The 72089-nt window shown below is 29.4% G+C and overlaps 1 protein-coding gene across 1 annotated transcript; it reads right to left on the bottom strand.

Moving 5' to 3' along the window:
* Positions 1 to 14989: 14989 nt before the first annotated feature.
* Positions 14990 to 70892, bottom strand: Gycbeta100B (guanylate cyclase soluble subunit beta-1-like). Its single transcript, XM_087154650.1, has 10 exons — positions 70770 to 70892; positions 61495 to 61568; positions 60672 to 60772; positions 51989 to 52263; positions 49839 to 50248; positions 45908 to 46174; positions 32589 to 32826; positions 24308 to 24448; positions 17961 to 18118; positions 14990 to 16176 (listed from the first exon to the last, which is right to left on the bottom strand). Exons 1-10 carry the CDS (start codon positions 70770 to 70772, stop codon positions 16044 to 16046), a joined length of 1800 nt encoding a protein of 599 aa, XP_087010776.1. The 5' UTR covers positions 70773 to 70892; the 3' UTR covers positions 14990 to 16043.
* Between the last annotated feature and the right edge of the window lie 1197 nt (positions 70893 to 72089).

Below are 72089 nucleotides of genomic sequence, written 5' to 3'. Positions count from 1 at the left end.
AGCTGACTAATTATTTAAATTTGTAGTTTTATAGCTTTAAAAATTCAAGCACTTTAGACAACTATCTTCTAAAAATACGAGTATGAGTTCCCATAAATAATTTTTACTAACTGTAGAATTTGGATAAGTGTTATTTTAAGATGATTTAATTCAATCTATTAAAATTACAGAAGAATTATGCATTTGAAACTTTCTTTTATAGCTTAACAAAGGAAGCAATTACTGCCGAAGGTTTAATATTAAAAACTTCAGGTTGATAAATGATCTCTACTAGTGAAAAAAATGTAATGATATAAATTATTCTTCATATAATATATATAATATCTTTATATATATTATATTTTTTATATAGTGAGTCTAAAAATTAATAAACTAGGTGGTCCGTATAACACCTCACCTTTGTAAGTGCTAAAAGAAATTTAGGTTGAGCTACATAAGCCTGAAGTGCAAAATGTCGAATCTTTGGTTGATATATTAATGCTTCTAAAAATACAAAAATATAAACTTGAGGTTACGAAATAATAACTTAAGGTAGAACATGGAACACATGGCGTTAATAAAAAATAACCTTTCCAAGTGTTGAAAATACACTTCAGGTTGATTTATATCAACCAGAAGAGTAAAATGGCATACCTTAGGTTGAAAAATATATACCTCTACAAGCATAAAATTATATACCTGAGGTTGAAAAATAATTACCTGAGGTAGAATAAAATACACCTGAGGTTGATTTATAACAACCAGAAGTGTAAAACGACTCACCACTGGTTGATAAACATATATCTCTACAGCATTAAATTATGTACCTGAGGTTGAAAAATAATTACCTGAGGTAGAACAAAATACACCTGAGGTTGATATATAATAACCTGAAGTGTAAAATGACACACCATAGGTTGAAAAATATATACCTCTACAAGCATAAAATTAGATAAATGAGGTTGAAAAATAATTACCTGAGGTAGAACAAAATACAACTGAAGTTGATTTATGATAACCTTAAGTGTAAAATGACACACCATAGGATGAAAAATATATACCTCTACAAGCATAAAATTAGATACCTGAGGTTGAAAAATAACTACCTGAAGTCAAACAAAATACACCTGAGGTAGATTTATAATAACCTGAAGAATAAAATGACACACCTTAGGTTGTTGAATAAATACTTCCACAAGTGTAAAAAATATACTTCAGGCTGATAAGTAATAGCCTAAGGTTGAAAATGAAACACTTTAAAGTAGTAAATATCTACCTCTCCACAGATGTAAAATTAAACACCTCAGGTTGAAACATATATACCTCTGGAGGTATATTTAAGGTATATTTGAATTTGAGGTTGATTTTGAGGTATTCATTTGCACCCTTTTCAACCGACGTATTTAAATAACAACCTCCTTTATACCTTTAAAATATACCTCGTTTATACCTCATTTACACCTCTATTTTTTCATAAGGGTAACGTTTATTTCAGAACTAAAAAATGAAATATATGTAATGGATCAAGAAATTTTTTCTCTCCAAATTTTAGTTAAAATTTGATGAAAACATTTTCTTAAAAACAAGCTGCAAATTATTACAATATTTCCATTAAGCAGTACTCAGCGGGCACTATTTATAAATTTTTTTTAAAAAATTGCTCTATACGCTGTGTTAAGTACTTTGCACAATTGTCGATAAGTCTTTAATATTCAAGCGATATGTCATAAGTAGTTTCTGAATTCTTAGGTCATTGTTTATAATTTAATTTTGAAAGAGTATGTAAATAATTTAGTACTGAACAATGCTAAATATATATTAAGTGAAATGAAGATTCTCTAACTTACATCTAATTTATTATTTAAAATTTATGCTAAAAACTAATTAAAAGATAAATAATTTTTTTAACAATCTTCATTAAATATATGTACATTTTACAGTTTTTTCTGTTTCGCCATATTATTTTTTTTTATTTTTTTTAACATGTGCTACACAGTAAGTTGGAATTTTAAAATACATTTCAGTTACTTATGACGCTTTAGTTTTCATATATATTTCAAAAGATGGCGCTACTGACAGGGTTTACAAAAGTTTTAATGCATGTCTTAGAATATTTTTGATATTAAAAATAATTTCTAATTTTTTCTCCCAATGGATAAAAGTAAAAAGTTTTTAGCATCAAGCGTTTATTTAGTTTACAAAATAATTAACATTAACTTTCTTAGATATGATTGATGCATAAAGGAAACTAATTAAAGGTCTTAACTTTTCCGGGGCCTTTTAAGCATTCAAATTTTTGAGGGGTCCGAAATTAAAATACATCGTTATAATAGTTCTTAAATGACAAAAAAAAAAAAAAAAATGAAAAAAAAAATCTTACAGCTCAATACCTGCAAAATTATTAAATTTTTAAATTTCTCAACCTAGTTTTTAACTTAAGATAAATTTAAATCAATAATAACTGTAGAAGTAATTTTCTTTATTTGTCAGGAAAATTAGGGAGAATTCTTAAGAATCTTTTATTATGGGGGATATATACCGACTGTGTCCCTTCTAAACGACGCTCATAACAAAATGCTTAGCACGAAAAGATTTTAAGCTATAGTTAAAAAACGAAAGATTCTTGAAAGAGTAGATTTATTTATTTTAGTTCTTACTACATTTATGATGGAACAAAACAATATTATAATTAATTAGAAAACAGATAATTGAAATTTTTAATAATTTTCAACCCAAGGATAATTGAAAATTTAGTTTCTTGCTTAAAATTGTATGCATTTTTTTTAATTGAAAATAGTGCTGCCATCTTTAAGTGACAAGTGAAGTTAAACTTTTACGTGAATGAATAGCCAATTAAAAATTCTTTGTTTATACAATTTAAGCTTAAAATCTTTTAACAAAATTAATCAGCGGTCAAAAAAACTATATTATTTTGCTAGTTAACTGTAACAACTTCCTTACAAATGCTGTTAACTACAGTTTTTTTTTTTTTTAATATTGTAACTACGACATGGGAGTTCGCATTAACTCAATTTTTGAGGGGGTTGGAAATTGAATTACACAGTTACAACAGATATCTAAATTTCACATATAAGAAATTTTTTTTCTTAAATACGATAAATACCGGCAAAAGAATTAATTATTTTTTATAAAATCTGTTTCTTGTTTAAACTTTGGGGAATTTAAATAGAAGATAATTCAAGAAATTTTTTTTTTGTCTGAAATATTGAGGTTGACTTATATTGAGGTTGACACGTACCTACCGTCCCCCTCACCAATGAAGGTCAATAAACTATGAATTTCTTCACTACTTTTAGGTGGCGAACTTTGTTGGGGAATTTAACCCCCATATTGAAAAGGGTTTTGAATAAAATATTGGCTTATTTAAACAAGAGTTCAAGAGTTATTATTAAGATATATTTATTAATGTTAACATAAGCCATTCTGTTATTTTTAGCTTTTTTAACGAATTTTTTCCTTTGACCATCAACTTTTTATGCCTTTCTCAACAGCGGTTATTTAACTTAAGAGTATTACTATGATCGATCTTATATTTCATTTAAGAAACAAAATACAACGAGCAAAGAAAAAAAAAAAAAAAAAAAAAAAAAAAAACGGAGCACCCTAAATTACTTTTGATCTATAATCTGATCTTAACGTTCTAGGACTCATAATAAATACTTACAAAAATGTATTTTTTTTGCATGGAATTATCTTTGGATAAACTAATTTTATAATTGTGCTCGAAAATTCTTCAATTCGCTTAAAAAGTTCTCGAGACATGACGAAATACGCAAAAAGTAAAAATAACATTCCGAACTTTGGAACGCCCTCCTGACCGAACTAAGGGGACCATATTTTCCATATTTCGGCTTCCCCTTCCATTCTGGGGGTCAGAAATCCGAATCTGTCGAAAAAGGTATGTTTCTTAAAATATCGTCTGCACTAATTAATTAGCATAATAAGTATATTGGTGGTCACCCCTTCGAATCCATTATGAATGAGTCCTGTCATTAGTTCAAAAGTTATTCAGTTTTTTTTCGCATTTAACATTGAAAATTTCGAAGAAAATATGTTCCCTTCTATTGAAATAACATCAATGTCTTATTCATTTACATTTGAAGATGTGATCAAAGTAATAAATTAGCTATTATTCGTAGTGGCAAGTTTAATAATAGTAATACGTAATTCTTTCTAAAGTTCGGCCACAGGGGCAGGGACCGATCAAGACAAATTCAGGCCCAAGGCCCACCCAATTTTCTGGGCCTCTTACAAAATATTTTGAAATTAAATTACTGAAGAGCAGTCCTAACAATGGAAAAGAATCTATTGAACTGCATGATTCAAGAGAAAAATTCTAAGAAATTTTGAAAGCAAACAATTGAAGATTATTTTTCTAAGATAAAGTTTACGTTTCTATAAATTAAAGCAAAATATAAAACAACAAAACAATGTTATGTCAAAATAAAAATAGTTTGGTGGCCCCAAAGAATTGAAATCAGTGATTTTTGCTGAAAGTCACTGATTAGCTGAATTATTTTTTTTATTTAATACTTAAACCAACACAAAGCTAGCCCACCTTTCATTAGACTTTTTACTAATTTTTGAGGCCCCTTTAGAAATTGTGGGCCCTAGGTCCATGCCTATTGGGCCTAGGCGATAATCAGGGCCTGCGTAGGGGCATTCTCATGGCATCCATTGATGAATCCGCGAAGATTTGTATCAACCAGATTCGAAAAATCAGCTGAGTTTTATCCTTATCTTTTCACTACACTAATGTTTAAGGTAGTTGCTAGGATTCTCTACAAAATTACAGTTTCTTTGTATCGCACTACTCACCACGCTACCTTTTAAGACACACTACACTACAAAGTATATATATATATATATATATATATATATATATATATATATATATATATATATATATATATATATATATATATATATATATATATATATATATATATATATATATATATATATATATATAAATAAATAAATGAAAGTAGCCTCTCTAGAATAGTTTCACTACTTCCGAGCACTGAAACTAATTAAATATAAAATTTTCTTCATTCGTAAAACTATTAATGAAGAATATTTTACATAAATTCGTAGCGTAATAACTTTATTCGGGCCATATTTATAAGGTCCATCAAGGTTAATGTAACACATGCATTTAAACTTTTACTGTAATTCTTTAAACATTGAATCATGGCGAAAATAAAAATACCTACTAGTATTATCAATAGATATTTCTATACATTTTCTAATATGAATAATAATGAATCCTAAAATACAAACTAAAAATAACTTAAAAAGTATTTCTCAAATAATTCGAGGGCTTGCTGGAAACAATGGCAATATTTTAAGCCTGATTATGAACATTTGTTTTCAGAATACTTAAAAGAAATTACTAAGGGGCGATAAATTACCTTTAATTATTTTCTGAGAGAAAAAACTATGCATGAAGTAATTCTGATAACCACAATATTTACATCTGGAATACTTTAAGCTCGAACTTTTAAAATGGATGCGGTAAACTTAAAAGGGTAATGATCTCTGACAATTTTCCCATAAATTTCTTTTCTCTTCATTTTTCTTTGACTTGCAGTTTGAAAAGTTTGATATCAGTAATGATATCGTATTTATGTAAGTGAAGAAAAGTGAAAATTCCCTTGAATTTTTCAGGATCTAGTTACTTTTTTTTATGACCGTCGTTGAATAGCCGATTCAATTTCAGGTTTACAGCTGCTAATGTTCAACTGGGTAATTTTGAACCCAATCCAAAAGACAGGGGGAACTCCTGGATCAAATATTGGGAGAAATTTGCCTTCGGGGAAAACTTTTTAGAGGGAACTATCCCAGATTTGCTTTACACGGAGAGGAAAACCTCCCACGGTTAGCCTGATGGCAAGGCGACTCTAACCCATGATCTGTCTATCACTAAGGATATTTTACGTCAGCATTGAGGTTGATGCGAGCCGGATGTGGAATTGGAATCGACCAGCCATCGCTGGGGTTCAAACCCGGTTCACATCATTGGAAGACGGAAGCTCTGAAACGAATCAATAAGATCGATTTAGGTATGCTAACTAATTAGTACTGCCCATTGAGCTTCATAATCGGACAAAGAGGAGTGAAAATATAGCTTGATAGTCTTGTTATAACTTTAATTCGTAGAGCATAATTCGTCAGAGTGACAGTTCGTCGTAGGCACAATTCTCCGAAAGTACAATTCGTAGCAGGCCCAACTCGTTGCAAGCTTAATTCGCCGTGGGCACAATTTGTCGCTAGCACAACTCACCGCAGATATAATTCGTCGCTAGCACAATTCGTTCCAGGCACAGCTTGTTGTAGCCCAATTTCTTGGGTTTCGATGAAATACATCTATTTACAAAGACAAAAAACTTGCATTGTCAACGAAAGCTAAATATTTAATTTGTGGTCGTTCAAAAATTACGAGCGCTCCTTAGAGGGGAGGGTTTTGTGATTCGTTTATTGTTACTTATAAGGGGGAGTGTCTGTGTAAGACACTGAATTAAAAATGATTGTTGTGGCTAGTCCTTAGCGTCCAGCATAATAATTTCGAGAATAAGATATATATTGGTCGCAAAATATTTTTTAATAAGAATTTATCTTGGCGCTAAGCAAAATAATATATTTCTCGCAAAGAAAACAATGTTCTACCCTTCGCTCTTGTTGAAAATATTTTAGATGATCCAAATTTTATTCTGTAAGCTTTTATTCTCACAAAAATATTTTTAGTAATTGTTGTAGCTATTTCTTAGTGTTCAGAATGATAACTTTGTTAAATTATTCTGTTGGACGCTAAGGACTAGCCACATACAACTCCTCACCCTGTCAGTAACAAATGAATTGGGAGCGTTCCTAAGCAAGATAATTTTGTTTTTCTTCTTATTATTTTTCCTTCATCTTACCTTTCCTATTCTTCAATTTTCGTAGGGGTATTTTTTCCAACAAAAAGAAAAAAAAAAAAAAAAAAAAGAGAAAAAAAAAAAAGAAAAAAGAAAAAATTCCAAATTAAGCTACCACATACGAACATTTAAGACTTTTACAACAGACTCTAAACTGGGACCTTTTAGGATATGATATTAGTAAGAATTTCAAACAAAACTTTTTTAAACAAAATGAAGAACAGTTTTATAACTATAATTTCTGGACTATGATGTATTTTATCGAAACTGCAAAAAATTGTGCTCTCGAAGATTTGTCGTTACGACGGGCTGTGTCTTTGCGAAGAGTTGTGTTTACGATGATTGTACTCGTGAAGAATTGTACTCGCGACGAATCGTCGTTGCGACGTGTAGTGCTCATGACAAATTGTCATTGCGACGAGTAAGGCTCATGACGAATTGTCGTTGCGATGAATTGAGCTCACGCCGAATTGTTCACACAGCGAATTGTCTTTACCACGAGGCTTTCTCACGATGAACTGTCGCTACGACAAATTGTGTACGATGAATTGACGCAGAACAGTTCTGCAATATAGGAACAGACAAATGTTCATTTAGAAAAAAAATGAAAGTTCAATCTATTCACAAACCAACCATGAAATGACCGTTAATAAGCTTTTATTTAAAAATGCTTATATGGAATACAACTTAAAGTACGAGTTAGGTGATTAAAGTTATGTCAGATATAAATTTATGATGAAATTATTTTATATATAAGTAAAGCCTTATAAAATTCTATTTATAAAACATACACACAGTATATGTGATACCTAACTTTACTAAAATAAGGATCATACGGCATAAAGATTACCCATTAAACTCAAAATAGTCTTGTTAAAACCATATCCGAGGTAAACCCAGCAAAACTGATCAAGTTCTCATGGTGGCCAAAGTAATCTGGGACTAAGTTATTAACACAGAAGTGGCAATAGATTTTGTTTAAAATTTATCTCATGTTAACCGTAATGCTAACTTTATTTTCTACCCCTTTAACAATTCTGAGATTTGTAGGGAAATGTTCTGTGCTCATGCGCTGTAAATCTCAAGTAGCGTTTACGTTACGGGAAACCGTAAAATCTCTCTAATATTCTCTGTCTTTCGCTACGCTATTTAGACACTTTTAATTCTACTCTACTTAGCGAAATAGCACCAAGCGAAGTAGAGTTCCGCCGTCTTTGAACTGTGAACTGTAGCAGCGAAAATATTTTCTCCTTGTGTTATAATGGAAGAAATTTTACTGATTGACTTACACATGATATTTTTCAAAATTTACGACAATATTGTGATCCATATTCATTCTAATATTGCACTTGATAATTATAATATTAGCGAGAATATCGTATTCTGAAATTATCACGATAATTATTTAGTGTTGTTGCTATATATAGCGACGTTATCGTAATAACGATTTATCTTTGTACTATACTTTAAATACTGTTAACACGATAATAAATATCGATATATCACAATATACATATCAATACATTGCTGTGGTATGCACAATATACATATCGATACATATATCGATACATCGCTGTGGTAGAAAGTAATAAATATTGCACTTGTAATGAGTTCCTTAGTAAGCATAGGACAAGTTCGTTTCACGTATGTTTGTATTTTGCATTTTCTACTGTTAGATTCAATAAAAATATAATCGATTAAGTTTAATATTTTAATATAATATTTAGAAATGTTTGAATAAATGTTTTTGCATTACATTCATTTAAGAAAGTTTGCTAAGCCTCAGAGTTCCAGATGCATTATTGAAATAGTGCTAAAAATACAATTCAATGTGTTCTTTAAACAAAAAGAAAAAATTAGATGATTATCAATAGTTATAGAAATCAATATTTATAATCAATTTTTATGGAAGTATAATAGTTTAATATCAGCATTCTTAGCATAATGTGAATTAAGTAATTGGCATATTGGTATACAATGGTGAAAGCATTTATACTCTCTAGAAACTGTGGTGTAATACCTATCTGAATTTGGTGTTGAAAAACTCTGAAAGTCTGAGTTACTTCAAGTTCATACTGAATCGAGAGTTCATACACATTTTAAAGAGTGTAAAATCTACACTCCAATAAATGATAAAGCTTACACCAAGCCCACTCTCCATTCATGAATTACTTTCACCAATTTTGACATAAATCTTTCAATTATCAGGACATGGTGAATTACCTAGAAACATACGAGGTATTTACTATGCCACCTTGGTGAGTAGTTGCACCAATTTTGGTGTTGAGTTACACAAAAAGTTTTTGCAGAGTATTAGAAGGAGGGATTAAATTATCCCATATTATTATTCAGAGTGTTCCGTAATCACCACCCTTCTAAATTCTTATTTAGAATTAATTCTTAAAAGTGTGCACACTAGGAGTTATATTTAAGCTAAGACGAGACAAAACCGCTATCAAAATCTGTTGAATCACTGGTAAGGAAGGCGGATGAAAGACATCTGACCCAGTTTGACTGTCTGATGAAACTTGGAGATGTTTATAATAATCGCCTTTCATCTACTTTCTTTCTCCGGCAACCAAAATTTGTTATGCTTTCAATCCCACTTTCTTTAATAGTGATTCATTAGATTTTGATAGCGTTTTTGTTTTTTCGTCACCTAAATATATTGCATGCAGGATGTTTCTGAACTCAATGTGCAAAGTTGAAGGGGAAACGCATCATATGGGTTGAGACTAGAGAAGTATATCACTCCTCTAGGGTCGAGACCTAACTAGTAAATGGGAAATGTCATTATACGCTGATAGGGACTCCTCTTCATGTTTAACTGACCGTTCGTTATTTAGCTAAATTTTTTTTCATAAGTCTAAAAACTATCTACTGGAATAGTTTAGCGTGTAGTGGAAAAAATAAGCAGGCATAATTGGAGACTAATTTTAAAATTTACAAAAAACATTTATTGAACGAGAAATAAAACAACTTTTAAACGTCACATAACATTTTGGAATATATAATCAACAAAAGTATTCTACTGTCCACAGTTATACTCACTCCATACATTTTCCAATACTATCTATCTATCTTTCTATCTATCTATCTATCTATCTATCTATCTATCTATCTATCTATCGTGGTGATTATAGAATACCCTGTATCTGTGAACTAGGTGACTTAAAGATAATAGACATATTTAAGGCGAAAAATCTTTTCTGGTGAAGGTTTTAGATGGATTTTTTTTAAAAAACAAATCTGCATCTTACCTTTAAAATTCTTTACACTACAAAATAATTTCTTTCTTAGGAAAGTAAAAAAGAAATATTGAAAAAGAATGGTAAAAATATTTATATGTTAGTTTTTTGAACTGGCTGAGTAAATGGTAATTTAAAGGAAAGTGCATTTCTGGACTTTTAGCCACTTTTTGCTGAATACTCGAGGAGGTAGTTTAAACTTGGAAAAAGAATAATACTGCCCCTGCATTATAAAGAAATAGATGGCGGTGAAATAAAAGGGAAAAAAAGAAGGAAAGAAATTGAAGAAAGTTTTCCGTGAGCCACGAAAAAGAATAAAAAAAGGTATGTAAGAAAAAGGAAAATAGCAAATAAAAGATGGAATGGTTGAGTTGCCGGAGTAAAATGTCAATGGATTCCGATTCGGAAAAGAAAATTCAGCACTCTAATAATCGGTTTTTATTTAATTTACAAGTAGAAAAAGTAAGAAAACTTTTTCTTTCACCATACTTTGGCTTTAAATGCAATTTAAACAAAGCAATTGCGTTACCCTTAATTTATATCTTTAGACGAGGTTATTTACATATTATTTTTTTGTTACTAGTCATGGCTATTGTAGACGAAGTTTGCAGCCTTATTTTGTTCTTTTCGTTCCAATTAGAGGGGTTTTTCTTCATGTCTCCTTCCTGTATATTGGCAATTCTAGAACTAATAGAAGTACCGTTATCCGGGATTATCTGCGCTAAAATTCTGTTAAGATAAGGTTATTATTGTTTCAAATTCTTCATGGCTATCATAGACAAAGTTTATAACCTTATTTTGCTCTTTTTTTTCCAATTAGACGTGTTTTTTTGGTCTCTTTTCAATGTACAGGCAGTTCAACAACATTAGAATAGAATTGCCGTTGTATAGAATTATCAACTCTATAGAGTTCTGAAAATATCTAGTTAGCACAAGTATGAAAAAAATAGTACAAAAAGATAAATAAAAAAATAAAAAGACGGAGACAATTTTTGGAACCGTGGAGAGTGAGTTGGTATCTGTTGAGAATAGTTTTTGCATTTAAGGTTTATTCTAACCCGTTATGGGTATTTCAATTTACTTTTGCTTTGTTGCTGTGTGGTTGTTATGCTAAATAAATGTTTTTATTTTATTTTATACAAAAACTATTTCTTTTAGTATAGCTTAATTCAATACAACACTAAAAATCGATAATGTATGACTTAAGATGCAATTCTTGAAAGGCAACTGTATTGCTTTTAAGTCTTATGTTTTGCTTAAGCTTCTTCTCTCAATCTTCATGGCTATCATGAACTAAGTTTGTAACCTCGTTTTATTCTTTTCTTTCTAGTTATAGTCCAGGAAATAGAGAATTTTACCTAAAATAATTAACGGGAGTTTTCATTTTTTGTGGATATGTTTTTTGGGGAGCTGGACGCGAATCCGTACCTACCGAACAAAATTTTTCCGGGGACTATGTTCTTATAGGAAAAGCCTGGAAATATCCAGTTTTTTGCATATAACTTCTTTTTGGTTTATGATAGAAAATTTCTGATTGCATATTTAAAAACTAGAGATAATTTCCTACAAATTCTATGACTATAATGTATCCATAGGGAAATAAATGAGTAGTAAGTAAGGGAACAATGACTAGAATGACATTTCTTCTCAGTATTTCAAAGGAGAAAAATAGAAGAGAATAATTAATGGAGGTTTGACATTTTATTAAAATTCGCCTCTGGGATCTAGTAATATAGATAAAAAAAATTTCACCCCTGAAGGGAGAACTCCCTCTCTTACAACAATAAGCATGATTTTTCCTAAACCTTCGCAAAATCATAAATTTTAGGGTCTTTTCTATTCTGTTTTTTATCTATTTTCCCAAAGTTTTACCCATTTAGACTTCTAACAACACTCATTTGAATTTTCTCATCGTCCTCATCGATTTATTCGCTATCCCTGAAAACAAGGTTTACCCCATAAGCCACCCAACATCCCAATAAATGTAATTTTCTGTAAAACTTTCCTGAAACCGTGATTTTTGATCACTCTCTTGTAATTTTCATACAAATAAAGTTTGGAATAGTGAAATTTCCCTCAACTTTATATTTCTTCTAAATACCAAAATTAATCCCCCATCTAGGGTCCCATTCCCTAAAATCAAACTTTTAAAGTCAGGTCTCGTTCAATATTTAATGGTCTCTTCTTAAATTTTAAAGTAATAAAAATTTAGAATATGATTCTTAACATTTCGTTGCGCATGAAAAGTTTAAATAAAACCGAAATATTCAGCAAGTTTTAATCAAAAAGTTTACTATAAAAATTAACCTTTTCCAATGATAAATTTTAAAACTCAATTATAAAACTAATGTTATAATTGAGTACAAAAATATTTCAATTAGCTTAAAAAGTTCTCGAGATATGGTCAAATACGCAGAAAGCAAAATTTACATAAAGAGGTCCAAACTTTGAACCGCTCTTCCGACCAAACTATTGGGACCACATTTCCCATATTGCGGCTACCCTCTATATTTTGGGGGTCAGAAATCTGAATTCGTTGAAAAAAAGACATGTTTATTTGGAGATAGTAAATTTTTTGGTCTGATTTCGTAACTTAAATTATCGTATGCAGAAATTGATTAGCATATTTGAAGTCAACCTCACGGACCATTAAGATTGAATCTTAGAACGAGAAAATCCGATCATTAGATCAAAATTAATTCAAGGTGGTCCGCTTTTTATTTCGCAAACTGTATATTAAAATGACGTACACAATTATGTAATACATTACGATGGAAAGATTTGTCCTTTTTTTTATTTTTAGTTCTTTTTATTTTATTCTTAAACACGACAATGAAACAATCACAAGCTCTGAAGTGGCAGCTAAATTTTATTACGAAATTGATACAGTACTTTTTGCTTGCAGATGTTGTTCCATAAATGTCCACTTATCACTAAACATTTTCATATGTCAGAAAAAATAGGTATATGCAGGACTTAACACCAAATACCATCTAGTGGCGATAAAAGCTTAAAACGTATCCAAAAGTTTTGCAATTGAATATGCAAATTTTTTTTTTATCTTCTTCATTGCCTTTGCACAAAAAGTTGCATAGGTTAGAAAACGATGCTAAAATATTTGTGATCATATATTTTTTCCCATTCTAGTATTGCCTTAAAAATATTGAAAAAAAACATGGAAAAAAATATATTGAAATATTGAAGAAAAAATTGAAAAAGCAACATATTATTAGTCGACATATTTTATTTTTAGTCGAAACATATTTTATATAACATACAACATATTTTATTTTTAGTCGAAAAAATTATTTAGAACAACTTTAAATCTTGTAGAATATGTTCTCTTGAAAACTGTACTTAAATGTATCAAGATGAGAATTCAGAACTTGTATTTGCTGCTTTTATACAGAAAAAAATCAGCATAAGCTGCAAAAAGTTCAAAATTGAGGTGTTTATATCTTTGGCATTTTTACATGATGAGCTACAATTTGGAAAAAGTCTTTTTTTTGTCAAAAATTAATTTCTTATCCGTTTTTTGAGTTTCTATTTTCGCATTGATAGTAAGGTATGAAAATAGTTAGGGTAAAACAACAATAATTGGTCTATACTCGCGTCAAAGTTATTCTGAAAGCATTACAAAGGCCGCAACAGTCTGTTTCCAATTTTTTTACCAAATAACGTCTTTTATCTGCAAGTTGGGCGATTTTTTAAAATTAAAAATCATATACTTTGAATTTGCATAAAAGAATAATAATAGAAACCATAATTCGATTATCGTCTGCTACGAGACATTAATGATATAAATAAAAGTTTGAATATTTAAATGTGTGAATTTCATTACCGAATATTTATATGTGAGCTATCAAACTGTCATGAAATTATCAACAGTTTTCAAATTTATAAACATTTTTACTACATCTTAAATGGATGAGAAGATAGAAATAAGAACATAAAGGAAAAGATGAAGGGTTACAGCAAAAATGGTTGGAACTAATACATGCCAATAAGTGGGCTGATTTCGTTATTCTTTTTACCTTCGCCAGTGTGCATTTTTACAGTTTTTCAAACTATAAATTTAAAAGAATTTCAAGTTCATGCGGACTCAATTCTTAGTAATTTCTACTATTCTTATCTGAATAATCTGTATTTGTTTGTTGTCTTTTCTTTAAGTTAGATTATAAGCACTTTTAAGGCGAATTTTTCTATACCGTCTGAATTTTACGCATTGTAATACACAATACTTATAAGTTAGGTTTGCCGCAAGTACTGTTTGTTGCCCCACATCTTATATCATTAAAAATATATCTTTTTTTTAATAAACTTTTAATTTATTTCTGTAAATTTGTTTTATCATTTTCAAGCGCACTTTTTTAAATTATTTTTAATTTGGAGATATACTAAAAGTTTCAAGATTTTTTTTTTTAAAATTTAGGAACATAGTAATGAAGTTTTTTTAAAAATTGCTTTGGGGTGGGAACAGTTGGGGCAGAATATCCCTTTTGTGTTTACATGCAGTAAATTGAAGAAATGATAATGGTTTCTGAATCACAATGCGCAAACTGCTAACTTTCAAAAAGTGTTAATTCAAAATTTCAAAGGCAATGCATAAATGTAACGAATTAAAAATAACATTGTTTTTTTTTTACTTGACTTTTCGTATTTAAACAAACAGCAGAGTTATAGGAATGTATTTCAGCTTTCTTCTTCTTCCTACCGTCATAAAAAAATTACCTATATATATATATATATATATATATATATATAGGTAATTTTTTGGAAATATATGTATTTTACACCGGCAATCTAATTGGAGGGTCTGATGTATTTTGTTCTCTCCAATAGCTATTCATCAGATTTAAAAAGCGTTTTATTTTTTTCTCAAATATGAGTTAAAGATTCCTAATATGCTGGTTTTTGGGATTTTCTGTTTAAAAACAAGGATATCAAAAATATAAAGCGCGGATTGCTTAAACTTTCATCTTTTAAAGTCCTGAACATACCTATTAAAAAAGGCTAGACCAGTTTGGAGAAACAAAAAATGAAATGATAAAAACTAAAAATTCACCAACCTTAAGTAAAAAAAAAAATATTCATAAACTGTTTGACAGTTTTAGAGAAGCACAGCACTATTCATCTTTGTACATTCCTTGTTATTGCTTAGATATACTTTATCTGCATTAGAAAAAAAGTTCTACCCTGCAAAAATTCTTTCGCACTTCTGAGATTAGAATGTTACCCATTTTTGTTATTGATGAAAGATTCCGACATTGGGTTTTCTGATTCTAGTACTATACACTTTCATAAAAATGGATTCAACCTTCACCCCTAATATCGTGCGAAGTTGGTGTTTCAGGTCAAGCTGTATCGTAATACCGAGTAAACAAGTTAAAAAACGATTAATTTGTTCATTAACACGAATAAACTTGCGAGAGTATTTAGATAGTAGCAAATTTAAGTGATATTATGGCTCATCGCCGATAGAGGTACGTTAAGAAACTAGGGCGAATCATTGTTAGTAAAAAATGAACTATCTCAAGAACTAGTCAAAAGCTTCTCCAAAGCAGCTGAAAGTATATAGACGATAATGTTACTTAAAGTTAGTTTTTTTTTAAAAATAAATATTCAGCCTTTCATATTTAGCCTTTTTTTGAAAATAAATATATCAGCCTTTTTTTACTCAACTCTGAAATAGTCTAGCCCTTTAGTTTATGAATACCAAAATTCTTGAATTTTAAATCACAAAAACTAATTAAGTGGGTTCTTTGTGCCAGCATGGTTTAATATTTGTAGAAAGGAAAAAAATTAAGCAAAAACTTTTAAAATTAATGATATGTAAAATTTATGAGATCATATGCTTCTTAAGTGAAAGAGGATTGCTTTAAAGTGCATTCTTGGGCTCCTTTCTGGAAAGAAACCACACTTTCATTGCTTCGTTTTTTCCTTTCATCTGTATTGGTCCACGGTATTCAAAATGAAATTGAGGGTCATGATTTTGAGGTTCCATTAAGCACCTGAAAAGATGGACGAAAAACGTTACGAATACGATACATGTGAAAATTATGATTTTATATTTATAAAATAATCCTGCAAAAAAAGTTGTGAATACAAATTTGTGTATTTGACAAAGCTTTACAAACTAAGAGAAATTAGAGTAGCCTATAAGACGATTAATATGGTTCTGTTTCTTGTTTTTCCCTAAAAATCGTCTTTCAATTTTCAATATCCGCAAAGTAAACTAGTTTTTTTTAGATTCGCAGGAGCCGAAAGACAAAATAGGAGCAAGGTTCTGAGTTAGACTGACTGTTTTTAAAAGTTTATAACAGGAGAAATGTTAGAGTTAAAAAAAAAAAAAACCCATTGTTGCAGTAAATTCATGTTACGGAAAATACAAATATGTAAAGGGTAACAAAAACAAAAAATAAAAGGAAAAATCGGAAAAAGAAAGAATGACCAAGAAACTGATTACAAAAACAAAAGTAAAAAGAAATTTAAGTAAACAGAATTTTGAAAAAGTACATGTATCAAAGCTTAGGAAGTATCACAACCCACAAATGTTGAAATTAAATTCTGAATAAATGACACATGTTGTCCAGTTCATTTGCTTAAAAATTTTGTATATATTAGTGTGAAAATTTTTTGAAAATTTTAGTAGATTAGTTTTATAAACATGTTTCATTTTTCTTTCTGTTTAATTGACTAAACAGATAAATTGCATAATCATGTTTTTCATATTTTTGTCATTGTAAATAATATTTTTTCTTCTCATAATTGAAAAGATATTAAGTGTAGTAAGGAAAAGGAACAGTCGTACCGACCTAAAGTTCATAAATTTAAAGTTTTCTAAATTTTTTTATTTTGGCTTACCAAAATTTTTTTTGGGGGGGATGTAATACAAAAATAATAAATACTTTTGTATTAATAAAAGAATTAAAACTCTTTCGGTTTCATAAAATGTCTTTGTTAAAGAGTAAGAGTAGAGATATTCTATTTTGGGAATTCAAGGCTGAAAACATACCATTGAATAATAATTAGATTTATATTTGAAAGGAGGAGTTATTTTTAGAATCTTGTCCCTCTTTCACTTCCATATTAGGAAGCATTAAATGATTTCCTTAATGCGTAGAGTTACAAAGGCATGTACGACTGGGACCTAATTACTCCAAAATCTGTTTGTATTAAATGCAAGACCTAAGGTTTTCGCATCTCTCTTGCTGAATAACGTGTTCCACAAAACATCTGTCGGAACCATACGGAGTTACGTCCACACCCCCTCCTTTGAGGAGGGCGGATGTGAACTGTTATAACCACCAGCATATCTTTAAATAAACTTTTTGATAACTTATTATGGTTTTGACTGTATTTCTTAGTATGAATACACCAATGATAACAGAGATGTAGCCCTGTTATTACACACGCACGCACGCACACACACACAATATATATATATATATAAAATCAATTATATATATATATATATATATATATATAAATTGACTTGAAGCGTTTTTGTTTGAAGTATAAGCAAAACCTTAGTGGACTTATATTTATATTTGAAAATGTTAATTGTTAGTAATACGTATACTGTATATCGACCAATTAATTCATCAACAAATTTTTAACATTCGTAAAAGTAAGCACTTCAAAATCTTTACATTACTTTTGCATTAATAGAAAGTGGTAATTACTCCTTGGAATGAAATGATTAAATGCACGCTTCGAAAAGATTATTAAATGATTTTATTATTCATTGTTTGAGTAGTTAAGAGATCGAAATGAGAATGAAATAGTTTCCTACTTGTAGGCATCTTCTGAAACATTGATTTTTCCAGATTCACCGGTTGTTTCAGTTCTGCTCGTAAGATTCACTGTATTTCCAAAAAGACAGTAACGAGGCATACGTTTTCCAATAACTCCTGTAACGACCTCTCCACTGTGAATTCCAATGGTGACGCGCTGAAAAACAGGTAGTTCTATTTTAAAAAGTGTAATTCATTATAGTTGTTGAATGACTTTATATACAGCTAAAACATTTAAATCTTTCTTTGTTTATAACAGTCCATTCTTTTTTAGCAATTAAAATAAATAAATAAAAACTGATAAATAAATGAAAATTAATGCATAAAAATTGAAATTAAATAAATAAAAAAGGCTTGAAAATTAATATAAAATTGTCGTTTTAAATAATTGAGTTTTATGAGGCTAGAAATTTTATTTTTAAAAAAAAAGTTTTTCTTAAAATTTGTATTGTAAAAAAACTAAGAAATGTGTAATGCCTATAATTTCGTGACAACCTCATTATTTAAAACACCTACAATTTATAAACTCTGGATCAAAAATTTTCTTTTAATTCTTTAATGTCTAAGATACATTTCCTACTAATAATACTAATAATAATTGCTGTAAAGTTATCAGCAAAGCTACTGCAGAAATTCTTGCCTTTGAAATGTTTGGGTGTGTTTGGGAAGTTGAAACACCTTAAAAGTTCTGAGACATGATGGCAAATGTCATACTATTAACTAATAAAATCTAAATCTAAGGAAAATTAAGAAGAAGAATAAGGTTATCAGTTGCAGTTTTATTATTATAAGGTTGCAGTTTTATTTCATACGAAAAGTCTTGCATACAAATGCATAGTCAAATAATTACGTTATATTCTTCACAAGTTGAATAAGAAAAAAATATTATTTTTAGCCGAACTAAAAGCTAAGAAAGGTTAGTTTATCAGCCGTTAGCTTCACAGATTCTGAGACTTTTGAAATAAAAAAAATGCGTTAAATTTCGAAGATATATGGATTAGCGAAATCAAGGAATATTTAGATTATTCATAGAGCTTATCATTTTTGGCCTTAACTTTTCTTTAATGTATAGAAAAGGTGTTAGTAAAATGACTAATGAAAGAATTATAATTGAAATTTAAACAAGCATAACACATTTTATGTACTATTTAAATTTCAACTATACTCTTAGTGAATAGAATAGGCATCTTAAGGTTATGCAATTTCCCCACTCTCTACACTGTTCCACTTTCTAGTACCTTTCTAGTTCTGGCAAATCTTGCTTTTTACCTGCCAAGTATATTCTAACTTCTTATTGAAACGTATTACCCTGGGTTAAAGACAAAATTTGTCGGAACCATGGTAACGAGCAGGTAGAAAGTGTGGAGAGTGGGGTAATCGCGGAAACTTAGAGACACCTATTCTATTTACAAAGATTATAAAGTTGCTAGTTTAAAATACAAAAAATTTAGCAAGTTACGTGCATAAGTTACGGACTTAAGAAATCAGAACCCAAAATACTATTTTTTTATTCGGGTTTTGATCATCGAAATTCAGGTAATATCCGTAATCTGAAAATTACGGTCTCAATAGTTTAACTGGAAAAGTGTACAAAATTTGAGCACGTTAATGCTATTTTAATTTTTAATTGTTTATTTATTTTACGTCTGTAGAACTAGCTCAAATGGAAAAAAAATCATTCAGCTAAAGATATATTTTTTAATATCGTATATTTGTGATTTTTATAAAAATTCTGGTCCGATTTATTTCATATCTTTTTATTTTATCGTGTAAAACTACGTCATCTAACTCTTTTCAAGCAATATCGTCTTTTAAAAAAAACAATAAGAATTTTTGAATTGTAATTTCTAGAAGTCTATTCGACCAAATCATTTAAATTTTAGATTTGTAATGAATTTTTTTTTTACTTAACAACCGAGCAGTTCGAAGCTACATTAATAAAGAATGTATTCCTCAATAGAAAATTTTATATAATCAAAATTTAAAGGTTATAAAAAACGACTATATCTAAATGTAAATCATATCGTTTATAATCCATCAATATTTAAAGATCATTGTTTCTTTAATTAGATTGCTCAAGTTTTAATATGCTGCTCCATTTTTAATATGTTATAAAAATTCAATAATATCAGGCAAGAAATCGACGAAATACCTCGGATTTATTTATTAATGTTCAACTTGCAATATTTTAAATTTCATTTCGCAATTATTAAATATTTAATTTTTTTAATTAGCTTTCATTATTCAACTGCAAAAATACTACAATGAAATCCAGTTGTAATATTCGTAAAAATTCTGGAGTGCAATGCAAAATGTCGAAGTATCAAATTCTAGAAGACAAAAAATATGAGTGTATTTACGAAATTATTTGTTTAATACTACTTAATTAATTAATAACCTTAAAAATTTTCTGGATAATATGAGATTTCACATAATTGAAAAAAGGTTATATTATGAAATGATAGTTTGATTCATGCTGTTTTTAAATTTTTAAATAGAGAAAAAAAAGGAAAATTATGTAGAAATAAATAATTCCTATTTATGTTTTCTTTTTATTTATTGCCTATAAATGGACTGTAAGTATCAATGAACTAAATATGATTTATTTAAATAAAATGAAATCACATTTTTAGGATGGACATAAACTTTTATGTCAGCTACGCACATTTGCATCACTATGCATCATAGAATGAATTAATTTAAGAATTTTATTTTCAAGACATAAAAACCTTGAAACAATTATTTAATATTTTTTATTTTATTTTGAAAAGTGTTTATCATAACAACTTGAAGAAATTTGATTATATTATATTAATGGCTTACTTTTTTCTTTGTGTGTGAGAATATGCAAATGATATCGCAAAGCAACAAAGTAGTTTGAAACTATTCTTTGCAACTCAAGTTGTAATTGAAACTGTTTATTTCTCCTTTTATCTTTCGTAATTTATTCAAATTTATCTTTCATATGCTAATACTATTGATTCTAAAGAAGAGATTTTAAGAGTCATCTGCTTGCGATATATGCATATTAATTTGCTTATGAAAATGTCACCAGCAAAATGTATCACATTAACTTGAACTATTAATGTTTCGTAAAAAATATTCTATCTAATTTAAATTTTATAATTCAATAATATGAAAAAAATTAAATAAAATGCCAATATGTCAAAAACACAATTGGAAAATTTTGCAAACAAATATTTCGCTTCAGGGGTTTGTCTTAATGTAGCAGTTTTGCTCCAGAGCCCGAAATGATTTAGTATCATTTTCTCATTTTTGTTAGCGTTTCTTTTCTTTTCTTTTTTCAAGAACGCTTTCAATGTATGCATTTTTATTTGCTTACGTAAATGTTACTCGTAACAAGAGTAATGTATCACATTAATTTGAACTATTAATGTTTTGTAAAAAAATGTTTTATCTAATCTAAATTTTAAACTTCCCTAGTATGACAAAAAAAAAAAATAAATAAATACCCTTATGTCAAAAACTGAATTGGAAAATTTTGCAAACAAATATTTCGGTTCAGGGGGTTTGTCTTAATTAGCAGTTCTTTTCCAGAACTAAGAAACGATTCAGTTATATGTATTTTCTTATTTTTTCTTAGCATTTCTTTATTTTTTCTTCTTTTCCTTGTGATCGCTCTCGATGTATAAATATTAGTATGCTTATATAAATGTTACTCATAACCAGCAAAATGTATTACATTGTTGCTTGCACTATTAATGTTTTGTAAAAAAATATTCTATCTAATGTAAATTTTAAATTTCTGTAGTATGAATGAAATATTAAATGCCAGTATGTCAAAACCTTAATAGGAAAATGTTTCAAACAAATATTTCGCTTCAGGTGGTTTGTCTAAATTTAGCAGTTCTGTTCCAGAACCTCGAAGCATTTTCTCATTTTTTTGTCAGCTTTTTTAAAATTTTGTATTTTCTTCTTTCCTTCAAGCGCTTTTTCGATATATGCATATTAATTTGATTATGTAAATGTCACTCATAACATGCAAAATGTATCTCATTTACTTGAACTATTAATACTCTGTAAAACAGAAAATATTTTATGAAATTTAAGCTTTATATTTCAGTAGTATGATTGTGATATGTAGTATTTTAGTTTCTCCTTTCTTCTTTCCTTTAAGAGTGCTTTCGATATATGAATATTAATTTGCTTATGTAAATGTCACTCATAATCAGCAAAGTGGATCACATTTACAATTAAATGTTTTGTAAAAAAATAAATTTTATCTACTTCAAATTTTATATTTCAATAGTATGAAAAATAAATTAAATATAGTATGGCCCAGTATGTTAAAGAAACAATTGGAAAATTTTGCAAATGAGGGGGTTTGTTTTAACTAGTAGTTCTATTCCAGAACCTGGAAATGATTTAGCAACATTTTCTCATTTTTTGTTAGCTTTTTTTTTCTTTTCTTCGTTCCTTTAAGATCGCTCTCAATATATGCGTATTAGCTTATGTAAATGTCACTCATATCCAGAAAAATGTATCGCATTTATTTGAATTATGAATGTTTTGTAAAAGAAAATAATAAATCTAATCCAAATTTTATATTTCAACAGCATAAGAAAAGTCTCGTATATAGGAAAATTTTGTAAACAAATGTCTCGCTTCAGGGGATTTGTCTTATTTAGCTGTTTTGTTCCCAAACACCGAAATAATTTAGTTGCATTTCCTCATTTTTGTTAGCTATTTTCAATTCTTTTCCTTCCTGTGTCAGATATAGTTTTTAACACCTTTTTTGTTTGTTCTGAGTTTACATCGTAAATCTTTATTTTGAATTTTGCGTGCAGCATAACCGCACCAGGCTTTAGCAAAAAAGGAAAAAAAACTATTTATTTAAATTAATAATCAAATAAAGAATTTTTTTAGTCCTTTAATATGAATAACAATGGAGAAAGGAGTAAATTTTATGAAAAGCGAAATATTTCTTTATTTTAATATCTAACAGTGAAGTAACTTAATATACCGAAATAAGAAAAATTGAGCAATGACGACAGTTACTTTCCATATTACTTTCATTTGTTTTTAATTAGCGGAGGATTTTTTGGTTGTATTTCTTTCCAGGTGCTTTTGTCTTGCATTTTCTAAGAATCGAATGCACACGTAGTGAAGCATTGTTTCAAACTTCGACAAATATCAGCACCAGTATCTTTTTATGAAAAAAGATCAAGATTGAAAACGTAGTTTCTCCATGCTCTATCGAAAATAAAGCATTTTCGCAACAGCCCGTTGTTGGTCAATTGGAGTCATAGAAGTTTTAACTCCACACAATTTCGTAACCAACTGTATGACAGTGTTGATGTAGTCAGAATTGTGCATAAGTCGCCTTTACTTCCCAAATAAGCTGTTACAGACTGATTTTGAAGCAAGGTGGCGAAGCATATTGATTTAAAGAGAATCGAATTCCAGTCTTATATAATGACAGCTTAGTGCCCTTAACTTCTCAGCTATCACAGTATTTAATTCTATTTGTCGCTACTTCTTTCAAAATCAAGAGTAACTTTTAAATCTTATAAAAAAGACTAAAAGGCTATTTATTTTCTTGCTACTTAAACCACAATGAGTTTTTGCAGTTTGAATTTTATATTTCAGATTAAAACGAACTGTTACTAATTTTTTCCTATTCTAAAATCTGTGTTAGAAGTCCGGTATTCTAGAAGTGTAATCCACGGCACGCTGGGGTACCCCTTAGAAAGACGAGAGGCAAGCCGTGATGGCTTCAAGAACTCTATTCCTTGTATAGTTATTGATCTATCTTTAAAAAATAAACATTCCTCTCTATAAATGACAAATTTGTTTTTTTAAATGCTTATCCAATTCATACTTACATAAGCTGCTGTTTTAAAAAATAAATTAAACAATAAAATAATGTCAAAAAAGTAATGTGACTGACTTTATTAAGCCTTTTTCTAATATTGTTATTAATATGTCGTGAACAGTACACTCACGTTTCATTTAACAGTACATTCACATTACACTTAACAATACATTCACATCTCACTTAACGGTACACCACCACTCATAAATCTTCTAGAGCACATAGAAGGTCAATTTATATTTTTGCGTATTTTTATTCCCTACGAATTTCTATTTATTACTAGTCAAGTTGTTGCGTAAAGTTACTGTTGGGTTAGTTTCATGAAAAAGTTCAGGAACCCTGAATTTAAAGGATTTATCTGTATTAAAATGAGATCTTTATTATTAAAATGATAATGATTTATTAAAATGAAATGAATGAAATTTTAAATTGCTAAAATTTGTAGTGTATAATAATAATCTTTAACATAATATTATTGAGCTCATATATGAAGTTTTCTAAAATGCTTACAATTGAATCACCATCTTCCGTTACAACGTCCTTTGATAAGTCCATTATATCGAGAGCAAGACGTGCGATACATTTTGCATGACTTTCACAAGGTTCAGGCAATCCACTAACTGCCATATATTTATCTCCTATAGTTTCAACCTATATTAAAATAAATCATTATTAGTTACTAAAATCTGTCTTTGTTTTCTATGTCCCATTTAAATCCTATTTGTTTGATCCAATCCTAATAGTCTAAATCCCATTTGTTTGATTTTGCAGTGACAAATTTATTTCGATTGTTATTGTGATGAAGAATTAATATAGGAACTCTATATTTGATTGTTTAGAAGATCTGCATTTTATTTTAAGCGTGATTTATTCTACAAAGCAGAAAATTTAAACAGAGTAATAAACTCACACTGCAGTGAAAAACCTGCACTTTGTGAACACATTTCTAAAAAAAAATTCTTTTTAACCCTTTGCGAAGATGGGACAAAGGTGTCCTTCATAAATATTTTTTTCTTTCTGAATCTGTAATTACAAGAAAAGCTATATTTTGGTATTTTTTAATTAGAAAAAATAGTCTAATAGATAATAATTGATCTAATAGTTACTAAAAAAATCTGTTCGATTATTGGAGCTATTTATATTTTAGAGTGGATTTCTTATATTTTTGGATTTTATATTTTTTCATTCGTATTCACAAATTTATCAATAATTGATTTTTTAAAATTTCAATGATGAATAACTGTTTTTCTTAGATCTAAATACTTGATCTAAATACGTGATCCTTGTTTGGAAGATTTTACCCTTTACGCAGAAAAGACACTGGTGTTTCATGGCTCATTTTATAGCCATAAATTATTAATATCCTAAATATAACATTTTTCACTCATTTTGACCCAAATTAATACAAAATAATGAAAAAAACAATGAAAAGTACGTTTAATAAAAATTCTCCGTCAAGGGTTAATGCAATTTTCACGCTTAAGAGATTTATTTCTTCTATTCATATTTCAATAGTTTTATTGCTAACCATTAACTAAATCCTTAAATACATAAATCCTATATCAAAATACTAGAAATTAATTTAAAAACATATATAAAACTTTTTATCAAGCAGGGTTCATAGGGATAAATATGAGAAAAATCTAAAGTTTTAAAGATTTTTTTTTTAATTTGCTGAATCGGAAACATAATTTTGAATTCATTCATTCTATAATTCTTAATTTGTTTCTTCATCCTGTCTATGGATAAAAAAAAATCTTGAATGATGCCTTCAAAAATCTATTTTTTAAATCGGTATTCTGAAATTCTTATTTAGCGTAAATAGTAATAGCAAGGGAAAGTAAAAGTTGATAAACCGCTTTTCTCAAAATCTATTATGAAGCACGTTGTTCTTTCAATTGCATGGCAGTATTTTCCCATTTAGTGGATCCGTGGGACTAAGGTTTACGATAGTTCAAGATTTCTTTTTCCCTTCTCGCTTTCCCTGTGTTTGTTTTAGTTTTTAGTACATTGTTTGAAATGCAAATTTATTTTTTTTTTCACTCAGAACTTTGCAATTTTGAAGATTTACATTGTTTTCAACTTTATTTTACAAACTTTTTTAAACCCAATGCTTAGTTTTTTTAAAATTTTATTTTTAACACTGATTTTTTAGCGTAGATAAAAATAGCAAGGGAAAGTAAATAGTTGATAAAACGCTTTTCTCGAAATCTATTATGAAGCACGTTGTTCTTTAAATTGCAAGCCAGTATTTTTCCATTTAGTGGGTCCGTGGGACATATGTTTGCAATAGTTCAATGCGAAATATTTCCTTTTCCCTTCTCACTTTCCCTATGTTTTTTTTAGTTTATAGTACATTGTTTGAAGTTACTATAACTTTCTTACACCTAATGTTTATTTTTCTTAAAATTTTATTTTTAACATTGAATTTTTTTTTCTCAATAAGCTAAAGATAATTGAAATAAAAAGGTTTCTCATTTTAAATATGCTGTTTCAGAATTTTTCTTCCTTTTTAACTAATAAAATTCAAACTAATAAAATTTATAATAATTTTAAGTGATTTCTTTTGTAGATCATTCATATCTTGATAACGGTATACAGTGGAGCATCGTTTACACGACGCCGAAGGGACCACCGAAAAACGTCGTATAAACGATAACGTCGTACAATAGATTTTTACTTCTAAAACTGAAACTAACTCTGTTTTCAGTTAATTTTAATGTTTAGCGTGTTGATTTACATAAATTTCTAAATTAGACAAAGCAAAACAGACAAATAACCAAAGAAGAAAAATTGCAGTGAACAATTTGAATGTATGTTACTTTTAATTATATTTTCTTGCTATTAGTTTCTACAATGCTTTGAATAGCGAGTTGAACTTACTGCTCTCTATGATGCAATTTTCTAATCACGGCCAAATCTAATGGCTGAAGCGCACTTGTGCAATTTGCAGGAAAAAAGAGAGCTTTTACATTTTCCAAAATAATTAGTATCGATGGGTCTAGTTTAATTAGTATCGACATTGTCTAGTTTTTTCAGTCATCTAGTAAAAATTACGGTCGTCATCCAAGCATTCCTGCTGGTACCCTTTTCTGTATCATTCATGTTGGCAAATTCCGCCCTTTTTTAAAATACACAAGAGAAAATAAATTAAATAAACGTGAACAAAATCTAAAAACCGACGTATAACCGATTCTGTGCGTCGTATAAGCGATATATTTTTATATTAAAATGAATAGGAATGATTTGGGACCACACTACAACGTCGTATAAATGTAAACGTCGTATAAGTGATCGTCGTATAAACGATGCGCCACTGTAGTATAATGTGAAAAGTGGGTCATTAAGTTATAGAGCACTATCCATTTTTTACGAAAAGGCACTTTGTGAACATTTACGCTATAAAAACGCTTTAGAGACTATATCATTGAAAATTAAGGTGTGCTGTTTTAATGTTTTTCTCCTAAGATCGTTTTGTCACATCCCAATGTAATAAATTGCTAATAGATGCTTGCTTATAGTAGCCAGTTCTTAATATTATTGCATTCATATTAAATCGCTGATGCTCTACAACTGAAGTAAAGAGAGGGGCAATTCAGAGGGCCATCTATATATCAGTCATAAAAATCTGCTCTTTTTTGTTTTATAACTTAATACTATATTATGGTTCATGAATGCAGTCGATGATATTTGACTCCCTAGTTTTGCACCAGATGGTGCTGTAACAGGTATCATTAAGTAATCAATGGCCACTTTACTACGGCTAGACATCACTCTTCTGATTATACAGTCAACCGTTCCGAAGTTAAGAGAGAGGGAGTGTGAATTTAGTGGGTAATCAATATATTACCATATTATAAAAATTACCATATTATAAAATATTATAAAAATTGCTCTTCCCGTTTTATTAGTTATCACTTTAATATGGTTTATAAATGCAGTAGATGATGTTCTACTTCCTAGTTTTGCATCAGATGGCGCTGTAAGAGGTGTCATTAAGTAGCCAATAGCCACTTTAGTATGCTTAGACACCATTCTTCTGATTACAGCTACCACCTTCCGGAAGTTGAGAGATAGTGAGAATTTAGTGGGCAACCCATACATAACTCTAAAAATTCTTTCCGTTTTATTAGTTATCTCTTTAATATCGTTTATAAATGCAGATGAGATTTTTTAAAATTATGTAATAGGTTTTTATTAATAAACAAATTCACAAATGGAGTTTATAAACTTAGTTCAGAATTTCGTTATCAAAAGCTTATAGGTAATTTTCAACAATAGCAATTTTGTTCGTTAAATATAATTTCTAAAACTATTATTATAGCTTTGCTTGTAGTGTAACGAAAGTTCTTTTAGATCTTCAAAGAAAATGCTACTGCATATCCGTGAAAGTTTCTCTGTTGTTAATCAGATAATACGCATTATTTAGTGGTTTTATTGTGTCACAACTTCTGTCTATTTATTCCTCATTACCTGCTTCTTTGCGTGGGAGTACAAATCATTAAAGCAGCTCTATTCATCTATTCTTGCTTGCTTGTTATTTTTTATGGCCACATAAGTAAGAAAAATATGCGAATTGAAGGTAGCTTAAGAAGATTTTATTTTTTTAGATATTCCTGTTAGGGATAATTGGAAAAATTTAATTGTTTTTACCCTTTGAATGACAGGAATTTACAGAAATAGATAAAAAAACTTAAAATTGTAGCGACATATCTTTATTCTAAGACAGTTCTATTAATACTTAAAAAAACAGATATTAAATAGATCAACGAATTAACACATATCTTAAAGCTAGTTCACTTAACATAAGGCTAATAAAAATGTAATAGTATAATCAAAATCTCAATGACCTTTAAATGATCGTCTAAAAGTCAATGAAGTTTTTACATGTACTATTTTATGATATTTGATATTATTACAATTTAAACAAGGAATTACGAAAGGACATATAATTGCACGGTTTGCTGTGTTGTGTTTGGGAAACGAAATCTTTTTTTTCTCTCCCACAATTCCGAAAATTGTTAATAAACATGTCAACAAATGGTGCTGCTGAATAAAAAACCTAGAAAGCAGTATTTTTTGCTCGATGTCTGATCATCCCAATTTAAACATTTGAACTAGTAAGTTACGTCGACAGTCTGCACCGTGGTACTGCTGCAAATGAAGATTATTTAGAATTATTTGTTTTTTTTTTCGGTTAGCAGTGTTATTTGCTGACGAACTTTGTAACTAGTTTTTTTTAAAATTTTGATGGCAACAAATTTCTAGTTATTTAAGCAGAATGCAGCAATTGATACATTTCTATATCCTCCTGTTTATCTATGATTTTGCAAGTCATCGGTAGTTTTTGGATAAAGCGGTATTTGTACTGTAAAAAAATCTGAAGTACGTGGTTACTTCCTGGTTCCATGGTTTTATTTTAGAAAAATATTATATTGGTTTTGTTAACATGTTTTAGAAAAATATCAAAAATCATGCTAAATATGAGAGAATAGTGCATAAAAGTCTAAATATTCATAAGTAATATCGAAAATAGATTTCCTAGAAATTTCCAACATCAAATGGGAAAATATATGAAATTGCCTTCTTAGAGTACTTATTGGGTAAAAAAAGTGGTTTCGCAACACATAAAACATTTCCCAGCCCTTTTAGGTACGTAAGATACAGTTTATAACACCGTTTGATTTTGTTACCTTGAATACGCTTCATTGATACTGCTTGACAATAACTGAGGAGAAACTGATTTCTGCAAGGTAATATCCCAAACAGCTCACCAATAACCGTAAAATAAAGCGCAGAGGGCGTGGTAGAGCAGGACCTGTTATTTGTATAAAGAGCAATATATACAAGTTCCTCATTCATTCGAAAATTCATGATGTTAGCTGCTTAACCAATATAGCTCCCCATAGGTTGTTGAACTTATTTCAGTGAAATTCAAGGTGGTGTTGGAATAGAGTGGAGAAGTGGTTGAAAGATTTGGGAATTAATGGATGGAGAAATATAGCATCGAATGGGGTAACTGATGGGGTAAACTAGATGGGGTAAACTGACTGAGATGGCCTTGGCCGGTAACCGACTGTATTGTCTAATAAGAAGGAATTGCAATGATTAAATGCAAAATATCAGCAAGACATCATTTGAGTGCTTACGATCCGAAGGCGATTAGTTGGACCATTGGACGCAGGTTAAAGTGTCACCACTGTGACCACAGTATTGGAAATTTCAAAAAGTCTCATCTCTCGATTAAGAAAAGGTCACTGAAGCTGGAAATGCTATGCAAAAGCCTGCCGATGTGGTAGGAACACCACCCATGTATTGCTAGTGGTAAAAAGAAACAGAAATGTCACTCCTAGTTAGATAGCTGCAGACTTTGCTACCACTACCGGTACTCAGGTTTCAAACAGAACAAACTCATGGCGATTGAACAAAGTTGGTCCGTATGCACGGAAAACTGTTCAATGCATCTCGCTTCAACCACGCCATCGATTACGCTGCTGTAAGGAACATATTGGTTGGAGTGACCAACAGTGGTTCAGAGTGATGTTCTACGATGAATCCCGTTTCACTGTGACATGTTATTCTCTCACCAGTTAGTTTAGAGAGAGGAGGGAACACGTTATGCGCTGCATTATGTTCATAAATAGGATCGGTTTGGCTCAGGCGTGCTGGTATGCGACGGCATTATACACAACCAACGGCAGAACATCACGCTTCACAATTTTGAGTGAGGTGGCACTACATCCCAACGGTATTGTAGAGATATTATTCTGGATCATGCTCGTCTTTTTAGGTGTGTTGTAGGTCCAGAATTTCTGTTTATAACTGACAATGAGCAGCCACACAGCGCGGAGGTATCTGACACTCTAGAAAGTGAAGGTATTGCCTGTGTGCCATGGCCTGCGTACTCCCCGGACCTAAATTCCATAGAATCTGCCTGTGATGCCCTTGGCAGTCGTGATTCTCAAACAACAAGCCCTCCCCGAGCTGTGTAAGAGTTGATAACCGCCTTGAGAGAAGAGTGGGATAATTTCCTCCAAAAGCACCCTGATAGTTTTGTAGACATCTTAAATAACAAATGAAAAACATGCATTAGTGTCCGAGGTACTCATACATCTTACTAAGACAATCATACCTGTTTTATTCTGGCAAGAAAACCCATTTTTTGTAGCTGTTCAGAAATCGTCTAAGGAGCATATTTATTTAATTCTTCTTATTTTTCGATTTGAAAATATGTGTACCATTTTGCAATATAATAAATGCACATTTTCTCCGCTAAATATGTAATTAGTTTCATTTCTTCAATCAATGTATATAATTAATAATTTCGAAAAGTGTAAGTGTTTCTTGGCAATTTTCAAGATGAGTATATGTAGTTATTAGAAATGTTGATTATTATGTAGTCTACATGGGAATAATATTAACAAAAAATAGACTGTTTTTGTATTACTGAGCATTAAAAATTCATGTACTCTGTCAATATTATGTATATATAGACGAATGAAATGTGTGATAAAAAGGCTCTACCAATATAATTTTCAATAAGCAGCGTAGTGAAATGCATGAAACTGCATGCTTTTTTAAAATTTTTTTAGAAAACTCAGTATTTTTTTGCACCTATTATTTTATTATCATAGCTGATTATAAGATATCTCACAGTTATAGCTGACATGCGTAACACAGTGTTGTAAGCAGCAGCAAGCTGGGGGCTCTGTCCTATGCCACAATATAAATTTCCTCACTGGTGACTATGAACTTACGAGTGCATTGCACAAACTTCATTTCATCTCAATATTGCAGAAGCTCATATAACTGCGATGGGACAAAATGACTCAGTAGATGTTAGCAGTACTCATTTCTCCATCTTAATTACTAGATGGCAGCACCAGATTAATGGAGTGAAAAATGAGAATAGTTCAAATAATCTGAAGAGTGTTTGAAAAAATGCCATATTATTATCATTTCAGCATAGAATTTAATTTGAAAGGAAAAAAAAACAAAAGTTACTTTTATCGAAGTAATTTTGGTTCGAAGCTATTCTGAATACACTACATGCTGTAAAATATGTGGTTTTGTCTCAATAATAAGATCCCAGATATAACAGTGAATATGTAACATTTCAATTCATCAAACAAGCATAAAGAACTAAGCTTGTTTATTTCACTAGTTTTAGCCAACTTAAATGTTCTAAAAAAAAGACGCGATTTTTTCAAATTTTTCTTAATTTTAAGTACGATGCTCGAACGGAAGATGTAAGCCAGTTTGAAAGATTTTTATGCCATTTTTATTATTATTACAATAGGCAATTATCCCGCACCGTAGCGTTCCGAAATTAAAAAAAAATATATTTCTCGACTCATTCTAGTTTACAATCGCATTACGGTCTGTTCTCGAGCGAGCAAAGTTCTTTAAGGCTAGCATATAAGTTCACCATCATCCCATTGGTTTTACCAATTTCTGGATAAGTGTAGTTTAAAGCATTTTGTCACAACGAAATTTTTTTTACTATTGTGTTTAGCACAGCAAGGTCTAGTTGTTATGCTATTCTAATCTGCGTGCAAACCAGTGAATCGATTGCGCTGGTGTAAGTTTGGTTTTATTAACTACTTCCTAGATGATCATCACATTATTAAATTAAATTTTAGTTTATTTAAAATAATAAAGTGATAAATTTCATAAAAACAATGTTTTTTTAACTTATGAAATTAGTGCATAAAGGTGCTGCAGTATAACAAATGCAATAGATCCCAAAAATTTGTAAGTTTTTTAAAATTTTTTTCATGAATGATTTTACCTTGTATACGTTTGGATTCTTTACTGGATCAGTAAGTACATCAAAAGTAGTGTATATGTTGTTAAGAAGGTGTACAATTTTTCTTGCGCCTATAGAATCCGAATGATTTGCACAATATTGACTGAATCCAACGATTCCACTGAAAAGGATAGTCACCAATTCATATTTTCTGGCTGGTACTGGTCTATTATGTCGCAAATCATTTGCAACTGAAGGTGGTAGTATAGAATACAACAACCTGAAAGAATTTTAAAGTCATAAAATTAACATTTTACAGAATAATAAAATTAATTTAAAAAAGTTATCGAAGCCATCTTACTTTATTACTCTTACTAGTTCATGACAGTTAATAATGACAGTAATTTTCTTATAATTGAATATTATTTTCATTGGTTGTTCTTGTCGTAGGCCATTAAGGAGTGCGATTGTTCTTATTTTCCAGTAGCGCCATCTATGGTCGAGAATTTGATTTCTGCTACACTCGTTTATAGCGTGAACCCATTCATTCATCCACAGATAGTAATTTCGACCTGAACTAGAGAACGATCAATCTCCAATACAGCACCCCAAGAGGTATAATTTGCTATAGGAACATGGATGACTTTGTGACCCGACCATTTTAATGTGCATCAGTCGCCATTCACTACACGGGGAGTCTTCGGCCGGCTGAATTTGAACTCCAGTTCTCACGAACGTGAGTCCAGCGCCCTGCCAACCGTTCTATATGATCCTATTTAAATTAGTTAAATCGTTAATTGTTATATTATTTTAGATTTAATATTTAAGAGCATTAATGTATATTTTACTATCATATTGCGCCTTTTTTTTAAACTTTTATTTATACATATACGTGAAACGGAACCAAAGCTGAAATTTTTAGACAAATGTTTTGTAAACTGAAGAAAACAAACAAAAAAAAAAAAAAAAAATAACGGAACACCAAATAATTCAAGATTAACTTAATGATTAAAGTAGTAGAATTATAATATATCAATCATTTAACGTCGTAATCTCATTAATTACGAAATCAGACACAAAAGGGTACTTTCTCTTAATAAACATAGCTTTTCTTTTGCGAATCTTAATATGCAGGGTATAGCTTCAATATAGAAAATCTTACAGAGAGCTTGTAACTTCACTGTTTTTTTCTCTTATTTGTTATAAAATTGCTAATATCCTCTCCCATTTTGGTTTTCAAGCCATTTTTAAGCCTGTTAGAAAAATCAAAGGCAAATCTATTAAAGTTCCTTTCAGCTTTGGTGATCGCTGGTTCATTCACTAGATTCCTTGTCAGTGCGACCTTGGCTATACCGGACAAACTAGGTGCTACTTTAAAATTTAGACTTAAGGAGCACGATGGATATGTCAGCTATCAAGAATACGAGAAATCATCAATTGCCGCACATTGTTGGAATCTTGGTCACAAATTCAATTTCGACAATGCCAAAATTATTTTCACCCCAGTCACATCAGGTCATCTTGATTCCCTAGAATCTTGTTTTATTCATATGAATGCTGATTCTCATGTTAACAACATTAGTTCCTCACCACATCTCCATAGCACGTGGAAATGCATTTTACACTGATTTACCCCTCTCGGCCACTGTGGTTTTTCTTGCTCTGTTTTTTTTCTACCTTTTTCTCTCTCGGCTACTGTGGTTCTACTAGTTTTTTTCTCACCTTCATTTTTCCTTTTTTCGTCGGCAACTTTTCATTTTATATTTTAATTAACTTCTGTTTCTTCTCATTCAAGTCTGGAAAATGAGCTCCTGATTTTGAGTGCCTGAAACATGACGACTATTATTTTCTATTTATATATTTTTGAAGCGAATTAAGTTTTCAATTAGGTAATATTGCCCAAATCGGTAGGAAGAAGGACGATATTGCAGTTTATAATTTTCATTTCTTATAAACTATTTGACTAATTCTATTCATGTTTTGGATTTTGTATACCTAAAAATTTAAGACATTTTCACGTTTATCAAATTAAGTAATAAAAATAATGTAATGTATAACAACAATAATGTATAAATGTTTATAACAATTTTTATTATATACAATTTAGAATAGTAAAAAAGTCCAGATTTTTGTTCTACCTTTATCCAACCTGAACTTACCGTCTTTAAACGTGAAATGCGTTAAAAAGTAAGTAAACTGCTTTAAATTTCGCTATATTTAAAGCATACATATTGCTTGTTTTTAAAAATTCTAAATGGCTCATAGCAAAATGTTTTTATTAAAAAACGTTTGTAAATAAATTGTACTAATATAAAAGGCGTAGATTTCTTCATTCTTTATAAATTGCTGTAATCATGATGCAATTCAGCAAATATATTTAAAGCTTAAATATTGCTTGTTTTAAAAAGTTCTAAATATTTGATAACAAATTGTTTTTATTAAAAAAACGCATGTAAATAAATTGCATTAATATAAAAGGCGTAGATTTCTTCATTCTTTATAAATTGCTGTAATCATGATGCAATTCAGCAAATAATTTCGCAATATTTAAAGCTTAAATATTGCTTGTTTTAAAAAGTTCTAAATATTTGATAACAAAATGTTTTTATTAAAAAAACGCATGTAAATAAATTGTATTAATATAAAAGGCGTAGATTTCTTCATTCTTTATAAATTGCTGTAATCATGATGCAATTCAGCAAATAATTTCGTACTCCAAAACAATCATTAGTAATGGCACGTATTTCATATGAAGCATTATTAATATCACCATAGAATACATTTCGGGTAAGGGAAATTTCAAACCATCCATAATTACCATTTAAGAAGATGTTTTCTTGAGAGCGCTGATAATCTTCAACGATATTAACTGCATGCGTTTCTCTAAATGGAACGACGCAATTAAGATGATGCAGTCTGATTGGGGTGTTTCGATTCTTTACACGATGACAATAAGATGGGAATAATTATGAAACATAAATTATCTTGGAATTACAAAATGGCTAAGTATAAGAGATATGGTGAATGATTTTTTTTACTTGGATTTGTATAAAAAAGAAAGTTATGAATATATTCAAATTGCTCAACAATTATATTCAAATTGCGCAATAATTATATTCAAATTCCTCATCAATCATATTAACATCTTTCCGCAATTTAAACATTGTTTGTTTAAACATTCTAGAAGCATAACAGAGAAATATCTTGTTTATTAAAGAATATGCGGAGATAAATTATAAATTTAAAGGTTGTAGATTTCTTTATTTATTATGATGTAATCGAGATAGAATGCGGCAAACAATATCTTAAGTCAAAACAGTTTGCAATAACTTTTATTTCCTGCGGAGACATTATAAATATTAAGAGTATTATTAATATTATAAATACGTAGCATAATTTCATGTAAGTGAAATTTCAAACTATTTGTAATTAGCATTTAAGAAGATGTTTTTAAGATGTCTCAAGTAATGTAATTTTTTTTATCGATAATTCTTGCTCATAAAAAATTGTTAACTGTTAGAAAAGAACAGTTAAGCGTTAAACCATGAAAATTTACTGCAAACTAAAAAAAACGTAAACTTGAAATGATTTCCTCCCAAATAAAACTAAAGTATCAGATAATAAGTCATGCTCGTTCAGGGGATACTTCGTTTGCCTTCTAATGAGGTGACCCGGGATTGAATCCCTGCTATGGCTGGTCGATAAGAATTCTGCATCGATTACAGTGCTGACGTAAAATATCCTCAGTTAGAGATGGATCATGGGTTAGAGTTCCCTTGTCGTCAGGGTAATTGTGGGAAGCTTTCGAGGTTTTTCTCCCCATGTAACGCAAGGGCGAGTTAGTTCCATCAAAAAGTCCTCCACAAAGGTAATTTCATCTAATATTAAATCCCGGAGTTCCCTTGTTTTATGGCTTGGGTTCAAAATTATAAAGCTGCAGAGTTGAACATTGGTAATCGTAAGTTCACAAATTGGGTAGGCTGTTCAACTGTGGTTATAAAATAAAATAAGTATATGACGCATTAATTTGTACAGTTATTTCGTCCAGTAATGTAAAAAATTAAGGTTGCAACAATATTATGTGCAAAAGTATAAAACTGAAGAAGTATAAAAACAAAATAAGAAAATATAAAAAAGGAAAAAAGTATAAAAAAATATAAAAGCGAAAAAAGTATAAAAGCGAAACGGAAAAAGTATAAAATTTTTCAGAGTTAATTTTATTTTATAAGTTGGTGCTCAAATCTAAACGAAGATTTGGCAATCTTCTCTTTCTTTAAACGTGCAAATGGTTTCGGTACTGAATAAAACACGTATGTGTCAAAATATAATGCAAAATATACAAATTTGCTAATATATTTTAAATATACAAATTTCATGAATTTAAGTATACAAATTTTCATGAAACACCTGAAAAAACGATGTTTCCTAAATTCGTCAAAAATATTTCGATTTTTAATGAACTTAAAGATTTTTTTTACAAAAAGTTTTAACGTTAAAAAATGTTTAGTTGAAAAATAGAAATAATACCTTTCTAAATTTTTTCTGTCTTATTTATGCGAGGTGTTATTTAAGAAGGAGCAAAAATATAAAGTTTTTAAAAATGATTATCTAATTTTATATTAGTTGACACAATATTAGCAGCTCCCCCCATAATACGGCTCGAATAAAATACAACATTAATAAGATGCTAAATTAAATTACATTTCTGTTCAATTTCAATCATTGTATCGTATAATCATGTTAAGTTTAAGAAGTACACTGATATGGTTCTAATTGGCGTCATATTAAGTTAGCGACTAATTAGAATCATATTAAATTTTATTAAACTCTAAATGAATAAATGAAAAATAGAGCTTCTCGCTTAGTGAGTGAATGGTAAAAACTTTCTCAAATTCCTCCAGAACTTTTTAAAATTTTAAACTTAAAAAAAAAGTAAAAGAAAAATTCTATTATACATATAATTAATTTTATGAATTTTCTTAAAATAAAGCATTGAAACTAAGTTTTTGAAGAATTCCTATATAGCAAAAATATTTTCGTTTTTCGGAAAGTTTCCACTGATTTAAAGTAAGAACAATGCTTAAAACGAACCCCATAAGTTAAAAATGATTTTTTCTATTTCTTTTACAAATTATCTAGTAATGCCATTAAAATGAAAGTTAACAGAAGTATTTTTTTTATATCAAAAGCGAGCTGTGTAACGAAGTAAGTTGATTTTAAAGATATCGTTCACGCAATAAAATGATCACGCAATAAAACGATTTTTGAGATAAATCATCGACTTAGAAGTTTCCATTCTAGTAATACAATTAGAAGATGTAATGAATTTTTTTAAAAGGAAATTTAGTTTTTGTTTTATGATTGATTTTATTGCTGAACATTATTCATCTCCAACTTGCTTCTTTTTAAACACAAAAATCTGTAAGTTCCTGTTTTATGTTAGATAGGGAGCATTTGGTTGGGATATTTTTTTACAATGCTTTTTTAATAAGCAAAGTTATTAAAATATACATACTATGCATTAGTAAATAAAAATTATTAGATTTTAAAATATAAAGTAGCCTCATTCCATACAATTTACACATATATGCAAATAAACAAATTGTGTTGTGTTATATTGTGTATTAAACTAACATGGCCTAAAGCAATTTATAATATGAATAGAGTTTAAGTAACATAAATAATCTTTATTCCATAAAATACAAAAACTGAAAATTCGAAATAAATGCTTTTGATTTTTTTACTTTGTTAAAAATGCTTAAACTGTTCTAACAAATCAAAGTGCTAAAACATATATTAATCTTTAAAATTTTAATTTCCTGTCACTGCTAGAAATTTCTCGGTAAAAATGGCCAAATTAAAACTTTTTGAATTGTAATTTTACCATATTTAACCCAAACAGGCTAATAACCGTAAAAAAAGATGATATTCAAACTATTAAGTGTTAGAAAAAACGTTTATTAATTGTTTTTACCCAATACGGTTTACAACTAGGATTTTTATTCTCACTTACTAGACCCACCTTATGAAACCATTTTGTTCCGTGCAGCTGGGTACACACTGTAGCAGAAAGGGTTAATCGGTCAATCTCAAGACCGGTCGAACAAGGGTTTAAATCCCAGCTTTGATACCATAATATTTCTACCATTCCTACAATACACGAAGCATTTCCTGTATCTTGCACTCTTCAATCAATGACCCTGGACTATTAGAATACGAACTATCATTAACGTATAAATTGTGTTACACCCACAAAGCTCTAAGGTCTTTTAAGTATCATTTTTTTTAGTTTAAAAACTATGTCAGCTGGAATGGTTACGAAGCCGTATATTTCAGTATTTACGGTTTTTAAACTATACCAGTTGTAAACTGTTTCAAAACCGTAAACCTAAATAATTTTTCCTAATCATAAACTTATGGTTAATCGGATAGACAGGCTGCTGCCGTTATTTTACCGTAATTTCAGAATGAAAATTCCAATAGTGTAGGTTTTAAGTGAAGTACCAAATTTTGCATAGATTTAAACACCAATTTAACTTTATTTATTACAAAGTACCCTTTAGTCTTTTGAAAAATATATTTTTTGTAGTTTGCACGAATCATGTTTTTATATTTAGGTATCAAAGAATTTACTATTTTAAATTTTGATCTTTGCTAAAGCTAAATACATATCAGAATATTATTAATAATAGAGTTATGGAGAATGGCAACGATAAGAGTCCTCTAATGGTTTGGCATCTATCTGAAGAGGATGAAGATATGTATTAATAGCACAATACACGTTCTCTGGTATAATTATCAAAATTCCCTTCAACACAAAAGCTGCTCTGACCATTTTATATCATTCATCCATTTATACAATGATTGAAATTCAGTAGGTATGGAATGTCTATTGTTCGTCGCAATTTCTAATTCTTTGTATGCTGTTTTCTTTTAGACACTTTTATAAGAGTCAAATATTCTTATCCTTTTCTTGTCTTATATCTTAAAGTTACACAGCATACGGAAGTCCTGTTTCGAACCATTCAAATGCTCATAAGGTGGGGGTATTGATAAAGGATGCGATTTTAAATTATTTGCAGTGACATTACCTGATTAAAAACTTAATTTGCGTCATAAATACATAAATAGTAAATAACACTCAATGAGCCGCGATGGCTCAGGGGATAGAGCGTTCGCCTTCAAATGAGGCGAACCGGGTTCGAATCCTAGTCGATACGAATTCCGCATCCGGCTTGCATGGACCACAGTGCTGACGTGAAGTAACTTTAGTGGTAGACGGATCATGGGTTAGAGTCCCCTTGCCGTCAGGCTAACCGTGGGAGGTTCTCGTGGTCTTCTTTCCCATGTAACGCAAATGCGGGTTTGTTCCATCAAAAAAGTCCTCCACGAAGGCAAACTTTCTCCCAATGCTCGATCAAGGAGTTCCCTTGTCTTCTAGATTGGGTTCAAAATTACAAGGCTACGGAGTTGAACATTAGTAGTCGTAAACACATAAAATTGGGTCGGTTGTTCAACGACGGTTATAAAATAAAATAACAGTCGACAAAATAGACGGATATAGAAAGTTTAAACTTAAGGGACATGATTGATAGTTTATTATCAAGACTTCGATAAATCTTCAATTGCTGCACATTGTTGGAATCTTTGGCATAAATTCAAGGCCGAAATTATTACAGATAAGACGAACATTATTTCCAACCCAATCACATCAGCTCATCTTGATGACCTGGTATATCTTGTTTTATTCATATTTTTCTGACTCCCCAAATAACGACATTAATTACTCATCACCTCTCCATAGCACGTGGAAATGCATTTTACTCTGATTTGCCCCTCTCGGCTACCGTGGTTTTTCTCGTTCTGTTTTTCCTTTTTCCTCTCTAACGGTTACCGCGGTTTTTTTTAGTTTTGTTTCTCATCTTTATTTCCCATATTTCGTTGATTACTTTACATTTTTAATTTCAAATCACTTTTATTTCTTCTCATTCACGCCTGACAAGTCTTGAAAATGAACGCCTATTTTTGAAGGGCTTGAAACTGTGGGATGACAATTGCTATTTTTAAATTTTGGAAGCGAATGAATCAGGTAATATCTCACCGCTTCAGTTTCTTGGGATTATTTATTTATTTGTTGCTGTGATGTTAGGGAAGACAGATGTATGTCAGTTGGCGAAGTTAAAAAAGAAAAAACTATAACTACCTATTATGTAGAACATATTTTGGTTTAAATGTACTGTTAAGTATTCAAGTAAATTCATTGTTTTGAATAATTCGTAATAGTTGAATGCAACAAGTACGGCGTATTACACAAGAAGTCCGCTATTACGATATTTTTTTAAGTCACCGTCATAGGGCTAACAAAGATGCAAAAATTGTGCATTTAGAACGATTTCAAAATTATTAACTTTCCGCTATTACACATTCCGCTATGACACATTTTTTTGGAAGGAAAAAAATCCGTTGTTTAAGTAAGCAATTTTATACGAAAAGGGCAAAACTGAAGATCTATTTATTTATTTCTGCATTGTTAAAAACAACTGTAAATTCTACTGAAAAAAAAAAACATTATTTTTCATAGAAAAAAAAAGCTGTTTAAAAATGAAGATTTTTTTTTTCTGTATTTAATCATTTCCTGAGCGCTGCAGAAAATTCCTTTTTCTTTACACTCTTTCTCAGTATATTTAATGCAGGTTTTCAAAATATTGTTTTTCTGCTTTTCACCTTAATCATAAATGGATTAAAACTCAGTTTAAATTTCAGCTTTTGCCATGCTTATTGTATTGCTTACCGTAACATAAGTTTAACTTTTTTTCAAATAATTATACTATTTTCCATACTTGCTCTTACTTCTTAGCAATTATTTCATAGTTTGAACATTGTATAAATAAAATTGCGATTCGATTTAATTGTTCAATTGATGCACTACCTGATTATTATTTGTTTTGAGATATAATTTTTCGTTAAGTTAAAGTGCCAGACATTTTTCAAGGTGGGCCACTATAGTTTTGAAAGTTTTTCCACTTAAATATGATTTAAATAAGTAGGAAAGCCATCTTAAAGTTTTTTTTCTCCAAAACCAAACACCAGATTTATCGTGGTTCAGGGGATGTCCAAAATGCGTTGCTTTTTCATAGTTTCATGTCTGTGTAAAATCCCAACATTCCTGCTGTGGGAAATCACCATAGTAATACATGGAAAAATCCAACGCAAGCTTTTAAATAAGTTTGGTATAAATTAATAAGATGTTCATTTATTTGAATTAGCCAAAGTCTCTGCGATTGACTTGCCTTTGAAGGCATTTCATTTAAGAGACCCGGTTTTGAATCAAGGCGTCTTACAAATTCTGCTCTCGGTTAGCACTGACCACAATGCTGGCATATTTACTTATTTTTTTTGTAAAAATAATAGAGTTTGCTTGTTAAAATAATATTCATCTGCTTAAAAAACAGGCGTTCGCTTATAAGCATCAGAGTTTTTTTAATGAAATAAACAATTTCATACCGGCACACCAGCTGAGAGTTTTCTGTAAATTAAACAGAATTTTTTTATTGTGGTATTACTACACAAAAGTGAAAATTAAAATGCAGCTTACTTTCTTCCTATATTCCCTATTTCACTTATTTCCTTCTTGCAATCTTAAATTTTTATGTTTATAATGATAACGTTAGTGCGACCATCGGCCAAGTTATCTTTTTCCTTACACAAGAAAAATTCTTCTACTATTTTTAGGAAACATGCCTCACATTTCAAATTAATATATGTGCAATGTTCTGTTATTTCCCGTCCTGACAGCTAACTATTAAAATCAGCATTCACTGATAGAGATAATGTTAAAACCCGCGAATGCACTTTATTTTATTTTTTTGTCTTTTTTTACTACGATTTTTACATTAAACATGTATATTTGTTCATGACGACAAATCTATCTGCTGTTACAAACAGACTTTTACTGTATTAATTGAGGCACATAACATGCATTGCAAATTTGACATAATGAGTTGCTTATTGTTTCTTTCTTTATTTTCTTATTTAAATTTTACTTAAAATTTTATTTTAATTTACAAGAATAACGGTTTTTATTTGATTTCGTTACTTAATAAGTAGTTTGTTCGAATTATCACATGATCAACCCCATCAAAAATGACACTTATTACGTGAAAACAAAAGTTATTTTCTTTTTGGCTCGATGCACGTTTTTAATCGATATCTTGTAAATTTCCATAAAAGTTAGTCTTTTGTATTTAAAAAGGTTGATTTCAAATAAAACAATAAAGCTGTGTTCATGAGTTATGTTACCTAATGAAAAGAAATTACTCTTCATAATAATGATACGGGTAAAATTAATAAATATTAATTTTTTTGTTTGCAAAATAAAATGTGTCGCAATAAATATTCAGATAAAAATCAAAATGCTACTATATAATAATTTAATAAATGGCATAATTAAAAAAAAGAGGCATTAAAGAATGATGAGAAATGTTATGTCAATACATCAGATTCGAAATGTCATTTATTGAATTAGTCAATATTGATTTAAGCCGTAACTGTCTTAAAATATTAACAAAAATGGAAGTTTTCTTTAAAGGTTAAGTGCAATAGCCTGCAGTCCTAAAAATATTTCAAACATCGTGCTGAAGTTTAAAATAACGTTATATATGTATAACCATATTTCACGAGATATATCGATATTCTTTTATTTTATTTTTGCAAATTTTACTAAAAAGAAGGTTAAAGAAAAACTGACGAGGACAAGTATATATTCTTGAAATAGGTAATGCAAGTTAGTATATTGTATGTAAATATTGTACAGTGCACTCTTTCTAACTCATAGTTTGATTTTTTATATTTAATACTCGATTTCTAGATTTATATTTAATATTCAAGCATGAAGTATATTCTTTGGAAAATGTTGATTATATTTCGATGTACATGCGATATTTCGATGTAGTCTTATATATTGATACTACTTAAGACTCTATTCTAAAATATTTATTATCAGTTTTCTTAATTTTTTAATGAAAATTCTTATTTTCGTGTATTAAAACTGAGAACAACTCAAAAGAAACATTATTATAAATTTAAATTTGTAGGTCTCTTTTTTTAAATTTTTTTTTATTTATCCTTTTTCATTGTTATTCAATCAATAATTTAGTGTAAAACCGGAGTTTTAATTTGCTTTGTTAATTAAAGGAGTTTCGTGTTTTTCTTTGGAGTTTCTATACTATTACTAAGATAGCAAAATTTTAATCATTGCTGACTTTTAAATAAACATATTTAATTTTTAGAGTGCTTACTGAATTATTTTTATACATACGAGAAAAGTGGAAAAATGAAACTTTCGAAATACATAGAAGCTCTTAAATTAAAATGTATGGATAAGAAATCCAACTTTACATTGTAGAAAATGTGATTATCTTTAGTCTCAAATAAATAAACACATAAAAGAACATAACATAATAATTTTGGCGTTATTAATGAGACAAGATTGAAAAGCATTGTTTCTTGGAAAATGGGATTAAGGATTAATGTTTTATTTGTGGAATTTCTCCATTCTTATTAATACTTCTAAGAGTTTAAATCTAGCAAATTTTTTTAATCTATTCAGAAAATTTAAAAAATTAAAACGTCTTCATTGGAAATTAATCAAAATACGCCCCAGAAAGTTTCTAAATTAATCTAGTGTTAGATCGAATATTGGGAAGGATTTTTTGCCAAAGAAAATATAGTGATAAGCCACACTTTTTTCCCGAAGGAGATTACTGTGCCATAGTTTCTTTTTTACGGAATTTCCACTAGACTGCAGAATACACAATAACACCTGGTTATATCATAGTGATTTTTTTTTATCACAAGCGCGAACTGGCCATAATTTCGAAATATGGCTTATCATGAAATTAACTCAAGCTCTTCAATTTCCTTAGTGTAAACACTAATATGGTTGAAAATTCCTTCAGTGTAAACTCTAGTATAGGACTTCTAGTTCTGCTAGTGTAATCTCCAATAATGTTAAAATTTTATTTTCATCAAAAACTATAAATGTGGAATTTGAAGGAAAAGTCTTTAAATTATTCCAACTCTCATAGTGGAAAAAATATGTTGACGACACGCTTGTCTTAGTAGAATGTGATCCAAATCTTAAATGGCTACTTTCTGCTGTCAACTCTGTTGACCCAATCATTTAATTTATTTTAGATGCTGAAATTAGTTTTACTCTACTTTTTTAGATGTTCTAGTAACTAACTATCCTGATCATTTTTCCATTTCTGTTTATAGTAAACATTTTGCTGTGCCTTTACCTCTTCCCCATCTTAATTCTAATAACCCTAATCGCTAGAAATTTTCTGTGCATTTAACCTTTGCTTTGACTCTTATTCCGAATTTAACTTCCTCCGCTTGCTGGAGGTTAAACGTGTAGTCCTTTTTTAATTAATTCCGATGTAGTTAAACTTTTTTAACCAAAAAGTCCATTTTTTAAAAATGAGACTGTTACTAAACCGTTTATCTTTCCGTTTGCTACAGAATTGCTTATACCGTATTCCGTTTTGGTTCAAAGTCATTTTCAGGCCTGTTAACAATTTTAAAGAGACATAAAGGTACTAAGACTCGGTGGGGAATTTTCCTCATACTTTGCAAACGCAACTTTGGCTACATTGGACAGTCAAGACGTGCTTTAAAATTTAAATTAAGGGAACATGAAATCTATAACCGTCATCAAGAATTCGATAAGACATCTTATACCACGCATTCTTGGAACCTCGGGCATACATTTAATTTCAAAAATGCCAAAAATCTTTTTTGGCACATCAGCTCATCTTGATGATCTGGAATCTTGTTTCATTAATATGAATGCCAAATTCCTAGTAAATAACATAAATTTCTAACCCTGATTTGCCTCGCTGGTCTACCACGGTTTTGTGCAATTTCGTTTCCCACTTTCATTTATTTTCCATTTTCTGTGGCAACTTCACGTTTTCTGTTATATATATGTTTTGTTCTCCTCATTTACGCCTGGTGAGTCTTGAGAATAGCCTCCCATTTTAGAGCACACGAAACATGTCAGTTTTTTCACCTTTATAATTTTTGATGCAAATGAAGTTTTTACATTATCAAGTATATCTTTTCGCTTAAGTTTTATCGCTTTATTTGTTAAATGAGATAAAATTTTTAAATTCTTTTATTGTAAACTCTAATATGGGTCCTTCATTCCTCTAATGTAAACTATAATTTAGGAGATCCTAATTACTCTAGTGTAAACTTTAGGGAATTCTTAATTCCTGTAATATAAACTATTATACTGAAATTATTGATTCTTCTAATATGCGAGGGAGTTCTTAGTGTAAAATCTAAATTCAACTTACTTGTCGGTTTTTTGTTTCTCGTCTTCCAATTCTCTGTGGGTTTGTTGAAGTTTATCAGTAAGAATTTCTAAGTTCTTTGCTAACTTATATTCTGCAACGAAGTGTTCGGAAAGAAGAACCAAATCTCTTGTGGCATCGTGTAATGGAATATCGCTGAGGTAGAGGCTTCTTCTATTCAAATCATCCAAATTGAGAACACTTGGTGAACATAAAAAGAGCATATGGTCTGTTTCTGGTAGGTAAAGCATTTGGCCTTTTAGTCTCATGCTAAATGTTTTATGAAGAATAATAAAATTAGAAGTATGTACTTTGTTTAACCCATTCTTACCTTAAACTACTTCTGAAATGAACTACTTTTTCTGTTTAAATTGCGCTAAAAATAACTAGCTAAAATTTAATAAAATGTTTTAATTTATATTCCATTAATTTCAATGTCTTTACAGCCAATCTTGTGAGCCCTGATTTAGAGAGATAATGAAGTTAATTTAACAAAATGGTTGATTTAATTTTGAAACCCTATTTAACATTCTTTTTTTGTAAGCATGAATTAAAGAGCAATTTTATTTGAATTTCTTGAAGATTATTTTATTGAAGTTGTCAGTGAAAATGCATCTGACTGCTTGTTAATTTTTTTTTTTCAAATCAGAAGAATTTTAAAACACACATTAAATTTAAATTACTCATATATTGTGTGTAATGAGTAAGTCCTTTATGTGTATTACTGGAAAATTTTATTTCCAGTCGAGTCAAGGAACTTCAAAAAACTTTAAAAGCTCAAAAACATTATTGAAAAAGTTTATAAAAAAGACGATGCTTTCAAAAAATGGTTTCGTGCTAAATGCAGTACTTATCTATTACGCTTCGGTTGTATAGTCGGTGCTGGTAGAGAGCTGTGCATCGTGAGTTCGATCTCATTAACTAACCAAACAACCGTCGTGTATATGCAGCAAGGTGGATATTAAAACTGTCGTGGTTGAAACTCCTCTCATTGGTTGTGGTGTTTACGTTTGAAGAGAGGGTAACCAGTTCAGACAAAGTGGTCAAATGTAAAAGCTGGCTGTGAATGCATTTTTTAGTTCATTTTCGAACTTTGAAGCTGAGTAAATTACAGTATTACATTTCCAAATATTATGCTAGATTATAGACCATTTAGAAATGGAAGGTCTCCTTTCTCTCAATTCTAAGTATTATTTTCATTGCGAATACATTGTACGTGTTTACACACGTTTTTGTGCATAATTTTGGCCAAATCTGGTTAAACGAGCTCTGTGATTTAGAGAGAGATTGCATCAGCCCCTTTTTCTCGTTAAAATTGAGTTCGAATGTGGGCGAAATTAATTTTCTACTGAACAAACAAAAAATAATCTAGTCACAATAAAAAAAATCTAGTCACAATAAAAAAAATCTAGTCACAGAAATAAAGAAAATAAAGAATTGCATAACTTCTGCTTATGCCACAAAAAAGTTTTGAAAAAATAATTTGTTGATTTTAAAGAAAAAAATAGGTAAGAAAGGGTTAAACTATCAGCTTGAAATGAAATAAAAGCACACTATTATTTATTTAAAGGGTGTCCGAAGAATATAGAAATGAAGAAATATCTTTATAAATATTGTTTGGATCAGTAATCTAAAAATATACGCGTGAAATGTTTTCAAAAGATGTTTTGATTTTGATAACAAAATCGACATTTAACCTCACCTCCTGATGTTACTTCAAACTCTTACATGGAAACCCCCATTTTTTATTGCATATTTGAATTCTTCAGAAAAGAAATATCTCCCTTTCACTTTACAACCTTTTGCTTTTTGTTTCACAGATGTAACCGCTAAATGAAAATGGGATAAGAACTGTTTAAAATGGGGAAATCTCAAAAAATACTCGCCTGGTCAAAAACAAATAAATGAATAACTAAATAAATAAAATAAAATTGAAATAAAATTAAATTAAAACTAATATAAAACTAAAATAAAATTGAAATAAATTTAAAATAAAATTAAAATAAAATAAATTGAAATTTAAATAAAATTAAAATAAAATAAATTGAAATTTAAATAAAATTAATATAAAATTAAAATAAATCAAAATTAATAAAATTAATAAAATTAAAATAAATTAAAAATAAATTAAAATTAAAATAAAATTAAATAAAATTAAAATGAAATTAAAATAAAATTGAAATATAATAAAAATGAAAATTAAAATAAAATTAAAATATGTTTTATATTTTGTAAATATAAAACATATAACATTTCATAACATTAAACTCGGCCCTCCCCCAATCCCCAATCTCGGCATAGGGGGTGAAGCTGGGTAGAGTTTGGAGTTTCTCGAGATAATTCCATTTTCTTTTTAAATTTTACTTTGAGATTCCTTTAAGCACTCTAAATTAAATTGGGATCTTTTTTCTGAAGAATCCAAATGTTTAATAGAAAAACAATGCTTCTTATTTAGAATTGTGAAATTGCCCCTTCCTGAGCTGCACGGTTAGGAAACAAGTTTGGTATTAACGAATTCTTCTTTTGAAAATATTTCACTACTGAATTTTTAAACCGATATATATTCCTTGAGTTATTTTTAACGTTTTTATATCTTTCAGGCACCCTGATTTTTTAAAACATAGACATATTTTATCAATTTTGCTAAAGTTCTAATGAAACATAATATATATATATATATATATATATATATATATATATATATATATTCACCCACGAATTGCAGGAAATTTCAACTTAATTTATATGGAGGTGAGTTTAATGGCTTCTAACCTGATTTTGTACCGATCCACAGATTATCTTTTCAAAAGTTAAATTTTTTTTGTGTAAATTTTTTCATTAGCTACGTCATTTTTCTGCACTTTTGAATAAAATTTATTAGTTAATTTTAACTAAGAATTTAATGAAATAATAAATACTTCTTTTAGATTGCACTTAAATTTCTTATTGTAAGCAAACATATCAAAAAAGTTTTTGTTTTCCATGACTCTTTCACCCTTTTACCTAGTGCGCAATGTGTGTTTTGCAAAGGTCACTTCTAAAAAGTATATTTTCAGAATATCTCTTGAAAAAACGAGTGAAAGTAAAGAAGCACTCAACAAAAACTTATCAAAATCTGACTATTTTCTATCGAAATTAATGAGAAAACAAGTATGATTTAAAGTACAAAAAAAAAATGATTCAGCAGTCTTTTATTTTCTTAACTTAAATATTATTTTGCGGCCAAGAAGCCAAGTAATTTTTATTTTCCAATTTTTGAGCGTATCTACTCTGTCAAGAAAATTGGTTGATCTCTTTGAACCATAATATGGTGAAAATTTATTGTAATCATTATAAAGTGATGCTGGTTGGCTTAGGGGGTAGTGTGGTCACCCCCCAATGAGTCGATCCAGGTTCAAACTCCAGCGATGGCTAGTGAAGTTGAATTCTGCTCTTGGAAAACACTGATCTCAGTGCTGACATAATACCTAATTGTTGAGTTAGTCACGAAAAGTTTTTGTGGTTTTCCTCTCCATGGTAAAGCAAATGCGGTTTAGTTTTATCAAAAAGGTATTCAGGAAAGCTAGTCTATCCCAATGCTAGATACATGAGTTCCCTTGTCTTCTTGTGTATGTTCAAAATTACAAAGACAAGGCTACAGTGTTGTATATGGATAGCTGTAAACCCAAAAAGGTCTGTTTTTCAACGTTAGTCATAAAATAAAAAATAAAAATCGTAATAAGGTATCAAATTGAACCACGTTACCGTTTAAATTGAAGCCTAGTATAATGTAATAATAGATAAAAATAGTATCTTTCAACTTAACACTATATTAATATTTCAGCAAATAAACACGATATTATGGTTCAAAATACTCCAAATTTTCCAATATTGTGCAATGTACATCAAGGGTGGTGAACACAGAATATATTTTAATGAAAACTATTCCCCATACCTTTGATCACTATTTTCACTCCCTACTGTTGTAAGAACGAATACAGTATTTATGTGGGCTAAAATGTTGTTGAAAGTGAAACTAACATGTGGGCGGACCATTTTGAAAAGTTGAGTAACTTTACAAGTTGGTGTAGTCAGAGCCGGTAAAACTCTTGCAACTGATGTCCCAACTTGGCGCACAAGATGATGACGATCAAACATGATATGGAATGGAAAGGCTCTACAAAAAGTCGAAGGACTTATTTTATTTTCCATAGACAAAATGTCCAGCTCTTCAGCTTCTTGCTCGCATTGTTTATTTGATGCATTGCTATCTCTGATAGCGAATTGTACATGGTCGCACAATGGACCCTTTGTTTGGACAACTTCCACATCTACTTCGGTATTGTGAAGTTTGGATGCCACAGCCTATAAAACATAACAGACATGAAGACATAAGATCACATATTTTTCCTTGGTAATGTTTTCAAATTTCAGTTCTATCAGTATCTAAGAAAACTACATACAAGCCATGTTGCAGTGGCAAATTTTTCCGTAAAGGATGCTAAAAATTCTAACTTTTAATGCATTTTTTTAAAAAATAAAATGTAGAAAATATTTTTGTTTGCAGCTAAATTAAATGCAATCATTTTAAAGTAAGGTTTTTCATATTTGTTTCAACTTCATAACATAATTTTATGCTAAATAATGTGTTTTATTTTTTAACTATCATTGAAAGAGAAAAAAACTTTTACATAAATAAAAAAAATAAATAAACAATAATAAAAGTAATGAAATGACACGTTATAAGAAGTTACAAAAATAAACAAATTTTTCAACAAATAAAAACATCTAAAATTTGTTAAAAAAACTGCAAATTTAATGAAAAATGGAATTTTTTCGAGAAATCAGTGGCAGTACGCCGGCCGTTGCCGTGCATATGTCTCCGCTCCATCTCCATGAAAGGCACTAAAAAAGTTTTACTTTTGGCTTAGATTTTTTGCAGAAATGGTGTTAAGTTTTAAACTAAATTTTTAATTATGCTTAAATTTCTTCTATTTAAACTTGGCGTGTTTTTTGTAAAAGTGATTTTGAAATTTATTTTCTAGCGTTGCGTTAGAATAGCCAACTAGAAGGAATCTTTTTGCGTTCTGCCCGTGTTAGTGATGGTAATTAAAAGCTCAACATTCTTCTAACATCAGATTAATATATAATTTACAGAAAGTTTCGACAAAAGAAATAAAAGCAGATTTTTGAGTTCAAATTTAAATATTTTCAAGAATTTATTTAAAATTTAATAGCACTTAATTTGCCTTACAATCTCGCATACCATTATTTTTGTCATTCCATTATAACTGTTAGATGAAGGATGCCCTGAACATACGAAATTAGAATATTATTAGAAATTAATCATATCTAATATAATCTAATTTAATAAAAAAATAGATAGTAAAATGTTATCTAAATCAGACTTATATTTTCTATGAAAAGAACTAATTAAAAGAAGCATATAAGATTTCTGAGTTCCGATCTAAGTATTTTCAAGAATTTATACAAGTTTTAATAGTACTTTCTTTGTCTCACAATATCTATTACCATTATCTTTGCTGTTTTATTAACTACTGTAACTGTTAACTAAAATTAATCTGATAATTTTTAAAATTTTAATGACAAGAAAACGGTTAAGGTAAAAAAAACTATTCTTGCTTTACAATTATATGACAGATTATCGAAATCTTTTAATGATTAAAAATCATATTACTATATCTTCGAATGTTGTTATTTAGTCACAACCACATTTCTTGATTGGAAAGCGAAATTTTTATATACCAAAACGCAGCAGAAAGAATGCGGAAATCACTTACAGCGACACTAGTCGGAAAAATTTTGAACTATAACCAGGATCATAGGAAAACAAACATTTTTATCTTTTCCCAAGAAAATAATTGTTTTTGAACTTTAATTGTTTTCCCGTTTTACATTTTTGAAAGTCTTCTAGTCTAATTTAGAACACAATTTGTGTTCTAAATTAGACTGAGGACTGTGATTAAATTAGGCTATGTTCTAAATTCGAATTGGAGGACCTTATGAATGTTTTTCGTTATTGTTTTTGAAATGCATACATTTTCTCAGTAAAAAATATTTTCAGTTCAAAGTATTTTGTCTTACTTTTACAATCCCTATGACAATAGGTTCGAGTCCTGCTCTTTCAGAATAATAATGCAGAATAAGGGTGCCATCTTCTGGCCGTTCTGTGCATCGAAAAGATGGTGCTCGCATCCCTGGATAAATAGTTGCTAAGTGATCGTGAAGAGCATCCAGATTTTGCAAAAAGTCTCTTGGAGATGATCCAAGCACTTGTAGAATTTTATCATATCCGGATTCTTGACAGAAATCAAAAAACGCTCGTCCAAAGAGTTCCAGAATATCTGCTGCTTTAACTCCTAATGTAGAAGCAATGAGAACTTTAAGAAAATTGCTTCATAATTTACTACATGTAAGAATTTGAAAAATTTTATCTGCATTTTGTGGGTACTCTACTTGAAGTGATGAAGTAAAAATGAGAAGAAATGGAATCATATACCCAAATAGTTTAAACAATTGTTAACTTTGTAAGAAAAGTTTAAGTTAATATTCAGGCTTATTCAATTCAATTACAAGCTTGAAGGGAGAAATCGGGCACATCATAAAAATTAAGAATTGTTTATGAACTCATGGTCAGATATGTTAATGTATGCCATCAGAGGCTCTTTCCAATTCTGGAATAGCTGTTAAGATAACAAGATTGTAACAAGATTGGTCTAGAAATAGCTGTTATAGAAATTCATTCATTTTACAATTAACTTGTCAAGCTTGCCATGTTGGTTTTCATATCAATAAATTATAATCAATAAGACATTTCTGAACTCTATCGTATGTAATTTCTACTAATAGAAACTAGGAAACCCAAAATTATCATACATTTACGATACGTTTGATAAATAAAGTACAGTTTCAAATATGCACGAACATTTTATTTCATTTTATAATCGCGTTGAGCAGCAAGGCCAGTTTTTGCGTTTACGGTTAGAAATGTTTAATTTCGAAGCTTTGTAATTTTAAACCCAACCCAAAAGACAAGGAAGCTCCTGAATCAAGCAATGGAACGAACTAACTATCAAGGAGAACATTTTGATCGAACTAACCTGCATTTGCGTTACGTTTTTCTATCTCGTTGTTATTAATTAAATTAACTATGCATGTTCTTGGTCTATAAATTACTAAAAATAAGTAAATTAGTTAAACATATTTGTGTTAAGGATCAATTTGTACAAAGCTATCTTCTGTACTCTTACGTAAGTGATACGTAAGATTTTCCAGTTAACTTTTTGGTTCAACTTTTAAAAATCTTATAAACATTTATAAAACTTTTTGCATTCGTACTAGCGTTTGCAAAGAGCGATATATGTTTCTCATTTAAACTTGTATTAATTTAAGTTATGCGTTTAGATACAACAATACTTATTTACTGTCAAATTCTATAAAAAAAAGAACAGTTTTTGTAATTCTTACAGTGATATCTTTAAATTGTGTTTCGCATTTTTGTTTTAACATAGAAACGCAACCTTCCCATAATTTGAGAGATTTCAAAGTATTTTTTAATACCAATAATTGAAAAGGGTTTTGAAAATTTTTAAATGACGTTATTGATCCCTTGATTGCTGGTATTTTAATTGTTTTACCCTTTATGTTAGAATACTATACGATATCAGATTAAAACCACCAAAAAAGACAGTATGTTTTTTAAGCTGATGTTTCAAGTCAAACATTTGAGGTAAACTTCCACTGTTAAATGTTTAACTTCAATGTGTAATTTCTAATGTTTATATGCTGTAAGCCGTTACAGAGCAAATTTGGAATGTATAATATTTCTACGCCGGAAGACAAATATAGTAGTATTTGAAATACTGGAAAAATGAAACTTTCTCAAACAGTGAATGTTTTAATTTTTCATCACTACCTTCATTTCCACGGACTTACTCAAATTAAAATTTACTTTTTAATCCTAAATAAAGATCATGATTCTATAACAGAATTTTCCTATTTGGATTAAGGGTTGAATTGTATGGAAAAGAGCGGGAATGGTTTATGTAGATTTTATTACATTATATTTTTATTTATCAATGTTCTGCATTACGTAAAGTAAATGCGATCTAAACTGAGACAATGTTTCATCGATTATATATGGATCAGTTGTGTAACTGGAATATACAAGGTGAAAAAAATCTGGTAAAATTACCTTACTGCATGGTAATGGCATGTTAAAAAAGAACATAATTTTGATGAAAAAAAATATACGGTATTTATGAACTATAGAGAAAAAACTTTTAAATTAATAAAAAAATAAACAAACAATAAAAGTGAGGAAATGATAAGTAATAAAAAGTTACAAAATAATGAAATTTTACTACATATAAAAACATCCAAAACTTAAAAAAATGAAATTTAATGAAATTAAATTTAATTTATTTAATCTATTGTGTAACTGGAATATACACGGCCAAAAAAATCTGGTAAAATTACCTTACTGCATGGTAATGACATTTCTGTTAAAAAACTCCATAATTTTGATGAAAAAAACAACAACAAGCAAACAAAATATACGGTATTTATAAACCGATTATTGGGTAAGTTTTCCGCTTATACGACAGCGTTTTACCAGAAATTCTAGTTTTAAAAATTATGATTGGTATTACCAGACATTTAGAAAAAAATAGAAAATTGAAAAGTAAATTTAACCGAATAAATGTTTTTTATGCCATGCTCTAAGGCAGCGGTTCCCAAATTTTCTTCGGCTGCGGAACTCTAAACAATCACCATTCTTTTGGTGGATCTTCGACTACAAGAATAAAGTTTACTAAGGTAATTGTGAACGCTATTACCCATAGAAGACTATTTTTAAAATATTTAATTAGAGAGATGAAGAGTTTTCATTGTTTTATCGTTAATAATCTTAAATAAAGCTTTATGTCCGGCAGTTAAATTTTCAGTTCTTGTGCTATATTTATTCTCGCTATGAATATGTTTTTAGTGTATATATATTATCTGAAAATGAATAAAGTATAACGAATTATGGTTTACTTTGAAACGAAAACTTAAAAGAACTGCAATAAACGTTGAAAACGGTTATTAAGGAAACATATTTCTTTATTAAAGAATTTTATTATTTTCTTCTGATTTGAGAAGCTTGATAGGAAATACTTATGCAATATTTTATAAATGATTGTTCCTTGCTCAATATAGTGTTAATAGAAATATTTCTTTTCTTTTAAAAAATGCTTTTTTTTATTTCTTTGGCATTTTACCAGAAATAATTTCACAAAGTTAACTGAAATATTAATTAAATTATGAATTATTGGTTGGATCTGAATATAATCGGATCTTTCAAAATTCATCACTGGTTTAAAAAAAGCACTAACTCCTCTCTAACTAGCTCGGTAACTTACTAACTTACTCTCGGAGCCCTTTTAACTCTTCAACGGAACCCTAGGGAACACTATTTAGGAACTGCTGCTCTAAGGTATCATTTTAAAATTACTAAATTTTGCTATACCAAATTTTATCACCTATACAAATTTTATACATTTAACATATAGTTATTTGGTTTTCGCAAACATTTATCTTTGGATAAAGTGAAGCAAATAAGTACTGTTATTTTAATTAACTCTGTCATTATAACAAAAGAAAAACCCTATAAAATAACTAAACTGCTGTTTGTAGAAAATGCAACACCATGAAAGAATCATCAGAATCAAATGAAATTTAATGCAGAAACGACTTGTACTGATACAAATAAATGATGAAATTTTCAAAACAAAAGAAACAAATTAAGCGTCCGAAATCAGTATTTGGTGCAGCCACCACGCGCTGCAATAAGTGCTGCTATACGACGTGGCATGGAGTCAAACAGATGTTGAATATCTGCTTGAGGAAGAGAATTCCATATCGCTTGTATGCGCAACCAAAGTTCGTCTTTGGAAACTGCAGGACGCGGATCACGAGTGAGACGCCGACCAACCATATCCCACACGTGCTCAATAGGCGACATATCCGGCGAATAAGCAGGCCAAGGAAGAAGTTGCATGCGTTGTGCTGAACAGAAGTCTCTAACAGTCCGCGCAACATGTGGGCGTGCATTATCCTGCTGAAAGATAGCTCCAGGGATGTCTTGAAGGAAAGGAACGACTTCGGGCTGTAGCACTTCACGGACGTATCTGTTGCTATTGAGATTACCCTCAATTCGTATCAAATTGGATCGTCCATGATACGAAATCGCACCCCAGACCATAACTCCGGGTGTTCGACCACTATGTCGTTCAATAATACACTCAGGAAGGCAGCGTTGACCGGCATAACGTCTAACACGAACACGGCCATCATGGGTCCACAAATTGAAGCGTGATTCATCTGAAAAGACAACTTGGTGCCAATCAGCTCGCCAGTCTCTGTGCTCAAGAGCCCACTGCCGACGCAGCCGTCGATGATCCGCCGTGAGGGGAATCCTGTATAATGGCACCCTTGCACGCAATCCACGGCGCAGCAGACGACGACGAATTGACGAAGCCGACAATTGTACACCTGTAGCAGTAGACCAATGTGCTGCCAGCTGCCTGGAGGAAGCTGTGCGATCATTCACCGCCATGCGGAGCAGGTGTCGATCATCGCGCTCTGACGTCACCTTCTGTCGTCCAGTGCCTGTTTTTCGAGTTGTTCGGTGCTCGTCGGTCCACTGCTTCCAAACTCGCATCACTGTGGAACTGTTCCGCTGCATACGAGCTGCTATTGCGCGATAGGAAAATCCTCCTTCTCGAAGGCCGATTATCCTCCCTCGTTCAAACTCCGTAAGTTGCTTGAATTTCTTATTCTTCCGTCGTGGAGGCATACTCAGGTCTCACTAAACGTTTGCCACTAACAAATAATCATAGACTATTTTCAACGTCCCGCTACAGCACTTTATTTATACGCTTTCAGCATCAATTCAGAGGGCGCTGCGCGCGCCACGCACGCGCGATGGCTCTGAAACTTTATTAATTTGCATAATATCCTATAATTGACATTTGCTGCGAATTTCATTTGATTCTGATGATTCCTTCATGGTGTTGCATTTTCTACAAACAGCAGTTTATGTCAGCATTGTGGTCGGTGTGAGCAGAGAGCAGAATTCTCATAACCAGTCAACGGGGCAAGTCATAGGACCAGACCCAGTTTTCCTCATGAGGAGGCGAGAGTTCTGTCCTTTCAGCTACGGCAGTTCTAGTATTTGGTTATGAAATAAAATCTTCAACTGCCTTTATCTTAAAAGTTTTACTTATTGAAATCATATTTATGTATAAAAACGTATAAAACTATATTGGCCCTTATAATTATATCTAAAGACAGATAATAATCTGGTTTAGACAATGAAATAGAATCTTAAATTTATTTATACGCTCTTCAAAACCATAAAAAAGTTAGATCAAGCATAGAAAATAATGGCAAAATAATTTGAAAAAATATGAAGTTATCTTACGGTAAGCAAAATTGCATGGCAAAAACTAGAATTTTAACTGACAGATACTACCCGCTTAGGATTGGGGTAAGAAACAGAAAATTGCTTTGTGAAAAACAGAGCTGAACCATCAAATATACGGAAAAAATCTGTATGAAAACAACCAAAAAAGAAACAGGAATTTTTTTGCAGCTCGCGGGTAACGATTGAAACCAGAAAAAAATCAGTATAATATTTTTAAACAGTGTTTTTTCTGTGAAAAATCTTTTTTTCTATAGAAATTACAGTTATTTTTTAACAGTGTACTCTTTCTGAAGCTCACTCTACCATTATTTAATAACTTTTTAATTAAATATGTAATATAACAAATTTGTAAGGAAATTGTGCACTCTTCATAATATCTCAGTAAAATTTAAGACAATGGAATGTGAGCCCAAAAACTGTTCAAGTTAAGAAACTGTTTTTGTTTCAAACATTGTTTTGATGTCTAAGTCTGAAGATTATAATTTTTTCAACCCAATCTTAAAATCAAAATTCAGTATAAAATGCGCCAAAAAATGTCAAAGCAAAGTGGAAATTCCAAAACTTCTTGGGAATTTTTCCATTTATTTACGTTAGTGACAAACTGTAATATCAAATAAAAGCGATAAAATTTTTCATTTTGCAAGAATGTTTATTTATCTTTTTTGAACTTATAATTTTACTATGCATGCAATCATCTAACAAATATTTATTTTTTAGCGATGACTGCAAAAATATGTATGAAAAGATTAAATTTCATCCTAAACGAAATATCGCGTGAGACAAAATAAATAGGATATTGAATACACACAATTTTTTCAATCAATCAGTTGCCACTATACCACTATTAGTGCCATCAATTACACTTTTTTAACTTTTTTTGTAACTCTATCTTTTGGATAAATAAATAATAAATATTTGTTTAGTAACTTGTAAAATCTTTTAAATGATGAAATTTATCTTCAGGCCTTTTTAGGAGTCGAAAGGGATTTCTGAAATTTCAAATATAAAGGATTAGTGTGATATATCTTTGAATAGAATATTTTTTTACGTAAATTTAGATATAGTTTTTGGTAAAAACTTTGAAATTACTAATTTTTAATTTATAAGTTAGGATAAATAATTTGTTTTACTAATTCATGCTTAACTGATTAAGTATTAACATTTTAGCAGTGTAAATATTTTAAATATAGTAATACCTTGAAATTATTGTAATGTATAATCATTTAAAAACAAATTTTTTCACTATCTTTAATTATATTAAAATCCTTAATAATTTTATTAAAATAATGCTCACGTATTTTGTCAAATAAATCTCGATGGGCTTCACTTACAGTTTGGCACACCCACTGTTAATAATGTGGAACCTTTTGCACTATTGCAAGTAGCGTTTTGTACTATTTTAACACTGTATCAGTGTTCAAATTTTCTGAACTTAAATATGATGCTAAAAAGAACCATATTATTTTACATCTTAAACTTAATTAAGCAATATGATGGTTGAAATTTTCCGCAATTCAAATATGGTATTAAATAGATCATATTCTTTTAAATCTCTAACTTGATTATACAATACTATGGTTCACATTTTTTGGCACTTAAGTATGGTGTTAAGTAAAACCATATTATTTTACATCTTAAACTTGATTATACAATACTATAGTTCAAATTGATAGAAAAAATGGTTCATATTCAGCACGTTGTTAAAGTTGCCGCTGATGTGTAGCAATTTCATGATCTCTTTAGGTTTAAGATATTGATGTCATTTTTCAACATCGAACCAGTTTTTCTAGGACTGTGACTATACAGTGTGTTTCAAATAAAAGGCCACTTAGCCTCAGAATTCTGTCGCCAAGGGTGCTCAGGATGGGAGAGTAAGTGTAATTTTTTCACGTGTTCAGAAAGATTGAAATTTTGTTTCAAGAAGGATGGACCCACTGTCAATATACCTACCATGTCTTCTTTTAAAGAAGTTTTAAAGCTGATTTTCAAAGGACTGTGGTCTCCTGAAGGCTAGACTTGTCACCCACTTACTTCTGTGTATAGGGATATTTAAAAAAAATGTGGGTTTACGACTACCAATGTTCAACTCCGCTGCCTTGTAATTTTGAACCCAATATAGAAGACACGGGAACTTCTGGATCAAGAATGGGGAGAACGCTCAATCCCCTGAGCCACTATGGTTCTGCTAAACATCTATTGGCAAATTTAGATAGAAAATTGAAGAAGATATCAAAATTCCACAAATGTTGGTTAATGAGCAGTGGTGGCTTAGGGGACAGAGCGCTTGCCACTCAATGAGGCGACCTGGATTCGGATCTCAGCGATGGCTGGTCGATATGAATTCCGCACTCACCTCGCACCGGCCATAGTGCTGACGTAAAGTATCCTCCATGGTAGACGGATCATGGGTTAGAGTCCACTTAATGATAAGCTAACCGTTTAAGGTTTTCCTCTCCATTTAACGAAAATGCGGGTTATTCCCATCAAAAAATCCCCCACGAAAGCAAATTTCTCCCAATACTTGATTCAGGAGTTCCCTTGTCTTCTGTTTTGGGTTCAAAATTACAAGGCTACGGAATTGAACATTAGTTGTCGTAAGCCCAAAATTGGGTAGCTGTTAAACGACGGATATAAAATAAAATTTCCAAACTGAAACTTAACTAAATATTTGATTTGTGTCCATTCAAATATTACGAAAGCACCTTAAGGGTAAGGGATTTGTAATTTGTTTATTGTTATTTACAAGGGGAGGAGAGGAGGAGCAATGCTGGTGTAGGACACTAAAATCCCCTTATTTTCAATTTTTTTAAATGCAAAAAGAGTAGCTAAAAGAAATTGGAACTATATTAAACCTGCTATAGTTTTACTTCTGTAATTTAAGTTAAATTTGGAGATAGAAAAAAGAGCAGTTTATATATAGGGAGATTTTCGTGGTTTTCCTCTTCATGTAACGTAAATGCGGATTAGCTTCATTTAAGAAAGTCCTCCAATACGGCAAACCTCTCCCAATGTTTCTTTGTCTTCTGAATTGTGTTCGAAATTACAAGGCTATGGAGTCGTACATTGGTTGGCAAAAACTCAAAAATTTTGTCTGCTATTGAAGGGTGGTGATAAAATGAAATGTTGATTAATATCTTCCTTTATCGTGTTATGCGTCTCCAGCCTTGTTAATTGACAAACCACGATAATTCAATATTTCTTGTGTTCAATAAACATTCCCTTTCTTGCTTTTCTGGATTGACATACTGCATTAAACAGTTATTTGTGCAAAAAATATATCTAAATATTTTGAAGACTCACCAAGACATTTTTGAGCAGCAAAAACAATACTGTAAGTGATATCATCTTCATAAATTAATCTCACCAAAAACTGTCCTTCCATCACTATCTCTGCCTCTTTCCTGAAATATAAATATGTTGCTAAAATTTATATTATAAAGAAATTTAAGTAAAAAGAAATTTTTTTAAAACTATATTTACTAAGCATATATTTTGAATTTTTGCACTAATTTCTTTTATTTGAAACTTTAAATAAATTACTTTAAAATAAAAAGTTTTTTTTTCAAATAAAGTATTTTTTTTAAAAGTTCTTTTCACGAAAAAAGTTTTTTAAAAAAACAAGGAAAAAAAACGTTTTTTAAGTTATGATTCACTGAGAAAAAATTCTGGTCAAATTACCGTATTGCAAGGGAAGGATATTTCTGGTAAAAAAAAATCCCGCAACAATTCTGGTTAATAAAGCCAAAATATTAAACTATTTATGTAAAACTTTTTCCGTACATATGGTAACAGTTTACCAGAAATACTGGTTTTCAAAATTAGAGTTCCTTTTATCACGCAGTTGGTAAAAAATACAAAATAGAAAAGTTAGTTTAATCGAGTAAATGGTTTTTATGCCATGCTCTATGGCATCATGATAAAAATTTTGGAATTGCATAGTAAAAAGAAAGTTTTTCTTAATCTAGATTAATTTTCTTTAAACAAATATTGTTTTAATTGGAAATTTAATTTGATATTAAGATTTTCAAAAGATTTTTTGTATAGAATTTCTTTTATTGATTCAAATATAATTTCAAAAGTCGAAAAATTGAAATAAGCTTTTTTTATTGGAACTAATACTCACTTAATGGTTTCCCACATTTCTTCCCCAAAGTTGCGTGTAATAAGAAGTTCAAGAGCATGATTGACGAATCCATACTATAAAAAAATGCAAATTAGTTATTATCAGTAAACTGTAGTTAATGAAAGTTAAAAATAAGGAAGTTAAGTATAGAAAATGAATTAATCTGCTAGCCGAGTAATGATGATCAAAATGAAACTAAAAATTAACTAATTTATGAGTTAAATTTGTTACATTATGGTAAGTTGAGGTTTAGATCATTAAAAAAGTTAACCTCTAAAAAAATGTAAATCGTTACACATTTATTTTTTGAAGCTGAATCAATCGTAACATATCTATACTTCTAACTTACTTTTTAATTATTTTAATCTTATCTTTAATTTAATATATATTACTTTTAACTTTTCCATTTAAAAAAAAAATAATTATTTTGACTTTCCAAATAAAAATAAATAAAAATAAGCAGTCATGGGATATGTCACTTTTCTTAGAGTAAAAATGGATTTTTAATAAATCTTTTTGACATTTCTGGTAAAAAACCCCTTTAATTTTGGTTAAAAAAAACCAAAATATACGGTTTTTAATCTATTCACTTAGTAATTTTTCCGTTCATATAATAAAGACTTACCAGAAATTCTGGCTTTCAAAAATTATAGTTCTTATTAACACTCATTTAGTAAAAAGTAAATTTTACTAAACATTACTAAAAAGTAAATTTAACCGAATAAATGCCATCTTTAAGGTATCATGATAAAAATTACTAAATTTTATCACATTTAGCAAATTTTATCACACATTATAAAACCATATTTTATTGTTTATTTTAACCAAAATCATTACCAAAGAACTTCGGTTAAAATTATCGAGCTTTTTAATATTACGATAGAGCCAGAAGCTCTGTAAATTTTACCATATTCCCGTTGTTTTAACAATACTTTTTTTATGAGTTCTATGTATAAAATTGTTTAAAGAATACTACTTTTATAAATATATTGATGCCTTAAAAGTTTTTTATATTGGCACTTGCTTCTAATTTACTAATTTTTAAAAATACTTTTTTTTCAAAATAATACTTCAAATTACAAGTTGACCGTTAGCATTCAGCCAAGTGTAAGGAATTTAATTGGTTTAAAAACTTTAAATGAAACACCAGTTTTGTGCGGCCCCTTTTTTTTTGAAAAAAAGAAATTAACTGATTCTCTGCAAAAACCTTACATTTCGCCCTAATAAAATGTGAGCTTAAATTCTAAGTTTTACAAAATCTTTCCGTTATTGGCTATTGCTTCTTATTAAGTATTTTAATAGTACATAATTTTATTTCCTTGATTTTGAAGAAATAAATATCTGAAATAATTTTTACCTTAACTATGAAATAAGAGTACCACATCTGTATAAATTTCTCTACCTTGCGTATGTTACTGCTTGTTTAGAGCCGAAAATGTTGAAATTACTTTCTTAATTTAAACAATAGTATTCTAGTTTTTAAATATGTTCGTTGTTTAATATCAAAAGCAGCCTAATACTTTGGCTGTTATTTAAAACGTGCTTAAATGTACTCGTCGCTTTGTAACTTTTTTAACCCTTTCGGGACCATGATCACATATACACACGATAGCGTGATTCTCCCTTCATGGCCAAAACTATAATATATAAATGGGCCTATCTGACTCTAGCGGCCCAAGGTATTATATACAAAACGAGACTTTCTGACTCTATCTGCCCAAGATCACGCAAATGTGATCTCAATACGGTACTCTGGTATTACATCTCTTATTAATACATATACGTACTCTTTAGTAAGTATATTCTTTCAGTATGCGGGCCTGGGGAAGCGCTTATTTCTGCCGGTTTTAAAGGGGTTAAAAAGCAAGCTGCGATAGGAATATTCAAAACGAAATGCATTAATGAACATTATATTTGTGAATTTCTATTGTACAGTGCTCAAAATAAAACTATGATACTTTTAAATTTTTCTTTCTTAAAAACTACTCAGCTCAAGATCTAAATTTTGCCATCAAAAATGAGATACCTAAGATTGAGCAAAAATTTGTATATCTAACAATTAGAAAAAAAAATCAAGTAATAGATATTTTAAATCTTAAGAATTTTTATTTTCAATGAATTTACTTTTGATAAAGTAGTTTTGATTAAAAAAATGGTTTGATTCGCAAAATTTATTCCAGACAAGTGCTGAAATTTGAAAAGAAGAAATAAAAATTGCCTAAGCTTTGTATTGCTCTTATGACTAAATTCTTGGATCATATTTTGTAGATTGCGACAGCCCCCTCTTGTACTTTAATAATTTGAGGCAGTTTATTTTTATTCAGAGAAAGTACGTCTTTATGTCTGATTTTGCAACTTATATAACTGTTTGTATTTAAATTTAACAACTTAAACCATCAAGGTTATATGTTAGCACGTAATAATCTGAATGTTATTTATTGTGACATTCTTTTTTTTCTTTGCTTTGAATTATAACTAAAACTTACTGATTGCCATATAAATTATTTTTTTTAAAAAATAAGACATTTCCGCTAGCAAATTATTTTAAAAAATAAAGCATAATTCATTCTGTTTACTGGTATTTTAAGAAATGGGTATAAGAATGGTACCATAAACTCGCATGATTTCTTTTCAAATATATGTCTGAGATAAATTTTTTCAGTGACAATACATTTGTGCTCTTTTTTTGACTTGAAATTAGTTTTTCGAAAAATCAAGAGAAGTGCTTGTTTTTTAATAATTATTCTGCATTCAATCGATGTTTGAGTAAATATAATTTTAAAATTTTTTTCTTGAAATCTTATAAAGTTATTTTTAAAAATATTTTAGTACTTCGCATTACATCTTAATATTTACTTTTATATTTAGTGTTACATTCACGGTAGACTTAAGCAGAAGGGTTGTTCTCTAGAATTAACTAATGCAGTTTTCGTGGTAGAAGTGGTAGAAATTCTGGTTGAAATTGATTATAAATGGATAGTACCTTATATGATGATTATTTACAATTGCTATTAATTAGCTTCCTATTATTAACTAAGAACTTTTAAAATTTCAACTCTGCGGATTAATATCAATATATTAAAAATATATCAAGGGATATAGGTTTTTGTTCCTTTTCCAGACTAAATCATAATTCTTAATTAAAAAAAGTTACGAATGAAAAATTAACGATGTTCTGAAATGTTTTAAGCTACACGCAATCATAATTATGTAAATTTTTTGTTATTTTGTGTATAAAATTGCAACTTTGTGTGTTAATATCCAATATATTAAAAATATATCAAGGGATATAGGTTTTTGCTCACTTCCCAAACTAAATCATGATTCTTAATTAAAAAAAATTACGAATGAAAAATTAACAGTGTTCTGAAATATTTTAAGCTACATGCAATCATAATTTTCACAGGAATTTGTGAATGTTTTGTTATTTTGTGTATAATTCCAAATGCAAAATATTCAAAGCATTTTATGAAAAAAATTAAAAAATGATATGAGTTTGATTTTTAATGAAGTAGTCAAATCTCAAAGTCGTAAGTTTTTAAAGTTTTGTTCTGAAATAAATCCTATGTTAAGTGTTCCTTCATTTTCATTTGATTTAAATCACGCAGGGAATTATATACCTTATCTTTGTAATAGTGATTTTAATTAGAAATACAATTTTCCACCAGGTCATAATATATTTTATTCAAACTAACTTGTTAAAATGAGTGTATAGACCTTATCAAAGTCAAATTTAGTTACTTTTAAGAGAAGTCTCAATACCTGTCTGCTGAATGCACTTAAAATGCTTTAAAAGTAGTTAAGGTATATTAGAAAAGTTAAACATCCACGTTAATTACAACTTTGAAGCGTTAATTTAGTCTTTTTCTGCAAGGAAAATATTGTATGTACATAAAGAGCTTACCTTCTCATTAACTCCAGAGTCACTTTAATTTACTTTTTACTTTGGAACATGAAAATGATCGTTATAACATATTGACAAAGTGTATTTTAAATGTAATCCATTCATTTTTTAAGAAATGAGATTAAAATGAAAGAAGTTCACAAAGACATTTACTTTTTGATGAATGCTTTTAAAATAAATATTTGAGAGGCTCAAACATTTGTTGAAAGTAAGAGAGGAAAAGAGAAAACTTATCTTTTCCGAATAAGTTTTTAAAAAAAATTGCGAACTCATTTCTAGCATTCACGAAGTAAGGTGTAAAGTTACTTTAAAACCTCTGTTTCTAAATATAATATTTATAATTTTGAGTAGAAACTGTCTTATTATACTTCATATTTTTTGTCGAAAACAGGAAAATAAAAGAATATACAGTCGTTTTTGAAAGTTAGCTCTTCTTAATTAAAAGACATACGGTTGGGATAGCCTTGTTGTTAGGGTATTGGGCCTATATCCAAGGGGCCGTGAGTTCAATCCCCGCCGACAGAAACTCGCCGTGTAGTAAATGGTGACCGGTACACATTAAGTCTGTCTGGTCACAAAGTCCTCCACATTCTCATAACAAATCATACCTCTGGAGATTCTGAATGGGATATTGATCGTTCTCTGGTTCAGGTCAAAATTACGATCTATGGATGGCATTGATTGAGCCCCCCTATAAACGGGTGTGACATGTGTATGGCTGAACTCGTATTTTTGGCCTTAGATGAAGCCACTGATAAATAAGAAACGCCTCCTCTGCCTTAAATTTGTTTTGTTTCGCCAAACAAGCTTGCTGGCATTGGTATTATTAGAAACAAGTGACAATAGAAGCAACAGCAGCAAAAGGCATACAGTATGCAAAAAATAAACGGACCACCCTGAATGATTTCTTATCTAATGATATGATCTTTGCGTTCTAGGATTCAATTTTAATGGTTCGAAAAGGTGATCTCAAATATGTTAATTAATTACTGTAGATGATATTTTAAGTTACGAAATTAGACAGAAAAACGCACTTTCTCTGAATAAATAAACCCTTTTTTTGATGGATTTGGATTTCTGACTCACAAAATATAAGAGTAGCCGCAATCTGTGAAATATGCTCCCAATAGTTTGATCAGAAGAGCGGTCCAAAGTTTGGATCTTTTTTATGTTAATTTTACTTTTTGCGAATTCCACTATACCTTGGAAACTTTTTAAGCGAATTGGAAAATATAATTTTTAGCAAATGTTTCTTATAGTCAAAAAACTTCGGAATTGCGAAGTATACAATTTTTACTGTTTTAAAGAATGCAATTTTAAATGTCAAAATGCAGAATTAGGAGATTTTGAATTGAAGAAGTTCCTAAGCAATCGAATTGCGAAAAAAGTTTTATTTTTAAAATTTGATTTTCCAGGAACTATTCGAATAATTTCAATCAAATTTTGTAAATTGCTATTTTTAAATGATGTAAAAATTTAGTTTTAACATTGAATCATATTGTCGGTACCTTGAATCACATTATCGTGCAAATGTGCTACTACTTTTAGGGGATAGGTCATTCTGAGATTTTGGAAAAATCTCTTTCATTTCCTTGAAAAGGTGCCCTAATACCTTAAAATATTAAAACTCAAAAGTCTAAGAACAGGAAGAATAGTGGAGTACTCAAATTTTGAATTTTTAAGAAGTCCCTCACAATCCAGCAAGTGGGTTCAAAAGACTTTAAAAAGTGTTTTCCTCGATGCTACATTTTTTTAAGTCTGTTGGACTCACAAATTAAATGAATTTGGACATCATATTAGATTTGTATATTTAGCATTGCTTTTTTTCCAGTTCGGAACAAGAGTTAGATTAATGGGCTTTTTATTTTATTTTTTTCAATTACTTTCTTATTTTTAGATCTGTGTCCATTTGTCTGCGTATGTCAGAAAATATCGAAACAAAATTGAAGTTTGTTTTTGAAATTTTAGTAATTATTGTAACTTGTATTGTCATCAGCCACAGAGCTACAATTGAAATTTGAGCAAATTAGTTAGTCGGAAAGTAGTTGGCATTTTAATTGATGATTAATCCTACTTGTAGATTAATTTATATTTTAGACTTTAGGAAACTATTGTAACGTATGCCATCACCAGACACAGAGTTCTAGTTGACATTTAATCACATTATTATTCGAAGGCAGCATGAAATTATGATTATCGATAAATTGTAATTGGCCTCAAGAGAGCACTAAAGCGTGTTTAGAAGACAAGTTAAATTGTGTTATCATTTGCCAAAGAGCTCCAGTTAAAAGTGGAGAGGTCTAGCTAGTCGGAAAGTGAGCGCCAGTGCCGTTTTTGTGGGGTTTGTCTGTAGACAAGACAATTTTCTATGCTTAAGATACCAAAGTATTTAAAACGAATATCGTATGTATTTCGAATGTTGCTTGTATTCGAGATTGTATTTCGAAAGTTGGTATAAAAATTTTGATATTAATTAGGAAAGTTAAAAATAAAAGTCATGATTTATTTTATGATTAAAGTTTGCGAATTCTGTTGGTCTACTTACATGACGTGTTGATTTCTACTCATAACAAACATTTCTTAGAAACATAGTGAAAAGGAGAGAAATAAGTAAAATGTAATTAAAATAAAAAAGTTAGATTAGAAATAATTAAATGAAAGAGTAATTATAGTAAAATGCAAAGTATACATTTGTTTTTGTCATACAAAACAAGATGTCTACTTGAAAAGAGATTCATGAGCGGCAACAATGTATTGAATGTCATTTAGGAGAATTCATTGTACACGGAGAAAAAAAATTCTAGTAAAATTGCCGTCTTGTATGGTACTGGCAATTTTGAAAAATAAAAACATAATTCTGGTTAATAAAACTAAAATATACGGTGTTTAAACCATTTACTTAGTAATTTTTCTATTCATATGATTACGGTTTACCGGAAATTTTGGTTTTCAAAATTATAGTTTTCATTACCACATAATTAGTAAAAAATACAAAACTGAAAAGTAAATTTAACCGAATAAATAGTTTTTATGCCAGGCTTTAAGGTATCATGATAAAATTATAAAATTTTACCACATTTAATAAATTCTATCTTGTATTATGAAATCATATTCTCTTATTAGTTTTACTAAAATCCTTACCAAAGCACTTCGGTAAAAATTATCGAGCTTCTTGATTTTCCCACAGACCCAGAAACTCGATAAATTGTACCATTATTTCAACCATACTTTTTTTCTCAGTGTACGGTTTCTTCTTTTCTGAGGCTCTTAAATTTTTTTTAGACTCATTTAATTTCAAATTTAAAAAAATATTAAATTTTTTTAATAATGTTCATATTTAATGTTTTATATTCAGTATCTTAAATATATTCTGAATAAAAAAATATTTATTAAAATTATTACTTTTCTTAATAACGTATGAAACCATGAATAGGGACAGCTCTCAAATGTGACTAATGAGTGACAGTGGATGTGTTTTGAACAATAAACTTAATATATTTTACTAAATTCACAATTTTATTCTATTTTTTAAATTTAAATATGGTTTATAAACCATTTATATTGACTTCAAAATCTTCACTAATAGCAATTTTACTATAAATATAAGCTGCTGATATTTCCGTACATATTCAATATATATTTTTCATAAAAATGTTCTTTTAAAATTCTATGATTCATATAGACTTTCTTCATGTATATTTCTGCAGCCTTTCATTTTAAAATATTTTCCATAAGTATTTTGAAAATTTTTGCAGAAATTTTTTTAAGATACATTAAACAAAAATAATTTTATTTTACCAGCATTTAGCAGAAGCGAGATTCAATTTTTAACCAGACCCGTTGCAAATGATGTAAAATGCTATACGCAAATGATAACAAATGAAACAAAAATTGAAAACAAATAATATTTTTTTTTCATTATTCCTTTCTTGCATTTTGTATTTTTGTTGCTAAATATTGAGTTTGGTTTTAAAAGGTTTTAAAAAACATATCAATCTAAATTTAAAATATCAAAAGTGTAATGCTTAATGCGTTATTAAAATTTATTAAATTGAAGTTAAAGGAATTGTATCTCGCACAGTAATCAACATAAAAAAATGTTTTCCAAATAACAGTGCTTAAATAATAAAAATAGTAAAAATTATAAATAATAAAAATAATAAATAATTAAAATTAAATTTAAATATGTATTTCGTAATTTTTTAAACTAAAGGTAAAATTTAATTGAATTACTTTAAATTATTGAATTTTTCTATCTAAAAATCGTAAAACAAAATACTTCAACCAAAACCATTTAAGGAAGGAAAATATTCTATCTGTATATTTTTGTACGAATTTGAATAAGAGTTTTATTTCGAAACCAAATATATTTTTTACAAAAATTATGCATCTGGAAGTTTAATAGCACCCCTAACTTACTAGAAAGAAAAAAGAAATCTATTCTCTAAGCAAGGGTTTAAGTCTTAAAAATCATATTTGTTAAAATGTTTAAAAACTAAGAGTTCTCGTTTGTTATGCTTTTGTCGAATGAATAAATTGAGAAGCTTTTCTTAAAGTATATTATTTCTCTAAATTTGCTTTTATCTATTCTAAAATACAAAACAATGCTAGAAAATAAACAGAGTTATACCATATTTTGGGTTTTATATTTTTAAAATCATTTAGCTGTCATGTTCCTGTATTTTTAAATATCACGTCGCTGTATTTTAAATACTATTCATGTCACTGTGTTTTAAATACGATTAATGGTTTAAAGTTTTATTGAATGACAAGCTGTTTCACACATAATTACTTATTATATTATAATACAACACACTTAATTACTTACAAAATACCGATGCATCATTATAAAAATATGGAATATAACTTGAAAATTCAAATAAAGTATATCAAAATTACTTTTATATCAATATTTTTGAAGATTAACCAGTACAGTTTTATAATATACACGCTTTCCATTGTCATTCTATTTCTTAAAAATGTAAATATTCAATAGTTTTTCTATTTATAAGTAAATAATATTTTAATTATGAAGCCAACGCATGCATTTAAGAAATTTTTTGCGAATTTTTTCTTCATTTTTTAGGAATTATTCTTTATTAAAAAGCGAAAAATGATAAGATATCAAATATCTTATTACATTATAAAAAGGATACATTTAAAATATCAGATGAACAAATAGTATACTATTTAGAATTTTTAGTTAAGAAAAACAAAACTTACAATTTTGACATTCAATAATGTTTAAATAAATAGTATAATATGAATCTTCTGTTAATATTTTGAAATTCATGTAAAAGGAAATTATAAAAACTTCATGTTTCAACGATGTAAAAATGTAGAAATATCTTAGAGAACATAAATAACCTACCATGCTTGCGAGCTGTCCTAAGTTCTTTCGAAGATCTTCCGGGAGCTGAAGATGGTACGTTGGACTTTTCCTGAAGAAAACTGGTCTCTACTGATGATCTTCTAGGCGCGAAATTTTCGTTTTGGGATGCTGGTACTTCTCTTGCTATTCCTCCCATTGATCTTCAGTAACTAGCGACATCTACTGAATATAATATGTACTTGTTTGCAATTTAAATTTGAAAGAAAGTCATAATTTCTTTTTCATTCTAAATTTTGAGAATATGAATTTGGGAATTAAAAGATTAATGGAAAAATTTTGTAGATTAGGCGGTAATTTTTGGGAACATGCGTGTTGGAAATAAAAAATAAACTCAACCACTTCATTTTACAACTTAATATTGATAGGTTTATTCCAAAAATAGCTTTTTTTATTTTGTCATTACGTGTGATGAATAGGGTGACGAAAATATTTAAAATGCAACTAGGTTATGATTATGTGATGAAAATGCAACTAGGTTTAATCCAAGTTACTTATATTAATTATTTAATTTATACAAGCTTGTATATATTTTCGTTTAATAAGTAAAATGTAATTTTCTAAGGATAAATAAAACTAACTTACTAAAAGATAGTTCCATGTAAAAATTTTTTTATGAAATTAATTATTTTTATTATTAAATTTAACAACGATTGAGAAAATTTTGAATTGTAAGGTAAAAAACATTTAAATCCCTTTCACACAGAATTTTTATTAAAGTTGCTTCACAAATTATTTTTTTGGGGGGGAGGGGGGCATTATTTTGCATTAATTTGTACAAAATAAGGGAAACATATTCTATTTAGCATTTTAATAATTTATGATTATGAAACACAGCATGAGACATGGGTGTCTTTTTCTGCTTTAAGGGTAAAATCTTCCAAAGAATAATTCTTCAAATTTGCACTTAGTTGCAGTTATTTATATCCAAGAGAAACAGTTATTCATCTTTGAAATTTTCTTAATTTGCAAAATGAATTGATATATTTATCCTACATATTGTGCTAAGTTGTGAACGAACAATATGCTTCTTTGATCTTCAATGAATGTTAAATTAGCCTAGAACTGGTTACTTTTGACAGAAAAGATGTTTTCATTACTTCGAGAAGTAACCTGTACCAATTAGTTTTGTATGCATGCATATTTTTAATAAATTGAGCTTTTTCGAGATTGAATGCATCATAACGTGGGAATTAAAATAGACCTGATATTATTTCACCTAAAAAAACGCAAAAATATCTTTAAAAATAAATTTTTAAAATTTCTAAAAATTCTTTTAGATATGTTAAAACTTGTGGGAAA

The sequence above is a fragment of the Parasteatoda tepidariorum genome, chromosome 11 (genome assembly GCF_982258835.1).
Source record: "Parasteatoda tepidariorum strain Cologne lab strain chromosome 11, Ptep-v5.0, whole genome shotgun sequence".
Lineage (NCBI taxonomy): Eukaryota > Metazoa > Arthropoda > Arachnida > Araneae > Theridiidae > Parasteatoda > Parasteatoda tepidariorum.
Note: the sequence above shows the minus strand (reverse complement) of the source record. Positions and strands in the feature narration are given on the sequence as shown.

Coding starts and splice junctions, on each gene's coding strand:
- Gycbeta100B (XM_087154650.1), bottom strand. Junction 50,249..51,988: donor TTGTCATAGGGATTGTAAAA/GTAAGACAAAAT, acceptor TATGTTTTATAG/GCTGTGGCATCCAAACTTCA. Junction 24,449..32,588: donor AGAATCCAAACGTATACAAG/GTAAAATCATTC, acceptor ATTTTAATATAG/GTTGAAACTATAGGAGATAA.